The following is a 72,089-nucleotide window of genomic DNA, read 5'->3' on the forward strand; positions in this document are numbered from 1 at the left end:
CTTTCACTTCTTCAACAGGTATGTAGATAGGTATGTAATAGGTAATAGGTATGTAGAACACTATAAAAAAAAACCTCACTGAAATATGTTACATAGTTCGCGAGTTATTAATTTATTCCAAAAAATCGGGCAAATTCCCCTTAGTGTGTTGGAACGGCACGCACTCCAACGGTAATATCACTCTGAGGTGTCTAATACCGGAGTTAATCGGTGTTACGCTCCCGCTCTCACTCTTTTCGTTCTATCTCGTTTCGAGGTGCCTAACATCAAAGTTAATCGGTGATTCGCTCCCGCTCTTTCGCTCTTCTTTCTCTCTAATCAAAAAGTTCTTGAGCGCTTTCGATTTTTTGTTCACTATAGTGCACACATTGAAAAATTGGAAGAAATCTATCTCGGCTGGACAGCAGAGTATTCCCGGCCAAGCATGCGATGCAAGGAGTGGCCTGCGCTACTACTGCGATGAGTGCATCGTATATGAGAACCAGGCAATATCTATTAGGCGGCTCACAAAAAGCAGTGTTACGGAATTAATCCGCAACGGCCGTAAAAATACGGACCTGCTTGTGGCGCTTGTATCGCAACTCACTAGTCGTATGCTAGCTGAGCCTATGAGGCATGAGGCATTCTATGGAAGGTGCCGTGCAACCTGCTGCTCGCGATTCGCTTTCAGCTCAGCTGCCAATTTTAGGCGCCACTCAAATGGTACTAATATCGGGGCAAAAAGTGATTCGGTACCCGAAGTTGCTGGACCCAATATGGCGCCGCCAGGAACTTCCGCTATGTCCGATCAAAATAAAGTAGTGGCCCCAACACATACCAACGGTAACTTTTGTTTGGGTGCCCCAGCTAAAACATGTATTTGTTTGACGGCTCGCTCCAGACCTCTCATCTCTGGATATTACGGCTTATATCCGTAACAAAATCCAAGTTGATGATTTGAAGGTCGAACAATTTAAATTTTCTTATGCTAGGAAAGCATCATCATTTAAGATTGGTATTCCTTGTGCTCTGTTTGCATCTGTGTGTTCCACCAGTTTCTGGCCCGAGGGCATATTTGTAAAAGAGTACGAAGCTAAGAGAAAAAAGAATAGTTCAGGGAATATGGAAAACACCATTAAAGAACCATCCCCAGGGCCCTCCACATCCTCTTCTGTCCCAAAAAACTAGCCTCCTCTTTTCTTCTTTGCTATCAGAATACAAGAGGCTTACTTAGTAAGCTGACTAAATTGTATTCGGATAGTTTTTCTTTCCCATATAATATTATGGTATGTACAGAGACCTGGTTAAGGCCGGATATTCTTAGCTCCGAAATTCTCCCGGGTAAGTACACAATTTATAGGCTTGATCGTCAGTCCAGACGGGGAGGTGGAGTCCTGATTGCTGTCGACTCCACCTTTTCGTCTGAATCACTAACTTTCGAAGAATTTTATGACATCGAATTCCTAGGTATAAAATTATCGTTTCCCGGTAGTTTTGTATATATTACTTGTTCATATATCCCACCATCATCTGAGTTCCCTATTTACGCAAATCACCTTTCCGTTATTCAGTCCATTTCCAAAAAACTGTCGGATCGAGATCAGTTAATTGTATTAGGTGATTTTAATATACCTAGTGCGACATGGTCCCCTGACGAAAACTCTAACATTTTACTTCCTTTAGCGCAGCATGACTTTATTGACGGCTTGCTTGACATTGCGCTATCCCAAGTGAACCATGTTAAGAACTCCTTAGGACGTTTACTGGACTTGTGTTTTGTTTCAAATTCAGAAGGCGTTTGCCTATCAAGAACGTCACCACTTACACAACCGGAAGATCCTTATCATCCAACTCTAGAGCTGACTGTAGACGTAAGAACAGAGCTGAATAAAAAATCCGAAAAGTCGGTTAAACGAATCCGCTGCTTTCGTAAGGCAAACTTTCATCTTTTAAATACTTTTATATCCGGCTATGACTGGTCCGAATTTTATTCATGTACTAACGTGGCTAAGGCCGTTAATATCTTTTATAATGCATTGAATTCCTTCTTTTATTTGTGTGTTCCGTTATACTATCCGTCAATTTCAAATAAACCTCCATGGTTTAATAAAGAGTTGTCACACCTAAAAAATATTAAGTCCAGACTTTTCAATAAATTGCCGATCTATTTGCCCAGTTTTTCCAGACAACATATTCTTCTAACATGGATCTCAAGTTATCTGAGTGGTAGGACTCAACGAGTCCTCTTTAAAAACTCGATCTCTGATTTGATCCGAGTTACTTCAGGCGTCCCACAAGGAAGCCACCTTGGCCCACTTCTTTTTACTTTATTTATAAACGATCTCCCTCTAGTCTTGACAAGGTCGCGTGTCCTTATGTACGCAGATGACGTTAAGTTATGCCTGCAATATAACGAAATTTCTAGCAGTTCAGACTTACAATCTGACCTAAACGATTTTCAAACATGGTGTTGTGAAAATCTTTTGGATTTAAATAGCGCTAAGTGCAAAGTAATGACATTTTTTCGGGTGAACCCACAATATGCAACGTATACGCTGGGTGGTTGCGCATTGTCTAGAATTACGCATGTTGATGACCTTGGCGTCCTCCTTGACCCTAAACTTAAGTTTTGTGACCATATTACTTCTATGGTGAATAAAGCCAGGGGAGTACTTGGATTTATTAAAAGGTGGTCAAAGGAATTCGATGATCCCTATGTTACAAAGACTCTCTTCATTTCACTAGTCCGTCCAATCCTGGAGTACTGTTCTGCAGTTTGGAGTCCTCAGTATGGTGTACATATAGACAGGATAGAGTCTGTGCAAAAGAACTTTTTATTATTTGCTCTACGGGGCCTTAACTGGAATGCAAGCCTTATTTTACCATCCTACTCTAGTAGACTTCTCCTAATTAATCTACCATCCTTAGTAAACCGTAGAACGATGCTTGGCACAACTTTTATCTATAAACTTATTCACGGGGATGTGGAGAGTCCCGAGTTACTGGGTCGCATAAGCTTCTCCGTTCCTAATAGAATTACCAGGAACTATGTTCCTCTTACATTAAATATTTGTAGATCTAACTTTGATATGCATGAACCGTTTAGAGTTCTGTGTAACGACTATTATAGACTATTCCACATTATTTCTACTACCGACTCTTTGCCAAGCCTAAAATCATTAATTTTATCTTACCTAGCACAAAATTAGTATTAGTATTAGTCTCGTACGTATTTGTAATCTTAGTCTGTCCGCTTCTACATTGTGCTTTTAACTTCTCGCGATCTTGTTTTTACGCCTATTAGGCTCCGCGCGTAACAAGCACTGCTTGGTGTCGTAAGGGCCACTTGTTTGCGCTGATCATAGTGAATAAACGTCCGAAAAAAAAAAAAAAATAACCTACCTGCTAAGTCCTTCTGCCCAATGAGCCACTTCGAACTAGGATGGTCCGTTATTACTTTGAACGGATACCTTCCACGTATGGCCAGAACATACTGATGGTAGTTGTCGACATGAAGGGGATCGACACCAGTCGCAGATGCATTGCACTGAATCGGCTTAGAAAAATCCGGTGTTAATAATACTGGCGTTTTTAGGCCTTCTTCTCGAGTTCATACCTTTTTATCCTATTCACTGCTCGTACAGCTATCGTTATATCGTTAAAAAGATTTTAGGCCTTCTTCATTGAGTTCATATCTGTTCGCGCACTTTGCGTTTGAAATTTGTTGAATAGTGTAAAGCGGGAGCGGGAGCGCAATAAAGATCTAATCGCTCTCGCGAATTCGCCCCGTCTCTCGCCCCCGTCGTTAAGTTAGGCTTAAGCATGTATATTTTTAGAACGAGCTTAACAAGTGTAATTGTGTTTCGTGGATCAGTAAACGAAGAAACTATTAACCAAAGTGTGCAGATTAATAGGAAACTAACCCTTTTTGTCCGAATCCACACGTTTTCGAAAAAATCCAAATTTTCTAGTACAATATGTGTTCAGTCGTGCTGAGCTAGTTGACATTTCGAGCAACAACAATCGCCCAGGAGACGCCGTACAACAGCACATATTGAGAGTGATCTCACAAAACATTGAGATAACGAAACCATAAAGTCGATTAAGGAAAAAGTGAAAGGCTTTGTCTGTTATTTAAATAAACACTTGCCTAAATGTTATTTAACTCTAGAAAGATTTAAGGGAAAGCACGCAAAATGGCTTGGGAAAAGCTTGTTCATAGAAATCACTGGTCATGCATTGGCAAATAAAGTGGGTCGCCCAAAATTTGATTACGGAAGCGTTGGTCCTCGTCTGAAAATAAAATTAGCCGCGGAACTTTCAGAGGAGAATAACAACTTATCTCCCTTACTCTTACATGCTGCCACAATAAAAATGAAACTTGGTGGGTCATCTTGGGAGCTTAAAAAATGTATACAAACCAAATTTCAAAGCAATAGCCTGGTAAACAAAAAAGTTGGGGCAATCGGCCGGAACGATTTTATGGCAGCTATATGAAATAGTGCCCCAAATCATTTGAAACTTTGTAGGTAATCTTAGGAGCTTGAAAAATGTATTCAAACCAAATTTCAATTCAATAGGTTTAGAATTGGAGTTTATGCCAAAAAAAAAACGGAAAAAAACCATAGTGCACTGCAGCCAGAGGATGCCCCGAAACCAGAGACGAGCAATCTGGAGATTTAATTGTGTGAGTGTGTGGCTCATGCATAAAGACAGATGATGGAAAGATTCGGTCAAAACAAGAGTTTCCTTGGCCGATCAACGCCCACCAAACGCGGATTTTTTTTGGTATGACTGAATGGTATCGGGGTTTCACTCAAAATGACGTGGTGATTGCAGCCCCTCTTTACAACTGTTTGAAAAAAAAAAACCTCAAGAAATTTTAAATCCATTAAGAGTTGTAAGTAAGCATGGTTTTCGGAAACAATGGGTGCTAGCAGACTTTCGTTCAGATCTATCTTGGTGGGCACATCACGGCACGTGGGCAGATTTGGGCAGTATTATTACTGGCCGACAATAGCTTGCAAAAGAGTGTGTGCTTATAACTTTATTCTGCTTTTTTCATTGAAAGATTTCCATTTGAGAGAATCAAGCTCCCAATCTATTCGGGGAATTACAAAGACTGGAAACATTTTCCTAAAATGTTTTTAGGATCCATAGGTTTGAATACGAGTTTTACTAGATGTACAACAAAATTAAATTCTAAGCTCCAGTCACGACATCTCCGGTTATTTTAACATCGTCAATCATGGGCCCAAAGAACAGAATCTGATAAGGCCAGTGTGGCTATTAACCGATTTAAAACATTTCTGAAGTCACATTGCGACGCCTGCCATTTTGTTCGTGCTCCACAAGACGTCCCGCGACAAACACAGCTATATATTGTGCCAGCAGCATAGTCCACTTTTTAGATTCAATCAATTCCTAGCATTCTTGGTGCCTCACATATGGTCTGCAATTATATATCGAAAAGAAAACAGCAACCATCTTCCCCCAACATCCCTAAATGTATCTTCAATTGTAACCAATCAACATCGTACTCAAGAAGATCAACCATCGGGTAGCGTTCCTCATATATAAAACAACTGCACTCATAAAAGCCTGGAAAATATTCCGGTTGCCGGTTCGCAAACCCAGTTGCAAACCCTCCTCGCAGACGTAATTAAATTCCACAAAATACAGGATGCACCTAGACGTTGGCATCGGAATAATTTTCTCAGCTGATAGGCGTGCGCCGAACTCATGTACGGATTTTAATTCTTGGTATCGCAGCTAAAAACGCTGGCTTTAGTCGTGGACGCGCACATCTTAAGCTGCACCCTCGACATCAGGTAATCAAATTGACCTCTTTCATATTGACATTATTGTCTTCCAGCGCAAGCTATCTTTAACGTGAAAACAAATCAAGGCGCCTTCACCAACAGAAAGAAAATATTTTGCCTGGATTATAGCAGGCTCGTACAATTTATTCAATGACCACAATATTCTGCCGCGACACATGGTCAAATGGACAGTCTTCAACCTAGCCAGACTCTCTTGGACTCTACTGACCCACAGAGACTCATTTTGCGAAAACTCAGATGGACGATGCAGTTTATATTGTGGACTATACCTTCAAGCATAAAGCACCGCCTATTTAGTCAACTCTACCACAGGGCACCAACCAGCTTTCATTGGAGCGGAATTTCCCACGACATCCGAAACTCAAATAGCAATATTATGAGTCTTTGGATTGCTAACTGCAACGTATTGCCATGGAACAGCTGATTTAATCTTAATTCGGAGAAAGTCCTGACACTTGCGCTAACTTACTACATCACGCCGTCGCTTAACGACAGAGTTCACGTTGAGCCACCGATCCATTGTTACCTGCTCTGAGTTTGTTTACTTATTGTTCAACACCAATAAATCCAACACGATTGAATTCCTAACGGTTCTTATAAAAGTAGCTAGTTACTCTTATCGTTTCATTAAAAGCCTTCGTTGGCAGCAAAGGCTTGCTTCCGTGTACCTCAGCTGGAGCAGCTGTCAGCACGATGCCAACTCCTTCAGCTTATTTAAAAAAAAGGCGTTTTAAAATACACAGCAAAAAACCGACATCAGCTCTATTTCAAAGATTCCCGCTAACTCACTTTTTTTTAACTTCGTACTTTAGGTAGGAGCCCGATTTTCCGTGTAATGGTAAGATAAAACTTCGCGCGTTTTTTTGATTGCGACTAGGGCTTTTATTAAACTTTGGTTTTTAAATTTTTTATTACCTTATTATTATAATTCTTTTTAGTGGGTTCCTTTTTTAACGTTAGGGCGCCAATTAATAAATTCCTTTGATGGTATTTTATTTAATTAGTCTTGAACTCCTTCGAGCAAGAATATTTATTAAGTTGGTTCACAATATTTTCGCAAGCTTTAACCTACGGAGTACAACTTAGACTAACCTAAACTTTACCGCGGCTGCAACTCCAAACCTACTTCGAGCTACAGCGCAGTTGACGGAATGCCCTATCAGCATTTTGTATTCGCCCAGCAACGATCATTCAATGTAATAGGACCATTTGATGTCAAAATTTCACATTTGGTATTTTGAATAGGAAGACAAAATATATTTGAATTGATCATATTTATTGTGGATCTTGTGTCTATAAGCATTTGTATGTGCAATATTTGTATGCTATTTCAATGTATTGGTGTTGTCCGTGGCTGTTAACCGAAAATTTTCGTTTGGTTCTGAGCTATTTAGATTTTGTTCACCTATATTTTGAATGGATTGTACTTGTTGCCCTACATAATTTAACCTTTGGTATGGATTGTGGTCATAATACTGTTGTATTCGTGTGCGCCTTAAAATCTAAATTCGATGGTCTTAGTCGTTTGGTAACCGGGAAGTTAGTATCTATAGATGTGAAAGGTTGTTGTAGTTTTTTTTTTTTTTGTTTAACATTTGCATTTTATTTATTGGATCTTCTCTGAATTGGGACTAACAATAAATATATAGAATCTTAAATTAAAAAAGTATCTGACATTCAAGGTGACTGGCGCGAGATTTAGGGGCTCTAATAACTATTGCTGAGCTGGAAGGTCATTGCGTTGCAATTGGGTCCGAATGGAAACCCTGGCTAGGCCCCTGGCGAGCTGGTTTGGATGAGAAGTTAGTGTGGTAGGACGCTTTTTGTTTTGATATTACATCTTTTACGGGTAGAATGCCAATATCTCTGTGGATGTTGTCGTTCCGAACATACCAAGGTGCCCCAGTGATAGTTATCAGGATTATTGATTGTGCTCCCTGAATAATATCGATGTTGCTGCTGCTCGCGTTTCCCCACAATTGGGAGCCGTAGGTCCAGACTGGCTTAAGCGTTGAATTGTAGAGCAGGACCTTGAAGTCCAGGCAGAGGGGGGAGCGCCCGTTTATAAGCCAATGGAGACTGTTTGATTTTAGTTTTAGGTGAATTTTCTTAGCTTCGATATGTCTCCGCCATGTAAGTCTCCTGTCTAGGTGGATGCCAAGGTACGTTACATCGTCAGCTTGTGGAAGTGGCGTGTTATTCAGGGTTAGCGGGAGACACTTTTCTCTGTTAAGAGTAAACGTTTTGTGTTTACACTTTTGCGCATTTATTTGTATACACCAGTCTCCACTACCACGAGATGATCAGCTAGTAGTGCTGTTGCCTGAATTGGGCATTTGGACCGACTTATGGTAAAGGTACGATTCAAGTATCCTTTGAGTGTTTCCCGGTAGGATCGTTCTGATTTTATGCATAAGGCCATAAAGCCAGACTCGGTCGAAAGCCTGTGCAACGTCAAGGAATACCGCACTGCAGTATTCCCGAAGCTCGAATGCAGTCCGTATTTCTGTTGTTAGTCTGTTGACTTGCTCTATTGTTCCATGGCTTTCTCGAAACCCAAATTGGTGTGCTGGAATAACGTTGTGCTTTTTCAGATATGGGATTATGAGCATCAAAAGGTATTTTTCGAGCAGTTTTGACAGACACGAGAGTAAACTAATCGGTCTGTACGAAGCTGGTATTGTGTAATATTTTCCTGGCTTTGGGATCATTATGATTACCGATTTTTTTCTTTTTTTTGGAAAATAGCCAAGTCGTGTAATTCCGTTAAGGAGTTTACAAATAACCTCATCTGCACAGTTTGGAAGTTCGATTAACATTTTGGAAGTTATTTGATCACCGCCAGGGGCCTTTTTTGGTTTCAGTTGCTTGCTTTACTTTTGCAACTTCATTTGGTTGAAACAGAATTGGATCCGTCTCAGATTCGATTTGAATTGACGGCGACGGTAGTGAGAATGAATAAGTTGCAGGGTTTGGCTGAAAAACATTTCGAAGGTGTAAAGCAATTGTACAAGCCCTATCTTTCCCGCTTCTGGCCCAGCTGCCTGAAGAGTCTCTTACGGGAATTACTGTTTCGGCCGGCGAACTTAGATTTGGGTGGGCCCTCCACAAGGGATGCTTAGTGCTGGTGGGTGAAAGTTTCACAGTGTACTGGCGTTGTGCTTTTTCTTCTTCTTGCCTTAGAGCCCTGGTAAGTCTGCGACCAGCTTCCTTAAGACTTTGTTTTGAGGATGGCGATCTGCTGGTCTGCCAAGCACGTCTCAAACGCCTTTACTCCAGAACAAGCTGTTCGATTTCAAGGTTAGTTTTGTGTTGGTGTGTGTGCCCATCCCACCCTTGAGGTGTTGAGACTTTGGCTGCTGCGACAAGTACAGACTCCAGGGCATCGGCATAGCAGTCGATGTCCTCCTTGATGTTGAGCTGTGGAGTTAGTTTAATGTGGGAACTTACGTACTTTTTGAACTTCAACCAGTTGGTTCTATGCGACGTCAGCCTGCGAGGGTGCTCGATTAATTCCGGGCTTTGAAGAAGAGTTATAGTACAGGTGAGTGGTCCGAAGATAAATTCAAAAGCGATTTTGCTGATATTAGATTGCGAGAAATGTTTTTTGTCACAGCAAAATCCATTAAATCAGGTAGTTTTCGAGGATCTGTAGGCCAGTATGTAGGGCTGTCTGGTGAAACGTAGTCCAGTTTGTTGCATGTTTTAATGAGTGCATTATATAGTTGCCTTCCTTTGGGGGTCACAAGGCGGGATCCCCAGTGCGTGTGCTTGGCGTTGTAATCTCCTGCTGCTATGAATCGCTCACCAAGTGAATTGTAGAAGTCCATGAATTGGTCTTCGGCGACTGTAAAGCGGGGTGGGCAGTAGACAGCGGCAATGGCAAGGTTGCAGTTGCCCTACTGTAATTTTATCGATGTAGCTTGCAGATGATTTTTTTTCCCCAACAGTGGTGTTTGACGCGGTCTCTTATTAAGATGCCAGTTCCGCCATGCGCCTAACCATATGGATGATCGGTTTCATAGAAAGTGTATTCCCGTATTTGAAAGTTGTATTTGCTTGTGAGATGCGTTTCTGCCATCAACATAAAGTCGATGTGGTTTTCGTTCAGAAATTGAGTTATTTCAGGTTTATGCCGTGAAACACCGTTGGCGTTCCACAGAGTTATTCGAAGGCTAGGCATGGTTTATTTCGACTGCTGAGCTGCAAGCATTTGTAACAAGATATTTTGGTTTTGCATAAGGGTTTGCATGGTGGTTTTCATGAAGAACATAAATTCCATCATATTTTATTGCAAAATAATCATCATAGATTCCATGTTACTTTGTGGCTGTCCCATGGCCTGCTGGATGTTATCAATTTTCGGTTCTATGTGAGCTGTGCCTGATCTTAGAGCACTGGCGTAAGACATTCCGTTGGTGGTAATTGAAGGGCCAAACGAAGAAAACTTCCGGTGTCGTTTTTGATCTCATGTAAGTGTTTTGTGTGTTCATCACCTTGGAGACTGGACAGCCTCTGTAGTTTGCGGTGTCGTTTCCTTGGCAGTTTACACACTTTTTAGTGAGAGAGTCTTCCTTGTTGGCAGGGTTCTACTGCCTGGCTCCAGCTCGACCTTTAAGAGTAGTTGCGGCTTCTTGTTTTTGTTCCTAATGTTTATAACATTTTTTGCGCAAAAACCGTTTTCTTTTCAAGCCTCTGTAATTTCGGAGGGGGTCACATCGGGTTCTATTCCCTTGAGCACAACTTGCAAACCTTTGCAACTTTTCAGCTGATACGTGTAGTAATTCTTTTTGGCATCATTTAAGTACCTCGACACTGCTCGGAAATCGTCTTCGGTTTTGGTTTAGAGTTTAGTTTCGCTTATATTCCCTTTCATAAGCGGAATAACAGAAAGTTATCTTTTCCGACAAGCTCAACTATTTTGTTGACTAGGGCATTCGAGATCATCTCCCGAATAAAAATAGGTGGGTGCTTTAGTTTCCTTGGGGCTAATTGTTTAGACTCTGTTTCAGGCTCCGCCAGAATGGAACATCTATTTTCAACTATGTAATGGCCATGGATTTTCAGGGCCTTTTTTGGAACGATTTATTTTTGGCTTATTCCCGTCCGAGTTTTTTGGGGGTGTTAGCTTGCGCTTGGAGATATTAATGTAGCGATCCATGCCTGTCTGCATGGCCGAACCCGCTTGCAGAATTGTCACTTCTTCTACCGTAGCTTTGTTTTTGCCGTTTGCACCGATTTTTGCACTTGGTTGTGTTGTTGCTTCACCCGCAGCACAAGAAGAGGGTGGAGTCGTTATTGCATTTTTGGCGACAGATACCGTTGTAGTAGTCGTAGTAGTTGCTGTTGTTGTTGCGCTAGGCGGCAGAAGCTCTGTTGGAGTCTTACATTGCTCACTCCATGGCGTTTGAGCGGTGAAGAGCAGGGCGGGAGAGCAAGAGCTAGCTTTCTGGTTTTCGGCGGTCAGTAAACTTGCACCTTCAAGCACTTTCGGTTCTAGAGTATTACTCGTCACCGTAAAATAAGCATTGTTACGGGCCAAAGAGAGACGACGTATGTCTTGCTCTCTCTGAATTTTTTCACGGGCTTCGTCTTGTTGTTTTTGCCGTTGAGTGCGCTGATCAACGTTCTTACTCATTTGTTTAGTGCGTTAGTGCGTAAAGATTAATTATTTAATTAAATAAAACTTTAGTTTACGATATGCAATTTGCATCGCAAAACGCAAAAACCTCGCGTTTATTAATTTTTCGAACGTTTTCGACTGATTGACTTATTGTTTTTCCGGAGCGTTAATAAAACACGTCTGCACGCAGCCGAAGTTCGTATAGTTTTTGTAGTTTAGGGTATGTATTTAAAATATGCCGTTTGAGGACTTTGAATTTTATTGGAATATTGTGGGAAAGGATATTTGTGAGTAATTGGTTGTGTGTTCACAAATTGGTTAGGTCCGATGTAATTTGGTACGTGCCACATAGCTTGGTTGTTACAAAGACCAATATAAACTCTAAGATGCGTAACGCCATACGATTTTTTTTGCAAACAAATTTTTTGTGCTGTCTTTTCGCTCTCTGCCCAAAAGCCAGCGAGAGAGCGCTCTAAAGCCAGCCGCTCTTTTGCACGCATACTGCGACAGCCGACGATTGTATGTGTGCACATGTATTCACAAGCCAAGAAATTCGCTGCAGCGCGCTGTCGATATACTCTTTATTTTAAAATTATAACATTATTAAAAATACTTATTTTGTATTGCCTTTATATTTACTTTATTTACTAATTATTCGAATGTATAATATTTTTTAGTAATGACTAAATATATCTAAGTATAAAAAAAAATATAATTTATTTCATATGTACATGACTTCACATTGGAATAATTCTCATTATGGTATTCAGCATGCGACGTGTGAACGATTTTTAGGAGCCTCAGAAATTTTGCGATTGAACAGGAAGAATATTTTTATATTTATTGTATTTTAAATATATGGATTTAAAAATATATGGTATTTTTATATTAACATTATATAAAATTATTATCATAATATAAATTAAATTTATATAAATATTTGTAAATTAAATATTTTAATTACTTAGAAAAAAAGAAACGCAAAGGGGAAACAAAAAACTTATTAAAAATGAATTGAAAGCGACACCAATAAATAAATAATATTTTACTAAAAAATTTAAAAAAAATGGCATCGAAAAAACATTCTAAAAAATATAACCAAACTCTTTCGACAACTTGGAAAAAAGTTATAAATATGTTTGTACGTAATATTAAATATAAATAGGATATCCTGTAGCTTAGTTTTATAAATAGTTTAACTTTTTATAAAATAATAATATTAGCTTTAAATAATTATTAGGTATACAAAAAAAAACGATGGAAAAATAAAAATGAATATCTGCATATCAAATTAAATGTTTCGTTTTATATATTTAAATTAATTATAAAAACATACCTTTTAACACAAAACAAATAAAACTGCTTGACTAAATAAGAATAGATTTAAATGCAGAATGATAATATTAGATATGATGTTATTCATATTTACTTAAAATATTTTAAGTCATTAAATCAAAGTTTAATATATTTGAGTAAAAATTAAATTTAATATTTCCATTTTAAAGTTAGCCATGGATTAAAAAATAAAGTGAAATATATTTAATTAAATATCCTTTAAATATATTCAATTTAAATATAGTTCGCTTTGTTTTTGTTTAACAATCATATTATATTCAAATCTATTAAATTTTATTGAAAAATTTTTAAATTTAATCAAGCAGTTTTATATGTTTTGATTTAAAAGTTCTGTTTTTAGCTTTAATTTAAATATGTAAAACGAAACTATGAATTAAATATAAATTTTTAAGGTATATAAAAAAGTTTTACATCAAGCTTCATTGCCATATATACATAAATGCCATTTAAATAATCATCCTCTTCAATCATAGAAGTTCTTTTGACATACAATTAGTTTCTTAGTCCAGAAATGATTTCTGGACGAAAATCGTCTTCTCGAACAAATACGCACACATACGCACTTCCTTATTCGTGCAATTCTATTTTTAGATTTTTACGCTCTCAATTTTGTGCGAGCGGAGAGAGCGGAATTTTCGTCGCCACCAAAAAACGAGCAAAACCAATGTATGGGCGTTACGCATCTTAGAGTTTATATCTTTGGTTGTTAAGTATCTGCCATGTATAGTTGGGTCTAACTGATTGCGTGTATTGATTAAAATTAGTCGATGTTGGGTTTGGGTATTTGTATTTGTGTGATTTAAAATTCTGATTAGGGTTTGCGTTTTTATTACGGTTTTCTGGATTTTTATTCAATTCAACCAACAAATTTCCGACCCCCGCCATTACATGTCCTTCTGCTATGATGCGGTTACCACCGACCCCGCCGTAACATTTCCATCTGTTATGGTGCGGTCATTAAATCCCCTCTTGGGATTCCAAAGCACCTACCGTGCCATCCATATCTTCATTCCCTACTTGGGAATCAGACTCAGCACCTTTTGAGTCATCGAATTCTTCATCAACTTCTTTACTTATTTGTCTATTTGCAAGTGATTGCAAGAATTGTTTATGTTATTGAAGAGCAGCATCGCCTGCTCCGGATGTGGATTGTTTACATTCAAAGTTCTTATTTCTTGGTATGAATATGTGAATATGTCATTTCCCTCCCCTTAAAAGGGTTGCCTACGCATACGTAGTCATTTCAGGGTACAATTCAGGCAACTGGTTTTGTGCCGGTTCTATTTCTTGTTGTGGTTCTTGATTATTTTTTGCGTGATTTCTAAATTTTGTATATAAAAAGGTAAGTGGATTTAGTGTACAAATTTGTGATAGGACAAGAAAAATAATAAGAACAAGAAAGAAAGCAAACTTCGGCAAGCCTAAGAATATATACCCTTGCTGTTGGTACAAAACATTTCTATTTCTATGCCTATATTATTAAAAACTAGAGGGCTGTGTCGATTTTGCGCTGCATTTTACCATCGTGTCTATGGCAGTTATATGATATTGTTGTCAGATTTTGAGAAAACTAAAAGCGTAATTCAGATATAGTAAATAATTACTATATCTCAAAGGAATATTTTGATAAACAGAAAAACAGCAAAATAAAATCTTTATTTCACCTTTTTTTTAATTGAATTAAAACCGAAATTACATAGTATTTAAATGTTCCCCAAATCCCAAAGAACAAAAAAAAAAGAAAAAAAGCAAACTGCGGCAAAGCCGAAATTTCTATTTCTATGCCTTTATTACTAAAAACAATGAAGCCAAGTCGATTTTGCGCTGCATTTTGCCATCTTTTCTATGGCAGCTATATGCTAAATGTCCGATTCTAATTTAATTAAAAACGTAATTCCATAATACTTAAATATTACCAAATCCCAAGGAACAAAAACAAAATAAAAACAAGAAAGGAAAGCTAACTTCAAGCGGAACCGAAGTTGATATACCCTTGCAAAAAATTCTGTAAATTATATTCTCTAAAATTATTCATATGATGCATCCTTAACACTCATAAAAAACATAACTTCCTAACTTTAAAAACACCAAAGTTATGACATTTCCGATCGTTCAGTTATAGGGCAGCTATAGGATATAGTCGGCCGCTCCTTTTGAAATTTGATAGGTCGGATTGATTGGCCAAAAATAATACCCATAGAAAATCCCAACTTCCTAACTTTACAAACACCAAAGTTATGGAATTTCCGATCAATCAATTATATGGCGGCTATAGGATATAGTCGGCCGATCCTTATGAAATTCGGTAGGTCGGATTAATTGGCCAAAAATAAAACTCATAGAAAATCCCAACTTCCTAACTTTAAAAACACTAACGTTATGGCTTTTCCGATCGTTCAGTTATATGGCAGCTATATGATATAGTCGCCCGATCCGGCTCGTTCCGACTTATATACCACCTGCAATAGAAAGACAACTTTTGGGAAAGTTTCAAGCAGATAGCTTTTAAACTGAGGGACTAGTTTGCGTATAAACGGACGGACGGACGGACAGGCAGACGGACAAACGGACATGGCTAGATCGACTCTCCTGGTGATGCTGATCAAGAATATATATACTTTATACTTTATAGGGTCGGAAATATCTCCTTCATTAAATTATAATACCCTTTGCAAGGGTATACAAAAACAGCAATCTTATACTTTTTGTTCCTATGGGAGCTATATGATATAGTCTCCCGATCCGGTTCTTTCCAACGTATATTTTACCTGCAATAGAAAGACAAGTTTTGGGAAGATTTCAAGCAGATAGCTTTAAGACTGATTTATTAGTTTGCGTAGAAACGGACAGACGGACATGGATAGATCGACTCTCCTGGTGATGCTGATCAAGATATATATACTTTATAGGGTCGGAAATGTCTCCTTCACTGCGTTGCATACTTTTAACTGAAATTTAAATACCCTCTGCAAGGGTATAGCAATAACCACAATTATTATAGTTACTAAAAGTGTGGTATTATTTTCTGAAATTAGTTTTAAAAAGTCATTATGTTCTACTATCTTTATCTTAGTTACATTAATCGGTGAATACAACGGTGTTAAATCAAATTCTGTAATTTAAAGAATTTTTGCTTAAAAAACATTTCCAATTTTAACTGTATATTGTTTATTCTAATAATTTTGCTTCCATTTATTTTTATATTGCCATTTAATTCTTGACAATTTTTTTTTGATAATAGTTTCAGTTAAATTCCTTGTAGGTATACATATATCGGGGAGTCGTTTGGTGAGGGATTCATTTTTATTTATTTTCCGAAGCGCATCAAGTTCTGCTCGTCTCAATCCCGCCAATCGAACTGACCTCAAAGAACGAAAGAACAGAGCTCAATTCACCAATTCCTTCTTTGCTCCTGCCTCTGCTCTCACTTAGTTCGCGGAATACGACCGCTCAGTAACAGACACTCAATTTCTGATACTATGCTTCTTTCCCTAATCTAAAGTTCAAAAATATATTTCGTCTATGCGGCGCCTACTTTAAATGACGTTCTGGGAAATGCACTTACCTACAAAATATAAGTGAATATACACTGACCTACAAAGCACTAGCTCTCCGACACGGCCTTCCTGACAAATCACACGTCTTCGTGTGCTACCTTTAAATCACACCATTTTCACACGTCAGTTGTTATTCATTTTTATTGTTTACAACGTTTCATTAACTTTTCTTCACATAATTTGAGGCATTTAGACCAACATAAACGATTAGGTTTGTTGATAACTTTAAATTACATTTCTTTCTTAACTAAACTTAAAAATTCTTAATAACTTATGAACTGTATCAATTTGTGCATTTTCATTAACAGCAAATTACCGACCCCCGCCATAACATGTCCTTCTGCTATGGTGCTGTCACCATCGACCTCCGCCATAACATGTCCATCTGTTATGGTGCGGTCATTAAATCCCCTCTTGGGATTCTAAGGCATCTAACGTGCCATCCATATCTTCATTCCCCACTTGGCAATCAGACTCAGCTCCTTTTGAGTCATCGAATTCTATTTGGCAATGCTCTCAAAAATTCATGTGCATACTTATATGTTTTCTTACTTGTTAATGATTTTTAATTTTGGGTCAAGTTTTGTCTGGTGTCGCTCTTCGTTTTTTAACAATAAATGGACTCCAACGTTAAATTTAATTATTTTTGCTTTGTTCTTATCAAATCTACGTTTGTCGTAACGAGCATTAGCTTCCATGTTTTCCTTAGCTTGTTTTCTTACAGATTCTCTATTAATTAAATTATCCTCTTCTTCACCTATTGGCAATAGGCCGAGAGGTCTAGCGTTCCTACCGTTAACCTTTTTTAATGGGCTGACCAATGCCAAGACCTTGCCACGATCTCTGAGTGGTTTCGACAGCGGTCAACATACTTTAAAGTGTGCTCATTATAGGTTCTACCTGGCCATTTGCCCCACTCGCGCCTGTTGCAATTAAGTGAAGCTCAATTTTTTGGGAAGATCAAAAATCACGGATTCCTTAGCTGGCAAAGTTACGACCCTGATTCGCTATAACAAGCACACGACGGGCTTAACGGCTTTACTTATTGTTTTTTGGACTTATTGTTTTTTATTTATTTATTTTACCACTTTTTGTTGGGCAAACGACGTGGAATTATAATCCAAGTTGAAGGGTTTTGAAATCTGTTGCGTAATTATTTATCGAGAACTGAATTATAAAATTTAATTTATTTTCCACTTGAGGTTCTTTTTTTCAGATACTTTTTGTATCCTACCGACTGCGCCAGTGAAAATATATTGAGTAACATAAATGATCCACCCGTTGGGTTAAGATCAATGCCGAACTTTGAATTGAAACACAATTGAATGCCGTACTGTGTCTTTATTGAATATTGGCTTAAGACTAAATTCTTTTGACAAAAATCTTTCTTGTGTTGCCCTTTGTTTAAATAAATTTGGGAGCGAGATCGCCCGCTTGGGATATTGATTGTATTCAATAATTTGAGGGTGAGAGAGCCACTTAGGGCTCGGCACTTAGTGATTGCAAGAATTGTTAATGTTTGAAGAGCGTCTTCGCCTGCTCCGGATGTGGATTGTTTACATTAAAAGTTCTTATTTCTTGGTATGAATATGTGAATATATCACTTCCCTACCCTTAAAAGGGTTGCCTATGCTTAGGCTGGCATTTCAGGGTACAATGCAGGCAACTGGTTTTGTGCCGGTTGTATTTCTTGTTGTGGTTCTTGATTATTTTTTGCGTGATTTCTAAATTTTGTATATAAAAAAGGTAAGTGGATTTAGTATAAAAATTTGTGATAGGGCAAGAAAAATAATAAGAACAAGGAAGAAAGCTGAAAGAAACTTCAGCTATAGGATATAGTCGGCCGATCCTTATGAAATTTGGTAGGTCGGATTGATTGACGGACGGACGGACAGGCAGACGGACAAACGGACAGACGGACATGGCTAGATCGACTCTCCTGGTGATGCTGATCAAGAATATATATACTTTATACTTTATAGGGTCGGAATTATCTCCTTCATTAAATTATAATACCCTCTGCAAGGGTAAAAAAAACAACAAAGTTATACTTATAAAATTTTTTTTTCGGATTGTTCGCATGGGAGCTATATGATATAGTCTCCCGATCCGGCTCTTTCCAACTTATATTCTACCTGCAATAGAAAGACAACTTTTGGGAAGGTTTCAACCAGATAGCTTTAAAACTGAGTTATTAGTTTGCGTAGAAACGGACAGACGGACATGGCTAGATCGACTCTCCTGGTGATGCTGATCAAGATATATATACGTTATAGGGTCGGAAACGTCTCCTTCACTGCGTTACAAACTTCTGACCAAAATTATAATAGCCTCTGCAAGGGTATACATATTATGTTTACCGATATTTCGTCAGTTTTTGAAATGCCTTTTTGGTACAAAACCCAGCCCATTGGCTGGCGGAATAAACCCTTCAGCACCATTTGGATGTACAGATATTGGTGCATTGTTTGGTGGCATGAATCCGACAGTGTTACATGGCGGTACGCATTGCGCTGCGGTATATGTCGGTATAAACTGACCTGCATTGTTTCCCTGCGGACTCGCATAAGAAAATGCGTTCGGTATAAATTCAGGCGTCGCTCTCCTTTCCGTATAAGAAGGTGTGGCATAAATCCGACAGTGTTACATGGCGGTACGCATGTATTTTTTTTTTCGGATTGTTCGCATGGGAGCTATCTGATATAGTCTCCCGATCCGGCTCTTTTCAAATTATATTCTACCTGCAATAGAAAGACAACTTTTGGGAAGATTTCAAGCAGATAGCTTTAAAACTGAGTTATTAGTTTGCGTAGAAACGGACAGACGGACATGGCTAGATCGACTCTCCTGGTGATGCTGATCAAGATATATATACGTTATAGGGTCAGAAACGTCTCCTTCACTGCGTTACAAACTTCTGACCAAAATTATAATAGCCTCTGCAAGGGTATAAATATTATGTTTACCGATATTTCGTCAGTTTTTGAAATGCCTTTTTGGTACAAAACCCAGCCCATTGGCTGGCGGAATGAACCCTTCCGCACCATTTGGATGTACAGATATTGGTGCATTGTTTGGTGGCATGAATCCGACAGTGTTACATGGCGGTACGCATTGCGCTGCGGTATATGTCGGCATAAACTGACCTGCATTGTTTCCCTGCGGATTCGCATAAGAAAATGCGTTCGGTATAAATTCAGTAGTGGCTCTCCTTTCCGTATAAGGTGTGGCATGAATCCGACAGTGTTACATGGCGGTACGCATTGCGCTGCGGTATATGCATTGTTTCCCTGAGGATTCGCATAAGAAAATGCGTTCGGTATAAATTCAGGCGTCGCTTTCTTTTCCGTATAAGAAGGTGTGGCGGTGTGTGCCCAATTATGGGAAGCGTCGTAGCCGGCATGATTAAACATAATCGGTGTGCTTGCATTCTCAAGCGACACAAACTTGTTCAAGTAAATCACAGTTGGTCCGGATACATTTTCGTCCTCAAAACCTCTGAATGGCCCAGTGAAGCTGCATCCTGCGTTTCCAACAGAACCTGCTCCCAATCCCGTGGTGTGTGAATTCTGTTCACCAGATGCGTGTCCTATTGCATCATCCATTTCGCACTTGTATCGTCACTCCTTGTACAAGTACTACTACACAACTCATGTGCGATTCATTAGGCAAAGTCATCGAAACTTACGAAATGTTTGTTTTTTATGTTATTATAATTTCATATTTAATTTTATTTTTAATGTTAAGGACAACCAAGCTCCATGCAATGACACAAGCTCGGCCTTGTGGTCCACCTTGCGGGGGCCGCAGAGCTGCCTGAGCGTTGACTTCCGCTGCAGAGGCTTCCATGTCATTGGCGTCCACAGTGGAGAGTGGAGCTACTCCTAATGCTGTCACACGGATGGAGAAGTAATTAATTAATTATTACAAGTATAAACAGATTTTTTTGATTTGGCGCCTTCCTTTTTGAAAAGTTATCCGCAATTATTTTTTAAATTTTCGTAGTGAATGTTGCAATTTTGCACTGTCAAGAAGGTGAACTCAGAGTTGCACCAAAAACATCGCCTAACTATCGCATAAAAAAGTTCGTCAATTTTGGATGGGAAACTAACTTGGAATTTTCGGAACGGCAAAACCTTATTGACCACCCGTTTAACGGATGGTGGGATATCTCTGTGGGAAGATGGCATAATGTATAAACTTCCTCCATAGATTAAGAATCTATATAAAGGTTTCATTTGCTCTGCCCACGCTCTCGAGTGACTTTGCCAGCGATGCCTCGTAGGGGAAAAACGGAAAAAAAGAGAGTTTTTCATTTGTTCGATCGAACTGGAATCGAGTCCCGTAGTGAATACTTGTTGCTGCACTGGACGCTTTTATTTTTAAAGATTGGTGCGAAAACTCCCCATACTATTGCTTGTGCTTCGCACATGTTAGGAGTGGTGAGAAATCGAAATTAGCTTTGAACATGGCTCTCAGCATAGCTTTGGCAGAGGTGCGGGCAGAGCAAATGAAACCTCTGTTTAGATTCTTACTCTATGGTGATCTTACCAAATCGCAAAGTACAAAAATTAAAATTATTTTTCCGATTGTTCCTATGGGAGCTATATGTTATAGTCGACCGATCCGGATCGTTCCGACTTATATACTACCTGCAAAGGAAAAACCACTTTAGGGATAGCAGATAGCTTTAAAACTGAGGGACTAGTTTGAGTAGAAACGGACGGATCGACTCTCCTGGTGATGCTGATCAAGTTAATAAATAATTTATAGTCTCCTTCAGTGCGTTGCTAACTCTTGACCCTTCCCTCTGCAATGGTATAATTAGGAGTATCGGTATCGGTATCACCGCAGACTTGAATGTGAATTTATGGAAAATATCGGACATAGCCATAAGGAAGAGGAATTTATCTAGCAAAAATTACCTAAAAAGTGTAATCTTGGAAGTGGAGACCACTATAAAATAAGTTTCCTCCATTGGAAATCTTCTCAGAGGTGTTCTAACAGCGTTTACAAATTTTGAAAAGCCTTAATAAATTAAAAAAATACTACCAAAACATAACTGCATTTAAATCTTTTTTATAATCCGTATGGCTTGCCAGCTATATGAGTTTTAATTTCAATTTTAGGTCTGGACGAAATAAGCTGTGAGCCACTGTAAGTGAGGCACTTGAAAGTCAAAAACCTCGATTTTCGCCCAAAAATCCGAGTTATTTGTTATTGTAATAATAATAAATTGTGCCAAAAACAAAAAAAACTCGACAGCATTACCTAAGGAATTTAGTAAAGAAGAACTGTGCAAATTTCAAAACGATTCGTCCAGTAGATTTTGCAGGATCGTGTACACCGATTTTGAAATGGCAACTTTTCAAGAGAGAGTTTTAAAGTTTTGGACACCCAAAAATTGAATTCAAACCGAGCTAACTTACCTACGTTCAACATAATAATATCCATAACTTCGGTTTTATGCGGATCAATCTAAAATTGTAAGCCAATATTCTTCAAATGTTGTGCATCCAGAAAAAAAAATTGAAAAAAAAAAAAACAAAAATTTAAATACCATACCCCCTTAAAATGTCTGCAAGCCTTCTAAAGCTGGCCACAGACAATTGAGTAAATACATTTAACTTTGTCGATGGTCGTAAAAAGGTTTGTTAATGCATTGTTACTTCTATCGAAAATCAGCAATTTGATTTAGGACAGCGTTTTGTGATATGATGGACTTTTACATTGGAAATGTACGCAATATCGTCTGTTTATTAGAAGGAGTTAAGATTGCGGATTTGTCTCGACAGTAAACATCCCTTTTTTGTGTTTAAGTAAAATAAATACTCTAAAAGCTACAAAATACAGTCCAGTACGACTAATTCTCTGCGCTTTCACCAAGTGTCAATCCCCACGTTTCACGTTGGTTTATAATTCCTTTTATAGTCGTCCGCTGGAGCCAAAGTTTCACTTGTTTTGGGTCATTTATCCCATTTCGGCCACTTGCAAGAGCCTCTTGAGGATCGAACATGATTGATTTATATCGGATTTTTATTCGCGGCCTCACTAATGGTTATATTCTAAACACTAATCTTGTTTAAGTACCTGTAACTGGCTGACGAAAGTGTATTCAACAAAAATAAATGTCAACCAACTTACCTGCTTAAATAGTGTTAGGTGTTTATGGGTAAATGTTGTCCTTCTTAAGCTGTGACTAATCAATGAAGTTCTGGGCCACTTTTATGTTATGCGGAAATCGACGTATGTCGATTGGACCGGTACTTATATAATCGAAAAACTGTAACTGTCTAGGCCTCGCTCTGCATTGCAATTTGAATTAATAACGTCCAATATTTACTTCCCTCCGTTTTGCCGTTTGCCCATATTCTCACTCAATAAAAAAATGCGGCCAGCTGAGCTGAATTGTTCCAGATTCCTAACACTACGAAATAAAATTTGTAGATTTAATTTGTATTGATATAGACTTGAAATACTAGAATTCCAAAAAAAATTTTTTTTATTTTTATAATGAATAACAGGATCTATTAAAAAAAATGTAAATAAATGCATTCGGTTCCATTTTAGTTGTTACATATTTCAATTTGGCATATCTTAGGGATCGTTTTCTCATTTCCATGGTATAAGAAAACGTATGAAATTGCTTAGATGACCAGGCAAAAAAACTGCCCCAAGAGTGTAAAACGTAGTCCTAGTACATAACAATTTCCTTAATAGCTGACAAACATCGGTGTTTATCAGGCAAATAAAAAGGCTCGAATACATGGGGAAACGGTGTGTCCCATCCAGTCACTCGCTTCACAGGTGCTTCGAGGTGCAAAAAACATTTTTCTTGTATTTGAGATGCTAGTTCGGATCCGAACCCCTGTGTTAACGGAGCTTCGTGGGCAATTATAACTCGTCCCGTTTTTTTTGCAGACTAAATTTAAGAGTAAATGATTAATATTTAATCTTTTTTAATTTTAGTTACTTACGGTAAATATCGCATTAGTGTCCCATGGCAAAATAGAAACCAAATCAATAACTTCACAATCGATATTCAAATTCATTTTCGCCTGTTCAGCTACCTATAAACCCAAATATTGTTTAATAAAAGAAAAACCTTTAAAATGTCTAGCACGTACCTCTAATAACACATGGACTTGTGTACCCCAGCCAACAAGTGTAACATCTTTTCCATGCCGCAGTATGTCAGCTTTGCCAAGTTCCGAGGTGTAGTATTCCATTGGCACTTCCTCAACAGCGGCTCGATACAAAGTTTTAGGCTCGAAAACGATGCAAGGATTTCGATCACGAATACATGCAAGGAGAAGACCCTTCGCCTTTATCGGTCCACGAGGAACCTTTTTTGAACAATATATGAGCAATTAAAATCTATAATTTCGAGTTTCCATCTATATTCCAAAATTACCACAACACGAAGGCCCGGGGTATGAGCGAAATATGCTTCTGGACTTTGAGAATGGTATAATGCTCCGTGACCTACAGCACCACAAGGAACTCTAAAAGTTAAAGATCCACAGTCAAAGAGGCCACCGCTTCGGTATCGATATTTGGCAGCTTCATTTATTATCTGATCAAAGCTCGGAAATATGTAGTCCGCAAATTGAATTTCAGCTATGGCGGTAGCTCCAATATTAGCTACACCAATCGCAAAACTGCAAAATAAATGTAAATAAAGAATACTTTGTCTAGTACGATTAGTAATAACTCTGGTATTTTTTGAATTCTCTTCCGAAATATCTCAAACTACGATCGCCGATCATTGTTTAAGAGACAAAGTTTTTCATCGTATTGCGTAGAATTGTCCATAGATTACCTTGTCACATTTTTCGGTTCCATTCAAATCGACATTCTGCGCAGTTTCTGGCCAGTTTGACGAGTATAATAATATGTTTATGTGGATAGGAAATGGATGGCTATTTAGAACAAAATATAACACTTTTACATTAATTTCTATACAAGCACAGAGCTTAAAAGTCAACAAATAATTTGCCATATATTAGCTTTTTCGCCTTAATCCATTAAACAAATGTAAGCATTACAAACAAATTTTTTTTTGGCTTACTAGTCTTTAAACCAAAGTGTGTCTGTGGATTGCTGTTAACTCTCTTTTTAGGAAAAAACTGTAAAATTTGTTTTCCTTAACGAAGTTGTTCCTACCAAAAAGTTTCAGGCAATAAAGCAATATTTATATTTATTTATTTTGATTTGCCTAACTAACCACCATGCAAAGCCAATTCAGCACACCTATTACTGAATGTGAGTTGGGTGCTCAACTTAGAAAGATATTGTTGATAAAAGCTCTTACAAAAATTTTTAACTGACCAGACTGGCTAGCCTTTAACCAAAGACCAGTATAATCTCTGAGATGCGTAACGCCCATACATTGGTTTTGCAATATGCAGCTCGTTTTTTGGTGGCGACGAAAATTCCGGTCTCTCCGCTCGCACAAAGTTGAGAGCGTAAAAATCTAAAAATAGAAGTGCGTATGTGTGCGTATTTGTTCGAGAAGACGATTTTCGTCCAGAAATCATTTCTGGACTAAGAAACTAATTGTGTGTCAAAAGAACTTCTATGATTGAACAGGATGATTATTTAAATTGCATTTATGTATATATGGCAATGAAGCTTGATGTAAATCTTTTTTATATACCTTAAAAACGAATATCTGCATATTTAAATCATAGTTTCGTTTTACATATTTAAATTAAAGCTAGAAACATAACTTTTAGTACAGAACATATAAAACTACTTGATTAAATTTTAAAATATTTTAATAAAGTTTAATATATTTGAATATACTATGATTGTTAAACAAAAACAAAGCGAAGTTTATTTAAATTAATATATTTAAAGGATATTTGATTAAACATATTTCGCTTTATTTTTTATCTATGGCTGTTTTTATTAACTTTAAATTTGAAATATTTAATTTAATTTTTACTCAAATATATTAAACTTTGATTTAATGACTTAAAATATTTAAAGTAAATACGAATAACATCATATCTAATATTATCAACATGCATTTATTTTCATATTTATTCAAACAGTTTTATTTTTATTATTTAATAGTATATTTAATATATTGACTATTTAAATTATTTAATCAGTTTAATAGAATATTAAACATATTAACTATTTTAATTATTTAGTATATTTAATAAATAAAATAGTTAATATACAAATACATATACAAATATTCATTATTTATTTTAACAGGGTAGGTTTAATTTTCAAAATTTAGCTACCTTTGGAGTATATTTAAATATAATACAAGTACATTTTATATATGTACATAAGTTATCCATTTTTAGTATTTCGTATGAAAATAAAATTTGGTTTAATGATTTTGTGCCTTTTAAATTTGATTTGAAGCTTTTTTGGAAAGAAAAGTGCGCAAACCTATTTTGTTTCCCCTTTGGGTTTTTCTTTTTTCTAAATAATTAAAATAGTTAATATACAAATACTTATATAAATTTATATTATATTATGATAATAATTTTATATACGGACGGAGCCGAAATTGATATACCATTGCAGAATATTCTGTAAATTATATTCTTCAAAATTATTCATATGATGTATTCTTAATACTCATAAAAAGTCCCAACTTCCTAACTTTAAAAACACCAACGTTATGGCTTTTCCGATCGTTCAGTTATATGGCAGCTATATGATATAGTCTCCCGATCGGGTCGTTCAGACTTATATACTACATGCAATAGAAAGACAACTTTTGGGAAAGTTTCAAGCAGATAGCTTTAAAACTGAGAAACTAGTTTGCGTAGCAACGGACGGACGGACAGACGGGCATGGCTAGATCGACTCTCCTGGTGATGCTGATCAAGAATATATATACTTTATAGGGTCGGAAATGTCTCCTTCGCTGCGTTGCAAACTTTTGACTGAAATTATAATTCCCTCTCCAAGGGTATAAAAATACCACATATTTTTAAATCCATATACAATAATATAAAAATATTCTCCTGTTCAATCGCAAAATTTCTGAGGCTCCTAAAAATCGTTCACACGTCGCACGCTGAATACCCTAATGACAATTATTCCAATGTGAAGTCATGTATGAAATAAATTATGTATCTTTATATACGTAGATATATTTGGTCATTACTAAAAAATATTCTACACTCGAATAAATATCATATTAAGGAAATACAAACTAAGTATTTTTAATAATGTTATAATTTTAAAATAAAGAGTATATTTCGACAGCGCGCTGCATCGAATTTCTTTCCTTGTGAATACATGAGCACACATACAGTCGTCGGCTGTTGCAGTATGCGTGCAAGAGAGCGGCTGGCTCTAGAGCGGTCTCTCGCTGGCTTTTGGGCAAGAGACCGAAAAGCCAGTTGAAAAGCCAGCACAAAAAATTCGTGTGCAAAAAAATCGTATGGCGTTACGCATCTTAGAGATTATATTGGTCTTTGCTTCAACCCAGTTGGAAATGATTTACAAACAGAAATGACATGTAAAATTAATAAAGCTGCTGGTCTAGATTTCGGAATTTCTGATTTATTTTGGTTAATTTAGTCGACTTTAACAACAACATATAAGCCAAATTGTGGACCCAAAATAAAATAATGCAGTTACGAAGTTGACGCACACACACACTTAAAAATAATATTTGAATTTAAGATTTAATTTTACATCAAATTGATAACGCCCTCTGTTACCGTCTAACAAATAAAATCATAGACAATTATAATTTTTATTTTGTTATGTTTTAACAATCAAATTAATATATTTATATATTAGGTAGTCATTATACCCGTTACTCGTAGAGTAAAAGGGTATATAGTATTCGTGCAAAAGTATGTAACAGCTAGAAGGAAGCGTTTCCGACCCTATAAAGTATATATATTCTTTATCAGGGTCACTAGCCGAGTCGATATAGCCATGCCCGTCTGTCCGTCTGTCCGTCCGTATGAACGCTGAGATCTCGGAAACTATAAAAGCTAGAAGATTGGCATTTTGCATGCAGATTCTAGGAGTTCCTACGCAGCGCAAGTTTGTTTCAAAAAGGTGCCACGCCCCCTTTAACGCCCACAATCGCTTATATACGATTTTAAAAATTTAAATATTTCGGAAAAGTAAAAATGCAGTTTTATTGTTTTTATCAATACCTATCGAAATGTAGAAGAAATTTTTTCAAATCGGACCATTCGTTAAAAAGTTATGCGTGATCAAATTTCTATCTCCATCTCCCTCGCACTCCCTTTACCTGAGTAACGGGTATCTGATAGTCGGGGCACCCGACTATAGCGTTCTCTCTTGTTTTTCCTCTTTTTTCAATGCTTTATAAAAATTGATACAGTGAACGGATTTAGCTAAAATATGCACCGTTTTGTTCGATAATGTGTTCCCATTGAGACGGCAACTTCAAAATGCCCCTCTCGTAGAAACTTTCCTCCTGGTTTGCGAAAAACTCTGACAGCCACTTTTCACAACCCAACTTTACACCAGTAAGGGCATTCGCCATGGACAGGAACAGGTGGTAGTCACTTGGCGCTATGTCCGGGCTATATGGTGGTCTGGCGTTGTCCTGGTGAAACACTACACCCTTCCTGTTGGCCAATTCTAGTCGCTTCTGGTCGATCGCCAGCTTCAACCGGTCCAGTTGTTCGTAGTAGATGGTAGAATTAAGCGTCTGGGCGTATGGGAGCAGCTCATAGTGTATAATTCCCTTCCAATCCCACCAAATACAGAGCAAAACTTTCCTATCAGTCAATCCCGGCTTGGCCACTGTTTTGGACGATTCACCGGCCTTCAACCACGACCGTTTTCGCTTGATATTATTGTATGTGATCCATTTTTCGTCGCTAGTCACCATCCGCTTCAAAAATGGGTCGAGTTTATTCCGTTTCAGCAGCATATCGCAGGCGTTGATTCTGTCCAACAGGTTTTTATGCGTCAAATGATAGAGTACCAACCCCTAAAACACCATTAATCTCACGGAATATTTCTCTAGCAGATTTACCTTTTACGAAGGAAAACTTTAAAACAGCGCGAATTTCAGCGTTAGCGAACTCCATGTTTACACATGAATAACTTTTCAACGCATTAACCAAACTTGTTATGAATAGCGTCGTTTTGTAGGTTATGTCATGACCTTTCAATCGATATATAGCATTGCCCGATACCGATATGTAGCGCTTTTCATAAAAAGATTATTTTTTTACGTACATTATGGCCATATTTTGGCTTATAAAATGAGTTGTAATTGAAGATAGTTTTTGAGAAAACCGACTTCAAAAAAGTGGTTTTGAGAAAAACGCGTTTAAAGTTTTAAAGCGGACACAAAAGGGGCGTCGTTTACCCGCTTCTGCGTGCCGCACCTACTAGACGCCAGAGTCCGCATTGCCAGTTGCGACTCATTCGACGCGCTGGGCTTTAAATTTCTCCCATTCCTAGTTTTGCTTCGATCGAGTTGAAATTTTCGGACAACATTCCTGACACTTTGTACTATTATATAAAAAGTTTGAAACAAATGAATTTTTTGGAGTGTCAAGACCCGGATAACCCCTTAAGTGAAAGTGGTTTTTGTTTTCATAAACCTTTTTTGAAACTACTTTACAGCCTCGAAATAAAATAAGATAAGCCTAAACAAATTATTGTATGCTAAAATATGAAAATATTTTCTAAATTATAAAAGTTTTTCATAGTGACGTTATAATAAAAACACAATTTAATATCTTAATAACTCCTAAAACCGTGGTCGGCAAACAAACATCGGCAAGTTACGCCGTGCAAATCACTCTCACAAATATATTGCAAACATATCTAGTATGTGAGGTTACAACTTCTTTATAGGGTCGAATACGCTTTGTTCTATCAGTTAAATAATTTGAATGAATACAAAATAACCTTTTACTCCACGATAAGTGGGTGTAAATAACGTTAATCAGTTTGCATTATTGGTGTCAAAACATGTGAAATCCCCATTAATATCCCAATACTTATATAAAATATAATTTTTAAAGATTTTTTGATGCCATACATTTAATAACCTAAAGGAGCGTCCTATATAAGAAACCAAATTAAATAAATTTTAAAAAATATTTACAATTTTGTTTTTTTTTCCAGCAGAGAAAAACTGCAGCAATTGTGACCTATTTTTAGGCGATGTCAATGTTTAGCTCCAATCGCTCCTTGGCAACAAAATTCGCAGTCGCCATTTGAAAAAATTTAAAACCCTATAATAATATTTCTCAACAAAAATAACGGTATTTTTAGGTGTAAGTTCTAAGTCATTATTTAACAAGAAAGGAAAGCTAACTTCGGGCGGAGCCGAAGTTGATATACCCTTGCAGAATTCTCCAAAATTGTTCATATGATGCCATTCTTAATACTCATAAAAAATCCCAACTTCCTAACTTTAAAAACACCAAAGTTATAGCATTTCCAATCGTTCAGTTATATGGCAGCTATAAGATATAGTCGGCCGACCCTTATGAACTTTGGTAGGTCGGATTGATTGGCCAAAAATAAAACCCATAGAAAATCCCAACTTCCTAACTTTACAAACACCAAAGTTATGGCATTTCCGATCAATCAGTTAATTGGCAGCTATAGGATATAGTCGGCCGATCCCGGCCGTTCCGACATATATACTGCGTGCAAAGGAAAGAAGGCTGTGTGCAAAGTTTCAACTCGATAGCTTTAAAACTGAGAGACTAGTTTGCGTAGAAACAGACAGACGGACAGACGGACATGGCTATATCAACTCAGGAGGTGATCCTGATCAAGAATATATATACTTATAGGGTCGGAGATGACTCCTTCACTGCGTTGCACACTTTTGACCAAAATTATAATACCCTCTGCAAGGGTATAAAAAGTTGTGTAACAATGCCTAAAAAATGAAATCGATAGAACTTCCTCACTCCTAGTCTATAGCCGGTTACCACGACGGTATCTCACTCCAAGCTTCCCAGCTTAGGCTAGATTTGGCTCAAACCACCTTTGACTTTTGAGATTCCAATATTTCAAGTCGTTGACCTTCCAAATAGTGAGGTCAATTGCGGATAATGTCGTGCGGATTGGCAGGGGATTACCAATCGTACTGATATTATAGAGAGACCAAAATAAGGCATTCATCTTGAGTGTGTTTTTCGATTTCTAAACATCGTTTAAAAATAAAATAAATCTAATTTTTATATGGGCGAAATGTTTAAAAAAGGTGTTGCAAGGCTAATAAGAAGGTTTAGCCGCGCGCTAACTGTCCAATTTTAAAAGTCGATTTATTTGAATTTATCTGTAAGTTTAAAAATATTGTTAAGTTGCTCAACACTGTTAGTCAGTTTCATCTTTTTATTGTTAGTATTGGTAAACTTAAGTAAAAAGAAGAAGAAGACGCAATTAGAAGTTGAAGAGCGGTAAACCACAAGTGTAAGAAAAAATTTTAACAATTTGATTAATTGCGAACCCATTTGATGTGCACGTGCTTTCGGGAAAGCATTCTTTTACCAAGGGTGTAAGAGAGTGAGGACAGAGTATACACGATAGTGGTCATAGAGAGCCAAATTCCGAAGTTTCGACGACTTTTTCTAGTGAATCGCACATGAGTTGTGTAGTAGTACTTGTACAAGGAGTGACGTCACAAGTGCGAAATGGATGATGCAATAGGATACGCATCTGGTGAACAGAATTCACACACCACGGGATTGGGAGCAGGTTCAGTTGGAAACGCAGTATGCAGCTTCACTGGGCCATTCAGAGGTTTTGAGGACGAAAATGTATCCGGACCAACTGTGATTTACTCGAACAAGTTTGTGTCGCTTGAGAATGCAAGCACACCGATTATGTTTAATCATGCCGGCTACGACGCTTTCCAGAATTGGGCACACACCGCCACACCTTATACGGAAAAGAGAGCGACGCCATGGTACCTTATGCGATTGGAACGCTAAGTATGTTGTATGGGCGTTCAGAAATAGTGCATGCTAGCTTGCAACGGAAGCTAAAAGAAGAGCCGTCCATCAAACCCAACAATTTGGAATCCGTGATTCGGCTGGCACTGGCAGTCCAGAATTATTGTGCCACAATGATGTCACTAGGACTATAAGAATACCTTAATAATTATTCTCTGTTAAGCGATTTGGTTGCTAAGTTGCCAAGTGATCTTAAGCTGGATTGGGGTAGACATCGCTTTGACAAGTGGCTCTTTGGAATAGCGATGTGCGCAACGATGGTTGCACCCTATGAAAGTCACTCAACAGAGAAAGATAAAAGTGGATGATATTGAAAGGAGCGCCTGCTAGTGCACGACATGCTAGGAAGCAATGACGACGGCAAGTCGAAGGCACACGTAACAGAAGATCAACCTTGTCCAGAATGCGGCTGCGACCATGGTCTGACAAATTGCTAAGGATTCTTATCCATGTGCATCAAGTCGAGAGTGGAATTTTTTAATTCCAAACGACTTTGCTTTTGTTGTTTTGGAAAGCATATTGTCCGTAACTGCAGAGTGAAAAAACTTTGCAACCTCGATGTATTTCAGTTACCGTACAACGTGCTATTGCATTATCCGAATACTGAGATTAACAGCGAGATTCGTAATGACAAGGAGGACAATCCTAGAAAAACGGAGAGTCAGAGACCAGCGAGTCAACAGTTTTGTTTCATGACAAATCAACAACAAAGGCTCTGTTCCGTTATATACCAGTAACATTACATAATAATTCCCGTAGCATAGACGTTTATGCTCTAATCGACGAAGGCGCGTCCTGCACGTTAATAAAACGCTAGGGCTAGCTAGGGCTTGACGGTCCTAAAGAGCAGCTTTGTCTTAGTGGACTAGCGACGTGACCCAGAGCGAGTCAAAATCGAGAGTCGTTAGCGTCAGTGTTTCCGCTGAGGGTCGTCCGGAAGTAAGACACAGACTTGAAGGAGCGCGTACTGTAAGCAACTTGAATATTCCATTGCAAAGCATCGAAGATCGGACACTCAAAGAACGTCAGCACTTGAGAACAGTTCCGATTTCAACCAAGATGTTAAGGCTCAAATTATCATCGGACTAGACAATATTAAGATCAGTGTGCAGCTGAAGGTACGTCAAGCTGAAAATGACGATCTTATTGCCGTTCGATGTAAATTAGGATGGCCTGTGTACGGCCGCCAAGGACCGGAAAATTACACGCCACCTCATGTATTCCATATCTGCCACTGCACAACAGTTTGCGGTTCGCGGAAACTTGACGAAGCTATGAAGACATTCTTCTCGTTGGAGTCATTCGTCGTGAGTGTTCCTATAAAACCGTTGCGATCTAAGGAAGCGCTAAAGATAATGGAGGCAACTACAAAGTACATTTCCAACGAAAGTCGCTGGAAGACTGGGTTGTTGTGGAAGTACGACAAAATCAATATGCCCGATTCGTACCTCATGGCTCTCAAAAGGCTTAAGTACCTTGAGACGAAAACGTTTTTGAATAATACCATGCAGCACCAAGAGAAGAAGAGACACATTTGCAAACTGGAAAAATGGGAGTTGTCAAACAATCCACGATCTTGGTATCTTCCTATATTCACGGTTACACACCCTAACAAAAAGAAGACACGCCTGGTGTGGCACGCGGCAGCGCAAGTTGTCGGCATATCACTAAACGACACTCTTTTAAAATGACCAGATATGTTGGTGTCCTTGATGGGAGTTCTGTTGCGCTTCAGAGAACGACCTATAGCGGTATCAGGCGATATACGGGAAATGTTTCATCAAATTAAGGTTTGCGCCCTAGACCAATATTCCCAGAAGTTCTTATGGCGTAATGCAGAAATTAATCACCCACCGGATACAAGTTAACAATCATGAAGAGTAAAAAACAGTCGGTAGAAATCTTGGATGATTCTTGGCTCAACCTAGTGTTTCTAGATGCCAACTCAGCATACCCGTCTTTGGGGGCCGTGCCTGGGTCCCATTGATTCCCGGTATGGTGAGTTATGGTCATTTTGCTTCGTCAGCATTTTCCACTGACGCGCGGTCGGCCTGTCGACCAAGCTAAGTTTTTCGTACAGTTAAAACCCTCAGTTCTGTTTTACATATATTTGAATAAAGAGCATAGGGGGCAGTCACCCTCTCACCGCCATTTGATACCCAGCAAGCACCCTACCGGTGCCACATCATCAGCGGACATCTAGGAGCAACATTGTTGCCGACCGCCAACACTTATCCAACACATGGTCAGCAGCCACCCAGCGGCTGCAATACCACTCAGCGAGCACCCAACTGGTGTCACGTCATCATCGGCCCGACCAGGAGCGGCACCGCCAGCGAGCAACTCCGACTCAACATAATTGGCGCCTAACGAACAAAACTACCGACCCTTTAAAAATTTTTTTCAAGGAAAACATGAAAACATGGGCTGATTAATTCATTTACGGCTTAAAAAAACAAATTAAAACTTGCATACATTAAAAGTGCGCCTTATAGTTAGCGAAAATAAATATAATTTAAAAAAAATAATAATAATAGCTGCAATTGTGACTTGCAGCTCATATAAAATTGTTTATTGTTTATTTATATATAAAATATATCAAAGTGTTTACCAGCCGAACCTCGTATGAATTAGGATGCATAAGTTCAAATTTTTAATGAGCTTTCCAGGTCCGTATAGAGAAGTTAAAAGGGAAATAGTGAGTCACAGTGAAGAAGAAGAGATAAGAGGCTTTAAACCAAGACAGACTCAAATTGAAGAGAAAGAAGACATAATGAACGCGAGTGAATTACAAAACATTATCCAGGGCGCCTTAACGCAACAGGAAGCTAGGCTCCGAGCACAATTTGAAGCACAAATCAGCTCTGTATAGGCAGTTACAAAACATGCGCTTAGAGCCCCCACAGGTAGAGGCCTACCAAAGAGTCTCAGTAGAACCAGAAGCACCCCCATGCGATAAACCGATTCACGTAATCAAGTCAGTACCAGATTTTAAAGGTGAACAAGACGAGTACGTAGCGTGGAGGCAATCTGCCACGGACGCATACGAACTCTTTAAGCCTTACCAGGGCAGCTGTGCCCATTATCAAGCCGTTACCATAATCAGGAATAAAATTAAGGGCCCAGCGCGAGCGTTGCTGGTATCACACAACACTGTACTTAATTTCGATGCCATTTTAGCAAGATTAGACTGCTCCTACGCTGACAAAACTTCGTTGCGGTTGTTGCGACAACAGCTTGAGGCGGTTCATTGAAGTGACCAAAGCCTCATGCAATACTATGATGAGGTTGAGCGTAAGCTAACCCTTGTCACAAATAAAATTGTCATGTCCCACGACATTGAAAGAGCCACACTTCAGTGGGGGCGGACGCTCTACACGTGTTTATCTCAGGCCTAAAAAAAAACCTGAGGGCAGTTGTATTTCCGGCACAGCCAGAAGACCTTCCATCGGCATAGGCATTAGCTAGGGAGCCTGAAGCCAGCATCGAAAGAAGCCAGTTCGCGACAACGTATGCTAGGGCAATGGAGCAGAAGACCCAGAATTCTGACTTTCGTAAGGCTCAGTACCGCGCTCCCGATAAACAAGGGAACGAAAAGAATCCCCATTATTTTAAAAAACCAGATGGGAACAAACAAAATGATTCTGGCCGTAAGCAAGAGAACTGGGCCGACGGTGGCAATCCACGTCAGGCAGCGGAGTCCATGCACTGGAAGCCATCGTCGTCCAAGTCCAAACAATATCCACATTTTAAGCAAAACAATATCGCACAACCTCAAACCTCGCAGGCAAAAAATTTCAAAAGACCAAACTCCTCAGATAGGATAACTGACCAAAGGCGCCAGCGGCTTGACAACATCGAGCAGGCCGCCAGTGCCAAAGACCAAGAATATGATAACGCTGCGGTTGCCGCGCTGAGCGCAATCGAAGACGACAGCGACTCGCGCGACTCCCATGACCTTCTCAATTTTTTAGAGAGCGGTCCCGGCTTCCGTTCATCGAAAGACGGTTGGCTGGGAGAACTTTAAAAATTCTTATTGACACAGGGGCAGCGAAAAGTTATATAAAGCCCGTAAAGGAGCTTAAAAATATAACGCCAGTAGCCTCACCGTTTTGTGTGAATTCAATTCACGGGTCCAATGGCATAAATAAAAAGTGCCTAATAAGCGTCTTTTTTTTTCGCGCGGAGTCCCACGGCCCACTTATCCGCCCAACCGACAGAGGGGTGCAGCCGTGTTTCGTACGGCACGATTCGCGAGAAGATAGACGCGAGATAGGGAAAAAAGTAATAGTAAGATCAATTTTGTGGCAATGAAGCTAGTATTAATCGTTTTAAGAGCGGCAGAGATTATAGGAAAAAATCTATTATAGTCAGAACACAATACTCTGAAAGGCTCATGCAAGGCATAGTTAGATCTACAATGATTTAATATTAGGGGAATATAATTTCTGGTTAATCTACTTGGCACAGAAAAGTTTAGCCGACTTACCAAGTCGGGGAAGTCAATATCACCATGTATAAGGTTATAAATGAAGACAGTACCAAGCATCGTTCTACGGTTGGCCAGGGAGGGTAAATTAATCAACAGAAGTCTACTAGAATAAAAAGGTAAGATAAGAATTGCATCCCAGTTTAGGCGCCGTAAAGCAAAAAGAAGAAAGTTTTTTTGTACTGATTCAATACGACCAATATGTATTCCGTATTGCGGACTCCAGACGGGAGACCCATACTTCAGAATCGGACGGACTAATGAAATAAATAAAGTTTTAGTTAAATAAGGATCATCGAATTCTTTTGACCAGCTTTTAAAAAATCCAAGCACTCTGGCTTTATTAACCATGGACGAGATGTGGTTTGAAAATGTTAGTTTAGGGTCCAAGAGAACGCCAAGATCGTTTACAAGAGTTTTTCTATCCCAAGAGCTGTCACCTAATGTGTAAGTCGCGTATATCGGATACCCGATAAAAAGTCATCAGCTTGCACTTGAATGCGTTTAAATTTAGTAAATTATCTCGGCACCAGTTTTGAAAATTATCTAAATCGCATTGCAAATTTAAATGGCAGGAAATGTCCTTATACTGCAGGCACAACTTAACATCATCTGCGTACATAAGTACGCGAGAATGACTTATAATTGAGGGAAGATTGTTATTAAAAAATGTAAAAAGTAACGGACCCGGATGGCTCCCACGTGATTTAGTGATTTACAGAGTCAAATGCTTTACTAATGTCAGTGTAAATGACGTCTGTTTGAAAACTAATATTGGCTTCAATTTTATCACAAACGAGTGAGCTCTAGAAGGTTTGTGATTGTGGATCTACGTTTAATAAATCCGTGTTGACACGGAGAAACGATTGATCTGCAAAGGTGCTGCAAATGAGGAGTAATAATTTTTTCAAAAAGCTTAGGAATAGCTGACAACTTAGAAATACCTGTGTAGTTACTGGCTTCTAACTTGTTTTTTTTTTTGAAAAGAGGAATAACAAATGGTTCCTTCCAAATATTTGGGAATTGGGACGTTTCTAGAGATAAGGTAAACAACTTGTGAAGAGGTTTGCACAGGGCCTTAGCGCAATACCTAAGCACGCACCCAGGAATACCATCGGGCCCTGGCGAATATACAGGCTTAGTACGAAGAAGATCTAACAAAAGAGAGCTTTCTGTTAAAGTGGGAAAGAATATGAGGTTTGACTTGGACATGGTGTAAGAATAAGGCTGTGATAAATAATCTAAAGCAGAGTAAGTCTTTTGAAAAAATTGGGCAAATAAATCGGCTATTGCCTGTGGTTGCCGTTATGTTTTCGAACGACAGCGAGGAAGGAAAAGAATTAGATTTACGCTTGGTGTTAACAAAATTATAAAACTGTTTCGGGACCTGAGAGAACTGGACATTACAACGGTTTAAGTAACTATTATAACACTGAGCATTAAGCACGGTAAATCTTGACCGAGCAATTTAATATCTAGTAAAAACTGATTGAGAACCGGTATTTTTATATTTCCTAAAAAGTCTGGACTTTACATTTCTTAAGTGTGTCAACTCTTTGCTAAACCAGGGTGATTTATTGGAAATTGACGGATAGTACCACGGAACACAGGAATTAAAAAATGAGTTAATTGCAGTGTAAAAACATTAACTGCATCGGACATATTATTGCATAAGTAAAGATCAGACCAATTAAAGCCAGAAATAAAATTATTTAGCCTCAGAAAGTCTGACTTGCAAAACCAATGTATTCGTTTGGATTTTTCTGATTTTTCTTCTATAACTCTACCCGTATCAAATGAAAGTTCGATTGTAGGGTGATATGGATCTTCAGGTTTCGTGAGTGGTTCTACTCTGGACAGAAACACACCTTCAGGATTTGATACAAAACACAAATCAAGTAGGCGACCTAATGAATTTCGAACATGGTTTACTTGAGATATGTCAAGCAGGCCGTCAATAAAATCATGCTGTGCTATAGGTAGTAACACATTCGATCCATCCTCAGTGGACCAAGTAACTCCAGGTATTTTAAAATCACCTAGAACTGCCAACTGATCCCTATCGGAAAGCTTATTTGCAACGGACTTTTTTTTTTTTTTTTTTTTTTTTTCGCGCGGAGTCCCACGGCCCACTTACCCGCCCAACCGACCGAGGGGCGCAGCCGTGTATCGTACGGCACGATTCGCGATAGGATAGACGCGAGATAGGAAAATAAAGGTAAAGGTCCGGGGAAAAAAAGTAATAGTTAGATCAATCTTGTGCCAATGAAGCAAGTATTAATCGTTTTAGGAGCGGCAGAGAGTCAAGATTTGATATTACAGGAAAAAGTCTATTATAGTCAGAACATAATACTCTGAAAGGCTCATGCAAGGCATAGTTAGATCTACAATGATTTAAAATTAGGGGTATATAATTTCTAGTTAATCTACTTGGCACAGAAAAGTTTAGCCGACTTAACAAGTCGGGGCAGTCAATATCACCATGTATAAGGTTATAAATAAAGATAGTACCAAGCATCGTTCTACGGTTGGCTAGGGATGGTAAATTAATCAAAAGAAGTCTACTAGAATAAGAAGGTAAGATAAGATTTGCATCCCAGTTTAGGCGCCGTAAAGCAAAAAAGAAGGAAGTTTTTTTGTACAGATTCAATACGACCAATATGTATTCCGTATTGTGGACTCCAGACGGGAGACCCATACTCCAGAATCGGACGGACTAGCGAAATAAATAAAGTTTTAGTCAAATAAGGATCATCGAATTCTTTTGACCACCTTTTAATAAATCCAAGCACTCCTCTGGCTTTATTAACCATGGACGAAATGTGATTAGAAAATTTTAGTTTAGGGTCCAAGAGAACGCCAAGATCGTTTACAAGAGTTATTCTATCCAAAGAGCTGCCACTTAACGTGTAAGTCGCGTATATCGGATTGGCCCGATAAAAAGTCATCAGCTTGCACTTGGAGCCGTTTAAATTTAGTAAATTATCTCGGCACCAGTTTTGAAAATTATCTAGATCGGATTGCAAGTCTAAATGGCAGGAAATGTCTTTATACTGCAGGCACAACTTAACATCATCTGCGTACATAAGTACGCGAGAATGACTTATAATTGAGGGAAGATCGTTAATAAATAATGTAAAAAGTAACGGACCCAGATGGCTCCCTTGTGGGACACCGGAGGTAACACGGAGAATTTCAGAAATTGAATTTTTAAAAAGGACCCTTTGTGACCTGCCATTTAGATAACTTGAAATCCATTTAAGCAGATCAACTGGAAAACCTAAAAGGTCAAGTTTATGAATAAGAAGTAAGTGATTTACAGAGTCAAATGCTTTACTAAAGTCAGTGTAAATGACATCTGTTTGAAAACTACTATTGAAGCCTTTTATCACAAATGTAGTGAGCTCTAGAAGGTTTGTAATTGTGGATCTACGTTTAATAAATCCGTGTTGACACGGAGAAATAATTGATCTGCAAAAGTGCTGCAAATGAGGAGTAATAATTTTTTCAAAAAGCTTAGGAATAGCTGACAACTTAGAAATACCTCTGTAGTTACTGGCTTCTAACTTGTTACCTTTTTTGAAAAGAGGAATAACAAATGATTCCTTCCAAATATTTGGGAATTGGGAGGTTTCTAGAGATAAGGTAAACAACTTGTGAAGAGGTTTGCACAGGGCCTTAGCGCAAAACCTAAGCACGCACCCAGGAATACCATCGGGCCCTGGCGAATAAACAGGCTTAATACGAAGAAGATCCAAAAGAAGAGAGCTTTCTGTTAAAGTGGGACAGAATATGAGGTTTGACTTGGGCATGGTGTAAGAATAAGGCTGAGATGAATATTCTAAAGTAGAGTAAGTCGTTTGAAAAAATTGGGCAAATATATCGGCTATTGCCTGATCTGTGGTTCCCGTCATGTTTTCGAACGACAGCGAGGAAGGAAAAGAATTAGATTTACGCTTGGTGTTAACAAAATTATAAAACTGTTTCGGGTCCTGAGAGAACTGGACCTTACAACGGTTTAAGTAACTATTATAACACTGAGCATTAAGCACGGTAAATCTTGACCGAGCACTTAGATATCTAGTAAAAACAGATTGAGAACCGGTATTTTTATATTTCCTAAAAAGTCTGGACTTTACATTTCTTAAGTGTGTCAACTCTTTGCTAAACCAAGGTGATTTATTGGAAGTTGACGGATAGTACCACGGAACACAGGAATTAAAAAATGAGTTTATTGCAGTATAAAAAACATTAACTGCATCGGACATATTATTGCATAAGTAAAGATCAGACCAATTAAAGCCAGAAATAAAATTATTAAGCCTCAGAAAGTCTGCCTTGCGAAAACAATGTATTCGTTTGGATTTTTCTGATTTTTCTTCTATAACTCTACCCGTATCAAATGAAAGTTCGATTGTTGGGTGATATGGATCTTCAGGTTGCGTGAGTGGTGCTACTCTGGACAGAAACACACCTTCAGGATTCGATACAAAACACAAATCAAGTAGGCGACCTAATGAATTTCGAACATGGTTTACTTGAGATAGAGATATGTCAAGCAGGCCATCAATAAAATCATGTTGTGCTATAGGTAGTAAGACATTCGATCCATCCTCAGTGGACCAAGTAACTCCAGGTATATTAAAATCACCTAGAACTATCAACTGATCCCTATCGGAAAGCTTATTTGCAACGGACTTAATAACGGATAGGTGATTTAAATAATCAGGAAGTTCAGACAACGGCGGAATATAAGAGCAAGTTATGTATATAAAGTTACCAGGAAGCGATAACTTTACACAAATAAATTCAATGGTATTGAATTCATCAAAAAATAACTCCTCAGACGGGAAGTTTGAATCAACTCCAATTAAGACTCCACCTCCCCGTCTAGAGGGACGGTCATACCTATATATTGTGTACTTACCTGGAAAAACTTCGGAGCTAAAGATCTCCGGCTTTAACCAGGTTTCTGTGAACACAATAATATGAGATGCAAAGGAAAGGCTATCAGAATACAATTTAGTGAGTTTGCTACGCAAACCTCTTGCATTCTGATAGGAAAGAAGGAGGTTAGAAGTTAGTTTTTTGAAATTGGTACACTGGTTTGGCCTCGACTAGGAAGTTTTACTCCTACGGGCCCCTTCTTCTTTATCTTAGCCTCGAACTCTTTTACAACCATATTATCCGGCCAAAAGTCGCCCGAGCATATGGCTTCAAAAAGCTCGTTAGGGACAGTTATCTTGAAAGATGAAATGTCTCTAGCATAAGAAAACTTAAACTTTTCCACCTTTACACTATTACAATCGGCTTTAGTTTTGTCTTGTATATAAGACAATACATCAGAAGATGTTTGATCAGGGGAAAGCCGAGAAACGAAAATTTGTTTCTTTAGTGGAACCACTAAAAGGGATTTTGGTGGAGCAGACATTGTTTCTGCAAAACCAACTTGAGCCGGTTGTCCGGACTCAGTAGTCCCTTGTGGTGGTGATACTACATTCTGAGAGATAGGTGGATCCACTAATTGTGAAACCACTACGGACAAATCGGAATTCTTAGAAGTCCCTGGTTGCATGCATTCTGTAACGGATTGTTCGGATACCGAATCTTTTTTAGCTGCTGATCTTAGCAACATTTGAGGGTTTGCTGAAATCAGCTGCTGATCCGCCGGAATGCTCTGTTGTTCTTTTGATTTCGGTTGCGGGGTGTTCCCCTTTTGCTCCTTACCACCAGCGGCCTTTTTGCGCTTAGGGGACTCTTCTAATAGCTTACGACTATTAAACTGCGAGTCCAGCGCAGATAGGAGATCATCAGCTCGGCGAAAACTATCTCTAGCCACTCCGAAACAGCTAATCAGTCCCATCAGGCCGCCTTTAGTTTGGCGCATGAACGATTTCATCTCGTTCGCAACCTCGACACAAGCGTCACAACAAAACTGCAAATTGGGCCCCTTTGAAAGGTCATCACTTGTCCGGCCAGTAAAACCGGCGCACTTGGTGTGCACCATATTTTCACACAGCCAGCAAGTCATATTAGACTGGTCAGCCCTGATTACGAGGCTGCATTTTTTGCAGAAGCAGACTAAATTTTTATTATTCATTTTATTTATTTACCACTGTACCAAGAAAGCGAAATTGAAATTTATAAGCGAGCAGTTATAAGTACCGCAAGAGCGCAGAAACTGCACGCTTAGAACTTTCAAAAGCAAAGAGAGCAAGAGAGCGGGAGCGTAAATAAATTAAAGTGCATGCACAAAAGAGAAACAGCGTGGATATAAATAGGATAGAAAACACAGATAAGAATTACGAAAATCTAAAACAATTTATTAGTATCAATACAAAGTGCACTCGCGAAGCGAACGGAGTTTAAATTTATGTTTAAATAACCGAAAGAAAATTTAATGTTGTTTTTATAAAAACCCACCGATGGGAATAAACGAAAACAAAATACAAAATTCGAAGCGCAGAAAAAAAACACGACCGTTCACTTTGAAAGTCAAAGACGAATTGACTTAATAACGGAAAGGTGATTTAAATAATCAGGAAGTTCAGACAACGGCGGAATATATAAGCAAGTTATGTATAAAGTTCTATCAGGAAGCGATAACTTTACACAAATAAATTCAATGGTATTGAATTCATCAAAAAATAACTCCTCAGACGGGAGGTTTGAATCAACTCCAATTAAGACTCCACCTCCCCGTCTAGAGGGACGGTCATACCTATATATTGTGTACTGACCAGGAAAAACTTCGGAGCTAAAGATCTCCGGCTTTAACCAGGTTTCTGTAAACACAATAATATGAGATGCAAAGGAAAGGCTATCGGAATACAATTTACTGAGTTTGCTACGCAAACCTCTAAAGAACCTAGGAAAGAAGGAGGTTAGAAGTTAGTTTTTTGAAATTGGTACACTGGTTTAGCATCGACTAGGAAGTTTTACTCCCACGGGCCCCTTCTTCTTTATCTTAGCCTCGAACTCTTTTACAACCATATTAAAAACTTAAAAAACTTAAACTTTTCCACCTTTACACTATTACAATCGGCTTTAGTTTTGTCTTGCATATAAGACAATACATCAGAAGATGTTTGATCAGGGGATAGCCGAGAAACGAAAATTTGTTTCTTTAGTAGAACCACTGAAAGGATTTTGGTTGTTCGGATACCGAATCTTTTTTAGCTGCTGATCTTAGCAACATTTGAGGGTTTGCTGAAATCAGCTGCTGATCCGCCGGAATGCTCTGTTGTTCTTTTGATTTCGGTTGCAGGGGGTTCCCCCTTTGCTCCTTACCACCAGCGTCCTTTTTGCGCTTAGGGGACTCTTCTAATAGCTTACGACTATTAAACTGCGAGTCCAGCGTAGAGAGGAGATCATCAGCTCGGCGAAAACTATCTCTAGCAACTCCGAAACAGCTAATCAGCCCATTAGGCCGCCTTTAGTATGGCGCATGAACGATTTCATCTCGTTCGCAACCTCGACAGAAGCGTCACAACAAAACTGCAAATTGGGCCCCTTTGAAAGGTCATCACTTGTCCGGCCAGTAAAACCGGCGCACTTGGTGAGCACCATTTTTTCACTCAGCCAGCAAGTCATATTAGACTGGTCAGCCCTGATTACGAGGCTGCATTTTTTGCAAAAGCAGACTAAATTATTGTTATTCATTTTACCTATTGAAACCACTGTACCAAGAAAACGAATTGAAATTTGTAAGCGAGCAGTTATAAGTACCGCAAGAGCGCAGAAACTGCACGCTTAGAACTTTCAAAGCAAAGAGAGCAAGAGAGCAGGAGCGTAAATTAGTTAAAGTGCATGCACAAAAGAGAAACGGGGGGGATATAAGAAAAGAAAACACAGATAAGAATTACGAAAACTAAAACAATTTATTATATTATTACAAGTGCACTCGCGAAGCGAACGGAGTTTAAATTTATGTTTGAATAACCGGAAGAAAATTAAAATTGTTTTGATAAAACTCACCGATGGGAATAAACGAAACAAAATACAAAATTCGAAGCGCACAAAAAAAACACGACCGTTCACTTTAAAAGTCAAAGACGAATTAGATTTCCTAACAACATAGGCTTCGACTTGCTAACTCAGGTGGGGCCACCCTCAATATGCAAACTAAAAAATTTTTTTATGGTTCCGTATCAGAGGACCTGCAGTTCCTTGACTGCGACAATGTGAACTTTACCAACATACCAGAGTCAGTGAAAAAGGAGTTCATCGAAATGATGAAAAAAAGATCTAAAGTCTTCTCCGACGCAACTCAAACCTTGCCTTACAACACAAATGTTGTGACAACTATTCTCTAAAACGTACCCACACCCAATGGGTGTTGCAGAGTTCGTTAATAAAGAAATAGAAGACCTACTGAAGTCTAATATTATTACCCTGCCGAAATCACCGTACAACAATCCCACTTGGGTGGTCGATAAAAAATGATTAGATGAGACAGGTAGTAGGAAAAAGCGTTTGGTAATCGACTTCAGGAAACTGAACGAAATAACCATTCCTGATAAATACCCCTTGCCAAGCAGCGAGTTAATACTGGCAAACCTTGGCAGGGCTAAATACTTTACAACCCTGGATTTAAAATCCGGCTATCATCAAATTTTCCTCGCGGAACAAGATCGCGAAAAAAACTCATTTTCAGTCAACGGGGGAAAGAAGGAATTCTGCCGTCTGCCTTTTGGATTAAAAAATGCTGGTATCATTTTTCAAAGGGCAATCGGTGATGTCTTGAGAGAGCAGATAGGGAAATCATGTTATGTCTATGTGGACGATGTCATTATCTTTTCGGAAAACGAAAAGAGCATGTCAATCACATTGACTGGGTCCTGAAAAAATTAAACCAAGCCAACATGACCATCTCACAAGAGAAAACCCATTTCTTTAAAGAAAGTGTCCAATACCTCGGCTTCGAAGAGAGTTTGGAGAATACGGCTGGAGAGAGTTTGGAGAGAACGGTGAGAGAGATAGAGTTTGGAGAGAAGTAGTAAGAAGTAGAATTGTGCAGGCCCTGGTGCGACTAGCCACGAAGGCCGCGCGTCCGAACCACTGGTGTCTCGAGAGGCGTATGCGTCAAGAGCACAGTAGTTCACCGCCAGAGTCCTAGACCGGCAGCTGACCGAATCCCGAGAGCCAAAGACCCGCTGCACCTAGTCTCACAAGAGCACGCAGATTACGGAGCCAGGACATCGCGCCGTGAGCAAAGCAAGGACATCCAGGACACAAGGAACGACGAGCAGTCATCACAGGCCCGGCAGCAACCAAGCCATATTTCGACGTATCCAGTCCACGGCTAAGACGCGAGGGCGGAAGCGTTCGTCTTGAACCTAGCGTCCTGCCACAGGGACTGCATTGGCGGCCTTCCGGCGTATGCTCAGGTAGAAACTGTGCAGGCGTCTGGTGTGACGGCCGGGACAGATCCAGGGACAGGAGGCTGTGGCTGCGAAAGGCGTACGCTTTGAGAGCCCAGTGCCTGTTCACCCTGGTCTGGGAACGGTGACGCATCCCTAGACCCTCATAGCCCCGAGGCCAAAGACAACGGAGGCGTTCCGGACCAGCACGAAGCGAGGCAGCGGAGCAGCCACAAATCCATCAGGAAGGCGTTGACACAACCATCTGTCACCATTAGTCCCAGGCTGAGGGACAAGTCGGCGAATAAAGATCCTAGTATAAATATCCTAATATTCTGTGCGTTCTCACTAGACAATCGGGCGGTCACGTTTATATAAATTTGGTGGGACGAAGAACACACATCTACTGAGCTAGCCGCACGATACTCGTAGCGAGCAGACCGTAAAAATCAGTTCGTTACAATAGTAACCCGAAACGGGGCTACATCTGACCCTGAAAAGGTAGCAGCCATTAAGGAATACGCAGAACCCAAAAGCTTCCCATTAAGATCATTCTTAGGACTCGCCAGTTATTATATGTGTTTCATAAAGGATTTCGCTACAATAGCTAGGCCACTTACCAACCTTCTTAAGGGAGAAAATGGTTCCGTAAGTAAACACATGTCTAGGAAAATACCAATAGATTTTAGCGATCACCAAAGAGACGCATTCAATAGAGTTCGAAACATTTTGGCCTCAGAAGATGTCACTCTCAAATACCCAGATTTTAAGAAACCGTTCGTTCCGACAACCGATGCGTCAGCTTACGGCATCGGGGCTGTACTGTCGCAAGACAAAAAACCCATAACGATGATATCCAGAACCCTTAAAGACTGCGATACCCGTTACGCAACTAACGAAAGAGAGTTGCTCGCTATAGTCTGGTCTCTAGGAAAATTAAGGCAATATTTGTATGGCACTCGAGACATAAGAATCTACACAGACCATAAGCCGCTAACGTTCGCTGTCTCGGACAAGAACCCAAATGTCAAAATAAAGCGTTGGAAAGCATTTATAGATGACTACGGCGCAAAAGTCATATACACTCCGGGCAAAGAGAATTAGAAACAACGATAGAAACAACGGAAAAACCCTTAATTGTTTCAGAAATAAGATAGTTCTAGAAGAGGCAAAGTATTCCTTGAAGCGATACTTTATATTATACATTTCACTGAAAAAAACACCCTTTTAGAAACATTAAAACCAGTCATCAACCCAAAAGTAGTCAACGCTCTTCATTGTGACTTGCCAACATTGACCAGCATTCAACATGCATTAGTGTCAAATTTTCCAGCGACGAAATTTTGGCATTGCAAGAACTTTGTATCAGACATTTCCGATAAAAGCGAACAGATCGAAATAGTTACCGCAGAGCACAATCGGGCACACAGAGCTGCTCAGGAAAATATCAAACAAGTCCTTCGCGACTATTATTTTCCCAAAATGCCCAAGTTAGCGACCGAGGTAGTGACAAACTGCAAAATATGCACTACAGCGAAGTATGACAGACACCCCAAGAAACAAGAACTTTGGGAAACTCCAATTCCGTCATATGTCGGCGAAATGCTGCATATTGACATTTTTTCCACCGATAAAAACTATTTTTTACTTGCATCGACAAGTTCTCCAAATTTGCGACAGTACAACCAATAGTGTCTAGTGGACGTGAAAATCCCTATCATCCAATTAATAAACTTATTCCCAAATACCAAGACAATATACTGTGATAACGAAGCGTCTTTCAGCTCCGAAACGATCACATTGCTTCTCAAAAATCAGTATAGCATAGATCTTGTAAATGCACCCCCGCTGCACAGCAATTCAAACGGACAAATCCACCGCCTCCACAGCACCCTAACAGAAATATCGAGGTGCATCAAAATGGATAAGCAAACTAATGATACAGTGGAGTTAATTATGCGGGCGACCGTTGAATATAATTAAACATTACACTCGGTCATTAATCAAAAACCCATTGATGTGATTCACTCTGCTTCCGACGAAATTAAGCAAGCAATAAAAATGAATATTGCAAAAGCACAAAAGGATAATCTTGACAGATGTAACCCATCAAGACAAAATAGAGTATTTGAGGTAGGAGAAAAGGTCTACTTAAAGACCAATAGAAGACTAGGCAATAAGCTAACTCCGTTATACACGGAAAAACGCATAGAAGCGGACATGGGGACAGCTGTCCTCATCGGAGGGAGGGTGGTCCACAAGGATAACCTTAAATAACTTTTTTCTCTAATATACGCACTTAACACACCCGACACAAACACACACTTAGTTTTTTAAGCCAGTAGATTTAACCTGTCATTTTCTTACAGGATCGCGGGAATCATATTAACAATATTAGCAGTACTTAACGCCAGAGTGACAGACTACACTCACTACACTACTCAAAGTGGTAGCGGGCACTCCTGATGCAGCTGACCTTGAAATGCTGAAAATGTCCGAGTCCCGGTTAATTGAGTCAAACAATAGACAAGTAGTCATTAACACCGAAACGCAAAGGCAGATCAACAAATTAACCGATGCCTTCAACGAAATCATTAAGGCAAAAAAGAAGGACCTGGTTGACACCCCACATTTATACGAAGTTCTTTTGGCCAGAAATAGAATGCTAATTACAGAGATACAGAATCTGATGCTCACAGTCACACTTGCAAAGTCAAATATCATAAACCCGGCCATTTTTAATCATGAAGATTTAGTTGATCACCCCACAGAGGTCCCAGTTATCAGCCTAATAGAGGCATCTAATATTAAAGTCTTTCAGTCCGATAATAGTATTCACGTGCTCATTTCATATCCTAAGGTATAATTTACATGTAACAAGAGAGAACGCTATAGTCGAGTGCCTCGACTATTAGATACCCGTTACTCAGCTAAACAATTTAATATAAATACGCTGCTTTAGCGCAGGCAGCTTTTGTCCTGCACCAGCAGCTGTGTTTATGTTTATGTTTTTGAGTGCAATAAATTGACTAGAAATATTAAACTTTCATACTTATATTGGCTAAACACATACATTCTTAAATAGTATTATGTATATTAATGTCTAAATGTTTGCACAACACGAGTAACGGGTATAGCGAATAGCTTTCTTTGAAAGGATTTATCTTTGCCGTGCAATTGCAACTGTGTACAATGTAAATACATACATATGTATATGCTTACATACATACACACATACGCCATTGTTTGACTCAGACCTCCAATTTGGCTAACTAGATTTGATTTGCATAGTTCTTGGGATATAGTTCGGTATTGACAAATGAAAACCATCGCAATTTCCTTTAATAGAAATCCTTATCGTGAATTAACGTTGACTCTGTTGAGCACCTTGGCCGGCTGTTCCAAAGTCATCCGTTAGATGGCGCCATGAAAGGCGGAAATGTAGGCGCTAGCCAGGCTTAAGCGTTTAATGGGTTTTTGGGCGTTAGAGTGGGCGTGGCAAACTTTAATTAGGCCAATCGATATTTATTGACGAAACAAATACATATCAATTAAAATTTTCATAATATCATCAAAACTGTGGCCACAGCTTGTGGCTTGTGGGCGTCAGAGAGGGCGTGGCACCATTTTGAAACAAACTTGCGCTGCGTAGGAACTCCTAAAATCTACATGCAAAATGCCAATCTTCTAGCTTTTATAGTTTCCGAGATCTCAGCGTTCATACGGACAGACAGACGGACAGACGGACATGGCTAGATCGACTCGGCTAGTGATCCTGAACAAGAATATATATACTTTATAGGGTCGGAAACGCTTCCTTCTACCTGTTACATACTTTTGCACGAATACAATATACCCTTTTACTCTACGAGTAACGGGTATAAAAAGATCACCGTCTTTCCCGTTTCTCACCAACACACCATTCTCCAACTACGGGACAACATGATAGCTGAGTGCAACCAGGAAGTCTTAGCGATCACCGATTGCGGGTCGACAATGTTCGGAGCATTCTAGTACACGATGGTATAATAAAAATCAGTGAGTGTCCGGCAATAGTCAGCACGGATGACGGCCCCAATATAGAAACGAATGGCACGCATCTAATAACATTTGAGCGACTAGCCTTTGTAAATCGCACCAAAGACTTCAACCCCCGTGAAAGCATAACATTATTGGGCATATCCACGCGCTGAGTATGCCAATGCTTCAGATGATGAACAATCAAAACCTGGAAACAATCCAAACCCTCAAGAATGAAGTAAAGTCGGCTGGGTTAACGGACACCTGGATCGCTGTCGGCGTGGGAGTAAGCTTTCTAATCAGCGGTCTCTTCCTGCTCCATCTCGTGTGGAGGAGAAGACGAGATGCATGGGAAATGCGAAAGGTTGCCGAGACATTCAAGGCGACCGAGGACGGTCTTAGTTCTAAGGGGGGAATAGTTAACATTAATAAAGAGTAACAAACAGTCGGTAGAAATCTTGGATGATTCTTGGATCACCCTAGTGTTTCTAGATGCCAACTCAGCATACCCGTCTTTGGGGGCCGTGCCTGGGTCCCATTGGTTCCCGGTATGGTGAGTTATGGTCATTTTGCAATCGTCAGCATTTTCCACTGAAGCGCGGACGGCCTGTCGACCAAGCTAAGCAACATTGTTGCCGACCGCCAACACTTATCCAACACATGGTCAGCAGCCACCCAGCGGCTGCAATACCACTCAGCGAGCAACTGGTGTCACGTCATCATCGGCCCGACCAGGAGCGGCACCGTCACCGGGCAACCCCAACTCTACATAACCCGACCAGTAGCGGCACCGCCACCGGTCAACCCCAACTCAACATAATTTATACATGATAGTGGTCATCGAGAGCCAAATTCGTAAGTTTCGATGACTTTGCCTAGTGAATCGCACATGAGTTGTGTAGTAGTACTTGTACAAGGAGTGACGTTACAAGTGCGAAATGGATGATGCAATAGGACACGCATCTGGTGAACAGAATTCACACACCACAGGATTGGGAGCAGGTTCAGTTGGAAACGCAGGATGCAGCTTCACTGGGCCATTCAGAGGTTTTGAGGACGAAAATGTATCCGGACCAACTGTGATTTACTTGAACAAGTTTGTGTCGCTTGAGAATGCAAGCACTTATCGGATCCAAAAATTAATACAGCCATATCCACATCCCTAAAAACAAACGTATCCAAACGTATTGCATTGGAGATGCTCTAGAAATAAGTCTGCGCTCTCATTGATCAATATATAAAAACGGGTGTCTTTTGCCCAAATCTAAAAAGACTTGAATTTTGAATACTGGGAAAAATGTAATATTTAGCGATGAAAGCCAGTTCAATCTATTCGGAGCTGAAAGAAAAGGAAAAGTGTGGCGAAAGCCCGCTGAAGAACTGAAGTTTTTTAAATTTAATGTTGTGTAAATGTAAAATGTAGTCCCACGGCGAAGCATGGGGGAGGTGCCGAATTAATTTGGAGCTGCATGGCCGAACAAATTAAAACTAGTTTTGCTGTGCATGTCTGCTCGAGGAGTTGGGAACTTGCTTTTATTGCATATTATATATTAAAGAAAAATGTATGCTCCACTGCCATCAAAATGGCTCTAGAAAGCGACAAGTTCATTTTCCAATGATTCCAAACAAATTTATTGAAAACCTTTGGGCCCATCTCAAGCTAAAAGACCAGAAACATAAGATTCCTACCAGAACCTTTTAGTTTTGCTTTACAATTTATCATTTTACCATTTAGAGTATCATAAATCAAAAAAAAATTGGGCACATAGATGCAATTTTTAACAAAATAGTTCAATCAGTCATGAGAGAGAGCGAGTGGCAAACAGCTGGCGTTCACTTTTCGTCGGGCCTTTTTTTCACCTCGGTACTCAGATTGACGAAAGAAAATTTCAAAGCGTTGCCAGTCTGCTAAAACTAACTTTGGGTGAACCCTAGCGAAAAGAATACAAAATTTAATCTTTTGGCGTGCGCTTCTCACTGAACATTTTAAAAAATGGAGGGAAAAAATCAAAAAACCCGCAAAAGTCGATTGCAGGAGTTTACATGTGAGGACAAAATAACATTAATACTATCTGAGGTGCCTGTTGTCAGAGCAAAGTGTTTCTTAGGTCAAAAATGTGCGAAAAAACACAATAAAAGTGCAGCTATGAACTTTAAATTAGCAAATAATTATAAGTAAATTAAAAAAAAAAAGTGTTAAATTTAAATTGAATTGTTTTTTAATTTCTTTGTACAGCGGCAGTTTTGACTTGCCAAGGTAGTTGATAATATCTTTTAAAGGCTCTTTCCCGCAAATACAATACTTGAATTTGAACTGCTTGTCAACAAACCCAGCTGACTGACAGTACGACCGTAGCACGCTTAATTCTGATGAACTCTCGAAATTTTTGTCAGACTGGAAAGATTAAAGTTTTTACGCTAGCAAACGAGTTCGTTTGTCGATCTGAGCACTAGGCTTAAACAAAGAAAAATAGTATTCAAGTTCAAAATGCTTGATGTGCCAATAATTAAGTGCGTCACTGTATGTACATACAGTCCCGCACTAAAGTCTTGGCACACTTGCAATTTTTGACTTTAAATGTTACTTTTAGGCTTGTGTAGCATTTTAATGATTCCATTTTTTTTAATTGTTTTTTTTTATTTGAAAGGCACCATTAATTTTTGATGTTCTATTACGTTATTTAAGCTTTTTATTTTTAAATGAAAAGGAACTTATTTCGTGATAAAAATCTTGGCACAGTTAAAATATTTTTCTGTACCATTTCTATATTAACCCGGATCTGGTCATACTTTTTTATGAAATTTATAACGGTTTTCCCGTTAAATAACATGTGATCAAAGTTTCAAAGAATTTTTGCTGTGTTGGTTTTTTTTATGCATTTTGTTTTGAATTTTTGAAAAATGGAGAATAAGCGCAAGGAATCCAACGTAGCTCAAAGAAAAATTGTCCTGCATCTCTACAACGTAGGGAAATCCTATGGCGAAATCGCCAACATAATGGAAATGAGCCGATTTTCCATCCGAAGCATCGTGCAACTATTTAAGGGAGCTTCCAGTTTGGCGAATGAACCTAGATCTGGACGGCCGAGGATTTTGACTGACCGGGAACGCAGCCAACTGATTCGAAAAGTGAAGGTGGATCCGAAAATAACCTCTTCCCAGGTTAAGAATGAGTTTGGGAAGAATGACTGTGCGAAGGGCCCTGCACGAAAACAACTACCACAGTCGTACTGCTAGAAGAAAGCCATTGATCTCAATAAAAAAAAAAGCGCTTAGCCTATGCCAAGGACTTTTGGGCAAGCCAAATGAATATTGGGATCAGGTGTTGTTTTCCGATGAAAGCAAATTTAATATTTTCGATCCGATAGCCGTCAGCAGGTGTGGACAAAGACAAACACTGCATTGGATAAAAAAAAAATTTGTCGCCAACAGTGAAACACGGCGGCGGAGGAGTCATGGTGTGGGGATACATGTCATCTGCGGGTGTTGGGGAAATGGTATTTATCGAGGGAACCATGGACAAGGCTTATTACCTCAATATTTTGAAGGACAGCCTTAAAAAAAGTGCCTTAAACTTAAGCATGCCGAACTCATACACATTTATGCATGATAATGATCCAAAGCATACGGTCACGGATGTCCGCATGTGGCTCACGTACAATACCGCACACGTTCTGCCACATCCCCCACAATCACCTGATCTCAACCTATCGAGCACCTGTGGGAGGAATTGGATAGAAATATAAGAAAGCATGACATTTCATCGAAAAATGATCTCAAAAAAGCTTTGATGGAGGAATAGGTGAAAATTTCCCAAGAGGTGACCAAAAAACTGGTACATTCCATGCCTAGACGTCTCGAAGATGTCATTAAACAAAAAGGACTACCAACCAAATATTAAATTATAAGTTAAATGTAAAAAATAGTATAATTAGGTTAAGAGTGCCAATACTTTTGTGTCAGAAAATAAGTTCCTTTTCGTTTAAAATTAAAATATCTTTAATAAAGTTATAGAAAATTAAAAATTAATGGTGCCTTTCAAATAAAAAATCTTTTATTTAACCAATTAAAAAAAAATGGCATCATTAATATGCTACACAAGCCTAAAAATAACATTTAAAGTCAAAAATTGCAAGTGTGCCAGCATTAGTGCGGGACTGTAGATGAAAAGTAAGTTTGGGGTATAAGTTAGTGAAATATTTCTTACTTATATTTTTGCTTTGCTTATCGGTGATCTTTCTGTAACTTATATTATAACATACCCTGCGATTCCCTGCTCACATAAAGGTGAATTGAAAACTCGCTCCTTTCCATACTTATCTCGTAGATTAACAGAACAACTGTTGAGTGCAAATATTAGATACCGAATAATCTATTATTATTAAACTCATTTTACTAACCGAAAAACTCCACCAAATCCCACATCTTCTCCAAACAACAATGCCGATTTGTCATCACTTAACGCCAAATCCATTGCATTGTTTATGGCGTTAACCATATTCATTTTTTTTCCAGTTCCCAATGAAGTAGGATAGTAGGTAAAATGTGATCTAGTTATGGAGTGTGACCTCATATTAGAACGGAGAATACTAAGCCAGCTATGCGCTACTTGAGCCACTTTCATATTTGGTAAAATAAAATATTTTTTTTCGAAGAGTTAATTCACAACTACTGTTGCGTTAGTTTCATAACATCCTGTGCTACCACGAATTATCGAGAAAATTTAACGAATGCACAAATGTGCGTCAAAATAGCGTCATAGATAATAGCTTATTGAGGAACGCTGGAAATTGGAGCAAGGGGCTATTTTAATATTAGATTGAATGAAGCCGAAAGTTTTTGAAGAACATGCTGGTGTTGAAAATAGCTAAGAATAAGCGCTGACTAAAACACCAGAACCACTAATTACCACGACACGAACCATAATGTAAATTGCTCATCCATGACATAACGAAAAAAAAAAATTTAATTATTTTCTAATATAAATCTTATGTAAGGAGCAAAAATGTTAACTTATTTATACATTTATTAAACTTCTATAAAGGTTGTACCAACTTGCATGAAACTGTAAGTCCTTCAAGAATTTTGATATAACATATACTTTAATGAATCGTGTAATGTTGCATTTCAAGTTGGAACCGGCCGGGAATAGATCGAAATCGAGGGCAAAGGCCTATCGATAAAAGTTGGTGGGTGGCAACGCCTACTGAAGTGGCGCCCCCTTCTGCTCATGCCCTTGGCTATCTAGCTATATAAACTAGCCCGATTCGCTCTGGGTATGGCTAGGATGGCCTTGGATTCGTCCAATGACCCCCTTTTGGGAGAGGAAAAGGGAACATGGCGTGATGAGCATGACATTGCGTAGGTCAGGGATAGGGTTTAGTTGCTGCCAGACATCGAAGCCATGTCGACGGGATTTTGATATTTCTTAGCTTAGAATAGGCCAAGAAAAAGTGAGAGTGCTAGTAAAGTTAGAAAATTAAGTGGAAATTTATTTATTTTAGGTCCACCGGGGTACATAGGCAGTTTTCTGTGATTTTCTTCGGTTTTTTCACAATTTTCTCGGAGGAAGGGCAGCAGCCCTCGTGATAGTGCTCAGCAGCAACAGCCACCGGCAGCAGCAACAGCCACCGGCAGCAGCGACAGCCGCAGGCAGCAGCAACAGCCACCGGCAGCAGCAACAGCCGCCGGCAGCAGTGACAGCTGCAGGCAGCAGCGACAGCCGCAGGCAGCAGCAACAGCCGCCGGCAGCAGCAACAGCCACAGCCATCACCACCAACCAACACCGCCGCAGGCAGTTGCCCTTAACTACAAGAATTCTACATTACCTCGGTGAGTCCGTTCCGGGCACGTAGAACCCGAGCAGCACAACGTCTCGAACACGACGCGACTCCCATACCACGCAGCATCTCTGCGACGTCACGGTCTGCAGTGGCCAAGGCAGGGCGTAATACCGGTTACCGGACCGCCCTTTTTAAGGATCCCAAGTCGTCCTTCGGCGACCCGCAGCCGGCTTACTCGCCGCGCCTGTGATTAGATTTTAAGATTAATTTTTGTATTTGTAAATTTGTGTACTCGCCTCGTCCGTTTCTGCACGTCTTCGTGATTCCGCGAGCTTGAGTCTGGCCTTGTGCTAACTCGGGGTCTGAAATTGCGAAAGCGGGCTTAGCAGAACTCAATACAATTTATTTATTTATATTTACCTGTCCCTTTTGTGTCCTCTTTGAGCTCCAGCAGGGTAATTAGGAGAGAAAAGAGGTGTTTGATTAATGACAGCCACTTGGCTTAAAATTTTCTGCGGGGCCAAATTTCCGATTTTAAGAAGGCCTTGCAGCTGGTGCAGTCCAGGCCGGGTAGTGGTTTTGCCCTGACCTGTAAGCAATGGTATACATAGGAGAGGATATACTTAACGTTTATATTTGGCAATATTATGTATATATTTATAAATAAATGTACTTAGAATGGAGATGAAGATGATGTGGGCCTAAGGCAATTACCAGCGGGTAGATGAACCGGTCGAAGTCTGGCCTGGCAGTGGCTCCGGCCTTGGAACATGGATGGTGCCTCCCTCGCGACGCTAGGGGCACCACAGGAAGGGTGGGTGCGCTGTGGCAGCCACATCCAATGCCACTTTTCCGTCAAATTTGTCCCGGTTTGTTTATTTTGTCTTGTTTACCTTTTTTTTGTTGTTAGAGATGTTAGTATTTGTAGTGTGAGACGTCGATAGTAATCGATATTTAATGTTGTGGGGCTGTAGGGACATTGGGGGAACTCCGCCCTGAGGATTCCGGAGCTAGCCGGGGCCATCCCAGGGAGAACAATATGCAGTTCCATAACAGTAAGAATAGTCAATACGTCAAAATTAGGCCCCATAACTTGAGACCACAATATACATAGAAAAACTGTCCAATTATTAAATATTCCATGCACAGCAATATTTAATTAAATAACGCTAATTTAAGTTTGCCCCATTCAATTCTAATAACAGAATGCTTATTTGCTAAGCTAAGTCCGGAAAACCGACGCATTTCATATATTATTTCTGGCCAGTAATGCCGTCTTTCCACAGAGATCCCAGTTAGTACCCCATCAATCAATTCCTATCCGTTGCTTCCTTGAAATTTAAATTTGTTAAGTGAATGGCACCACGGCAGCATTGCCAAGACAGAAACCATAGTGAATCATCGATAGTTTCTTGATAATTGAGCAATTGGCGCTACTCAGTTTAAAAATATTTTCTAATGCCGTCTTCCCACAGAGATCTATCCAACATCCGTTGAGCAGATGGTCCATACGGTTTCCCACTTTTTTATGCGATATTTGGGCGATGTTTTTCGGTGCAACTCTGAATTCTTCTTCTTGACAGTGAAAACTGAAACATTCACTAGGAAAACGTAAACAATAATGACGGGTAAGTTTTGAAAATGTTTATATGCTGCTTATACTTGTAATAATTAATTAATTAGTCCTCCGTCGGGGTGGCAGCATTAAAAGTTGATCCACTCTTTCCCAGGCGCATACCGTTTTACAACATGGAACAGAAAATCTTGGAGAACAAGAGTATGTCCCCAGTCTTATATATGTGGTTTACTATTAACTAATAAAATATATTTATTGCAGAGATTATGGAAGGTATTAGATGTGGACCCCGCTGACCTGGAAGAATCTGCAGCGGATGTCGACGCACCCCCTGGAAAGCGCGCATAGGTTGACCACAAGGCCGAGCTTGTGGAGATAGCCCTCGAGAAAGGCTGGAAGGGCAGCACGCGCTACCATTGAATAGAGCTTGTCTGTCTGCCATCCTTGACATCAATAATAAAATGAAATATGAAATTGTTGCATTTCAATTTGGAATCGGCTGGAAGAAATAGGAAGGAGGTATTCGTTTGTGGTAGGGCTATCGATAAAGTTGGAGGGTGGCAACCCCTACTGCTGATGCCCTTGGCTATTTAGCTATTTAAACTAGCCCGGTTCGCTCTGGGTATGGCTAGGATGGCCTTGATATGTCCAATGACCCAATTTCGAGAGAGGCAAAGGGAATGTGGCGATATAGGAATGATAGGCAGATTTTGATATAGTCGTAGCCATATTGTCCCAGTAGACAGAGCGAAAATATTTATGTAGTGTTTGTGCCGAAATATAAAAAAAGAGAGTGTTAGAGAAATTTGTGTTAGGTTTAATAGTCTTTTAAGGTTGCGGGTGCATTTCCAGAGCGCAAATCCGTGATTCTGGTTAGGATCAATTGCACTGAGCTTGTCTATAAAAAATTCTGACTTGGCCGAACGGAGGACTTTCCTTAGCTCTGATACAGTAGCCTTAAAAGACAGCCCCTTCAGAGGTTTTCCCTTAAACGTGGTGATGGGACTTGGGCCCACAGTGATTCCGAGATTGCTGAAGTATTTGCTGATGATCTTGAAAATCGCTTTACTCCATTTGCATTTGCAACAAGCGAAGAAGTCCAGACAACAATCTCTAGGTTAGGACTTTCATTTGGCCCTCCTGTTACTGTCCGTCCAGTAGACGAAGATGAGGTACGTGGTCATATAAAGCGACTGGTTACTACTAAAGCTCCTGGCATGGACGCGATTGATGGCAAAGTAGCAAAGGCTCTGCCTAGCTCTGTCATTGCACAGCTCTGTCTCCTCTTTAATGCTTGCCTGGACCTTGGTTATTTTCCATCACCTTGGAAACGAGCATTAGTCACAATGGTGGCAAAAAAAGGAAAAGACCCATGTTGCCCGGAATCTTATAGGCCGATTAGTTTGCTGTCTACTTTCTCCAAGATTTTTGAGCGGATCATGCTTGGTAGACTTCTAGCTATTAACGCCTTTGAAGACGCACTTCCGAACCACCAGTTTGGTTTCCGTAGTCGCCATAGTGCTATCGAGCAAGTGCACAGAGTAATTAACCATGTCCTGGGGGCTTTCGAAGACCACAAATACTGCTCAGCCGTCTTTCTCAATGTTCGACAGGCCTTTGACAGGGTTTGGCACGAAGGACTGTTCTACAAGCTAATGCCGCTTTTGCCTGAAAGGCTCTGGAATCTCGTTGCATCGTTCTTCTAGCTATTAACGCCTTTGAAGACGCACTTCCGAACCACCAGTTTGGTTTCCGTAGTCGCCATAGTGCTATCGAGCAAGTGCACAGAGTAATTAACCATGTCCTGGGGGCTTTCGAAGACCACAAATACTGCTCAGCCGTCTTTCTCGATGTTCGACAGGCCTTTGACAGGGTTTGGCACGAAGGACTGTTCTACAAGCTAATGCCGCTTTTGCCTGAAAGGCTCTGGAATCTCGTTGCATCGTTCTTAGATAATAGGGAGTTTGCTGTAGACATTCGTGGACACCGTTCTGGACTTCGCCCAATTCGTGCTGGTGTCCCGCAGGGAAGCGTCCTTGGTCCGGTCCTGCATACAATTTACACTTCGGATCTTCCAAACCCAGTTGCTCGTGGTACACTCCTGGCCACATATGCAGATGACACTGCATTTCTTGCAGCTGGTAGCACCACTACGTCTGCGTCCCGACGCGTCCAGACATTCTTAGACGAATTTGAGTGCTGGGCCTCTCGATGGAACATTGCGCTTAATGTTGACAAAACGCAACATGCCACTTTTGCTCTCCGCCCTGGTCGTTCGCGTAGCCTTTACATTGATGGGAATAGGCTCAAGCACGAAGATAAGGTGACGTACCTCGGAGTTACCTTAGACCGTCGCCTTTGTTGGAAGGGACAAATTTATCGAGTTTGTGGATCAGCAAGTACAAAACTTGCCTATCCCTTGAAGCTAAGATGCGGCTTTTTAAGGCCATTGTCCTTCCAACTTTAAACTGGGGAATCACTTGCTGGGACACGGCCTGTGATTCGTCACTAAAAAGGGTGCAAACATGCATTACAAAGGCTCTCAGGAGGATGCTAGGGGTGAAGTGGCACCATTATGTAGAAAACCGAGTTATGTTCCAGGACACGGGAGTGCCGACGGTAACGGAGACGATTTGCAAATCCTCAAGTCGATACCGGGAACGTTTGCTCACACATGCAAACTGTCTGGCAAGACATCTTGCAACACCACTGGGTCGACGGCGAGATCGTTTACAGTGCATATTACGTTTGGTTTGACTGGTGGAACATTATTTCCGCGGCGCCTGTAGCCTTTGCCAAGGGAAGGTAATCTTCTGCTTCGACCGCGCAAATTTGAAGACGGTGGTCAAGTTTGGTCGTAAAGGCTAAGAAAAGATAAATTAATTACTAGGAGAGCCATTAATGTAAACTTTTGTACTTACGGTGATTATTAAATGTATGTAAAGACCGAAATGTGCGAGTGAGTCGTCCCTGTGGGGGAGATGGAGCTGTATTATTCGCGAGGAGTGACATCATGTTGTTTGTTTTGATTGTTAGTGAGGACCGATAGTTTTTGTGATGTGAGACGCGAGTCATCGATGTTTATGTTGTGGAAGCTGTAGGGACATTGGGGGTACTCCGCCCTGGGGATTCTCGCGCGGAGTCCCACGGCCCACTTACCCGCCCAACCGACCGAGGGGCGCAGCCGTGTATCGTACGGCACGATTCGCGATAAGATAGACGCGAGATAGGAAAATAAAGGTAAAGGTCCGGGGAAAAAAGTAATAGTTAGATCAATCTTGTGCCAATGAAGCAAGTATTAATCGTTTTAGGAGCGGCAGAGAGTCAAGATTTGATATTACTGGAAAAAGTCTATTATAGTCAGAACATAATACTCTGAAAGGCTCATGCAAGGCATAGTTAGATCTACAATGATTTAAAATTAGGGGAATATAGTTTCTAGTTAATCTACTTGGCACAGAAAAGTTTAGCCGACTTAACAAGTCGGGGCAGTCAATATCAACATGTATAAGGTTATAAATAAAGATAGTACCAAGCATCGTTCTACGGTTGGCTAGGGATGGTAAATTAATAAAAACAAGTCTACTAGAATAAGAAGGTAAGATAAGATTTGCATCCCAGTTTAGGCGCCGTAAAGCAAAAAGAAGGAAGTTTTTTTGTACAGATTCAATACGACCAATATGTATTCCGTATTGTGGACTCCAGACGGGAGACCCATACTCCAGAATCGAACGGACTAGCGAAATAAATAAAGTTTTAGTCAAATAAGGATCATTGAATTCTTTTGACCACCTTTTCATAAATCCAAGCACTCCTCTGGCTTTATTAACCATGGACGAAATGTGATTAGAAAATTTTAGTTTAGGGTCCAAGAGAACGGCACAGCTTCGTTTACAAGAGTTATTCTATCCAAAGAGCTGCCACTTAACGTGTAAGTCGCGTATATCGAATTGGCCCGATAAAAAGTCATCAGCTTGCACTTGGAGCCGTTTAAATTTAGTAAATTATCTCGGCACCAGTTTTGAAAATTATCTAGATCGGATTGCAAGTCTAAATGGCAGGAAATGTCCTTATACTGCAGGCACAACTTAACATCATCTGCGTACATAAGTACGCGAGAATGACTTATAATTGAGGGAAGATCGTTAATAAATAATGTAAAAAGTAACGGACCCAGATGGCTCCCTTGTGGGACACCGGAGGTAACACGGAGAATTTCAGAAATTGAATTTTTAAAAAAGACCCTTTGTGACCTGCCATTTAGATAACTTGAAATCCATTTAAGCAGATCAACTGGAAAACCTAAAAGGTCAAGTTTTTGAATAAGAAGTAAGTGATTTACAGAGTCAAATGCTTTACTAAAGTCAGTGTAAATGACGTCTGTTTGAAAACTACTATTGAAGCCTTTTATCACAAATTTAGTGAGCTCTAGAAGGTTTGTAATTGTGGATCTACTTTTAATAAATCCGTGTTGACACGGAGAAATAATTGATCTGCAAAGGTGCTGTAAATGAGGGGTAATAATTTTTTCAAAAAGCTTAGGAATATCTGACAACTTATAAATACCTCTGTAGTTACTGGCTTCTAACTTGTTACCTTTTTTGAAAAGAGGAATAACAAATGATTCCTTCCAAATATTTGGGAATTGGGACGTTTCTAGAGATAAGGTAAACAACTTGTGAAGAGGTTTGCACAGGGCCTTAGCGCAATACCTAAGCACGCACCCAGGAATACCATCGGGCCCTGGCGAAGAAACAGGCTTAATACGAAGAAGATCCAAAAGAAGAGAGCTTTCTGTTAAAGTGGGACAGAATATGAAGTTTTTACTTGGGCATGGTGTAAGAATAAGGCTGTGATGAATAATCGAAAGAAGAGTAAGTCGTTTGAAAAAATTGGGCAAATAAGTCGGCTATTGCCTGATTTGTGGTTGCCGTCATGTTTTCGAACGACAGCGAGGAAGGAAAAGAATTAGATTTACGCTTGGTGTTAACAAAATTATAAAACTGTTTCGGGACCTGAGAGAACTGGACATTACAACGGTTTAAGTAACTATTATAACACTGAGCATTAAGCACGGTAAATCTTGACCGAGCACTTAAATATCTAGTAAAAGCAGATTGAGAACCGGTATTTTTATATTTCCTAAAAAGTCTGGACTTTACATTTCTTAAGTGTGTCAACTCTTTGCTAAACCAAGGTGATTTATTGGAAGTTGACGGATAGTACCACGGAACACAGGAATTAAAATATGAGTTTATTGCAGTGTAAAAAACATTAACTGCATCGGACATGTTATTGCATAAGTAAAGATCAGACCAATTAAAGCCAGAAATAAAATTATTAAGCCTCATAAAGTCTGCCTTGCGAAAACAATGTATTCGTTTGGATTTTTCTTCTATAACTCTACCCGTATCAAATGAAAGTTCGATTGTTGGGTGATATGGATCTTCAGGTTGCGTGAGTGGTGCTACTCTGGACAGAAACACACCTTCAGGATTTGATACAAAACACAAATCAAGAAGGCGACCTAATGAATTTCGAACATGGTTTACTTGAGATAGAGATATGTCAAGCAGGCCATCAATAAAATCATGCTGTGCTATAGGTAGTAAGACATTCGATCCATCCTCAGTGGACCAAGTAACTCCAGGTATATTAAAAAAAAAAACTTTGGAGCTAAAGATCTCCGGCTTCAACCAGGTTTCTGTGAAAACAATAATATGAGATGCAAAGGAAAGGCTACGCAAACCTCTTGCATTCTGATAGGAAATAAGGAGGTTAGAAGTTAGTTTTTTGGAATTGGTACACTGGCTTGACCTCGACTAGGAAGTTTTACTCCCACGGGCCATTTCTTCTTTATCTTAGCCTCGAACTCTTTCACAACCATATTATCCGGCCAAAAGTCGCCCGAGCATATGGCTTTAAAAAGCTCGTTAGGGATAGTTATCTTGAAAGATGAAATGTCTCTAGCATAAGAAAACTTAAACTTTTCCACCTTTACACTATTACAATCGGCTTTAGTTTTGTCTTGTATATAAGACAATACATCAGAAGATGTTTGATCAGGGGAAAGCCGAGAAACGAAAATTTGTTTCTTTAGTGGAACCACTGAAAGGGATTTTGGTGGAGCAGACATTGTTTCTGCAAAACCAACTTGAGCCGGTTGTCCGGACTCAGTAGTCCCTTGTGGTGGTGATGCTACATTCTGAGAGATAGGTGGATCCACTAATTGTGAAACCACTACGGAGAAATCGAAATTCTTAGAAGTCCCTGGTTGCATGCATTCTGTAACGGATTGTTCGGATACCGAATCTTTTTTAGCTGCTGATCTTAGGAACATTTGAGGGTTTGCTGAAATCAGCTGCTGATCCGCCGGAATGCTCTGTTGTTCTTGTGGTTTCGGTTGCGGGGTGTTCCCCTTTTGCTCCTTACCACCAGCGGCCTTTTTGCGCTTAGGGGACTCTTCTAATAGCTAACGGCTATTAAACTGCGAATCCAGCGCAGAAAGAAGATCATCAGCTCGGCGAAAACTATCTCTAGCCACTCCGAAACAGCTAATCAGCCCCATCAGGCCGCCTTTTGTTTGGCGCATGAACGATTTCATCTCGTTCGCAACCTCGACACAAGCGTCACAACAAAACTGCAAATTGGGACCCTTTGAAAGGTCATCACTTGTCCGGCCAGTAAAACCAGGGCACTTGGTGTGCACCATATTTTTACACAGCCAGCAAGTCATATTAGACTAGTCAGCCCTGATTACGAGGCTGCATTTTTTGCAGAAGCAGACTAAATTTTTATTATTCATTTTATTTATTGGGACCACTGTACCAAAAAAGCGAATTGAAAAGTATAAGCGAGCAGTTATAAGTACCGCAAGAGTGCAGAAACTGCACGCTTAGAACTTTCAAAACAAAGAGAGCTAGAGAGCGGGAGCGTCAATAAGTTAAAGTGCATACACAAAAGAGAAACGGCGGGGATATAAATAGGATAGAAAACACAGATAAGAATTACGAAAACTAAAACAATTTATTAGTATTAAAACAAAGTGCACTCGCGAAGCGATCGGTGTTTAAATTTATGTTTAAATAACCGAAAGAAAATTTAATGTTGTTTTTATAAAACCCACCGATGGGAATAAACGAAAACAAAATACAAAATTCGAAGCGCAGAAAAAAAACACGACCGTTCACTTTGAAAGTCAAAGACGATATGATCACATTATATTTAATGAACTTGATTTGTCACCATTTAGACAATATTGCGCAATAGCAATAGCAGTACGTTACCCAGGCCTGATGCCCATCTCATCGGCAGCCGGGTCATTTTCCCGGGGCCCGCATTGGTCAGGGGCCCGGCAACTTGAAACTTTTTTTTGAAAATTTAGATGTTAAGAAAAATTGAGAAAGAAATATATAAATCAAACCACTTATGTTCTGTGACTAAACTCATTTAGCTTCTGATGTATAACACTTCTGTATAATTCCAAAAAGAATCGAAAAAAGGGCCCGTGTCCCGGTGTGGCTCTCGACGGCCTTGCTGTTACCAAGTATCATTGTGCTCATTTTAAATGTTGTTCAAAATCCAACAGGTTAGAATGATTAGCCACAGCTGTTCAGATCAGCTGTTATCGGATGGTGGATGGTGGATGTGCTCTGTAGGAATCAGAGTTTCACATTTGTCAAAAATCCCAACCGTTTCGACCAGATGGACTCTATGGGGAGAGGGTATAACCAAAGACCAATATAAAGTGTAAGATGCGTAACGCCCATACATTGGTTTTGCAATATGCAGCTCGTTTTTTGGTGGCGACGAAAATTCCGCTCTCTCCGCTCGCACAAAGTTGAGAGCGTAAAAATCTAAAAATAGAATTGCACGAATAAGGAAGTGCGTATGTGTGCGTATTTGTTGGAGAAGACGATTTTCGCCCAGAAATCATTTCTGGACTAAAAAACTAATTGTGTGTCAAAAGAACTTCTATGATTGAACAGGATGTTTATTTAAATTGCATTTATGTATCAGTTAACTGTGGCCAGCCAAAGCAAAGTTGTTGACCACAGTTTATGTAAACATCGCGCCGGCCAAACTGCTGACACAGCGTCTGGCCGGATGCTCGTGCATAGCCGGCAATCACTGCCCATTGGAGTGGCCGCTATGAAGCTAATTTATGTTATCTTTTAGTTTTAGTTCTGAATTTGATCCAATAAAGAGCACATCGCTCGTCAAGCAAACTCCGGCAAGTCTCTAGGCCAGCAGTGAACGGAGGGCAGTCACCCTTCCAGCGTAATCGTCATAACTCTTCAGTGGACGACAGCTGATCATCGGCCAACCGGCCACCTATCTACTGGAGCTACGCGGAACCACCATCCACGTACCAACGTAAATCGGCCAACCGGCCACCTACCTACCAGAGCTACGCAGGACCACCATCCACGTACCAACGTAAATCGACCAAACCGGCGATCGACCACGGGACTGCAGCTAGGGACTAACTGCGGTAAACCCATTTAAACTAATTGGTTGGCCGGCAGGGTGGCCGCAGTAAGTACTGCACCAGCAACGGCCGGAGAAATAAAGACATACACGGCCATTCAAATAGATGATAATATACAATGTAACGAACCTTTAGATGCTGTAAAATGCTTGCCCGAATTTTCGGGCGCACAGGAAACGTACGTCTTCTGGCGGCAGGCGGCCACGGCCGCTTACCACATTTTCAGACGGTATGATGGTAGCTTGCGGCACTACCAGGCAGTCATCATCATTAGAAGTAAGATTGGGGGCCCTGCCGGCGCCGTGCTGCCCTCATTCGGCACGGTACTGAATTTCGACGCGATAGTAAGTCGTTTTGACTTCACGTTTAGTGACAAGCGTCCAATGCATGTCATTGAACAAGAATTGGGTACCCTAAGACAGGGTGGCATGACCCTTTTACAATATTACAATTAAGTTGAGAAAAAACTCACCTTATTGACAAATAAAGTCAATATGTCGTACGACCCGTCAATGGCAACAATTTTATGTGCCAAATTCCGTGAGGACGCTTTACGCGTATTCATTTCAGGCCTGAAACGAAACCTCACGGATGTACTCTTCTCGGCGAAGCCGAAAGACATGCCATCGGCTTTGGCCCTGGCACAGGAAGTGGAATTGAACCACGAAAGATACATTTTCGCAACTACGTAAGCCAGGAGGACAAAGATCGTCGGCAAAATCCAAAGCCACAAGATCGTCAACAAGACAAGCCCTTCCCGCAGCCAAGTGCCGGTAAAAACCCGTACTTTAGCAAACCGCATAGGGCCCAGGTGCATTCTGCACCGCAAAATAATACTCCGGAGCCAATGGTTGTTGACTCATCCATTTCTAAGTTTGTACAACCAACCCAAACACAGGCTTACCAAAGCGGGAAGCCGGCTGCGTCAATCATGTCACTCAAAGCGGCGAGCTGCCAGCATTTTTCAAAGGACAATCGACGACATTTTGCAAGAACAAAGCGGCAAATTTTGTTACGTATATGTGGATGATGGATTATTTTTTCTGAAAATGAAGAATCACATGTCACACACGTAGATTGGGTTTTAAAGAACCTCTACGAAGCAAACATGAGGGTGTCTGTAGAAAAATTACGTTTCTTTAAAAAAAGCGTAGGCTTCTTGGGATTCATAGTCACCAGCAATGGTGCAACAACTGACCCAGAGAAGGTCAAAGCCATTAAAGACTTCCCGGAACCAAAATCCATGTTTGAGGTCAGATCATTCCTTGGCCTTGTAAGCTACTACAGATGTTTCATAAAGGATTTTGCAGCAATAGCAAGACCCATTTCGGACATCTTGAAAGGGGAAAACGGAACGGTTAGTTCCGTGACATAGGTCACGGAACATTTCGGTCAAGTTCTCTGAGGCGCAGCAACAATCGTTTCAGAAGCTGCAAAATATCTTGGCATCTGAGGACGTCATGCTAAGATACCCCGATTATAAAAAAGCATTTGATGACAATGATCTCAAGGACATTGAAGGACAGGGAAATAAATTATGCTACAAAAGAAAGGGAATTGTTAGCTATTATTTGGGCATTGGCCAAATTACGGCTATATCTGTAAGCAGTAAAAGACATAAATATCTTTACTGATCATCAGCCCTTAACCTTTGCGGTCTCGGAGTCGAATCCAAACGCTAAAATCAAGAGGTGGAAGGCGCGCTCCCCATTAAAACGCAGCTTCATACTGTTTGGGAACAAAAGGCGTCACTTAATTAGCTTCTCGTGCAAAGAATCGTTCCTAATGGCGTAAAAGCCATCCATTGTGACCTACACACGTTGGCCGTGGTACAGAACCAGCTGGTTCGACAATTTCTATCAACAAAATTTTGGCACTGCAAAAATCAGGTAACAGACATTTTCGCAGTTGCTGAGAGGCGGGAAATTATCACAGCTGAGCATAATAGGGCCCATAGATCGGCCCAGGAAAATGTGAAGCAAGTGCTCTCTGAGTACTACTTCCCAAAGATGGCAAAATTGGCCAGCGAAGTTGTCTCGAACTGTAAGACATCCGCGAGAGCCAAATATGACAGACATCCAAAAAAAACAGGAGCTGGGTGAGACACCAATCCCCTCTCATATAGGAGAAATACTCCACATAGACGTATACTCCACCGACAGGAAATATTTCCTCACTTGCATTGACAAATTTTCGAAATTTGCTGTCGTGCAACACGTCCACTCAAGGACCATTGAGGATCTAAAACCAGCTTTTCTTCAGCTGATGAATTATTTTCCAAAAGCTAGGGTAATCTATTGCGACAACGAACCATCGTTGAAGTCGCAGACAGTCTCAACCTTGTTCAATAATCATTTTGGCGTTAGCATTGCAAATTCACCGCCTCTACATAGTGTTTCAAACGGGCAGGTAGAGCGGTTCCATAGTACCCTATCGGAACTCAGTCGATGTTTAAAAATCGACACCGGAATAACCGACACCGTAGAAATAATTCTATTAGCCACTACCAGGTACAACAAATCAATTCACACGGTCATTGACAAAAGACCAGCTGATGTTGTGCAGGCGAACTCGGACGATTTACAAACAGAAATCCTGGAAAAGATAAACAGCGCCCAGGACGCGCTAAGAAACAGGGAAAACGCGACTCGGCAGAATAGGGTCTTTGAAGTTGGAGAAAAAGTTTTCGTAAAGTCCAACAAAAGGCTAGGAAATAAACTCATACCCTTGTGTGAGGAAAGAGCTGTAGAAGCGGGCCTAGGGACCACGGTCCTCATTAAGGGCAGGGTGGTCCACAAGGACAATCTTAAATAATACAATCAGATAATGTCCTTCTTTAATCATTTTTATTACACTTTTAAGCCACTTGGCGCAAATTCGTACTAGCTATAAGCTTCATTGCCACCGGCATACTTTTTAGCTTAAGTTTATTTTATTGGTGGTGGGATACCTCTCGGTGAACAAAAAAATAGCTAAAGTTCAATTCCACAGGTTCGGACTCATACCTTATCTTTTCCTAACCTTGGCGTCGGCTCACATAACTGATTATTCCCAGGCCAAGTATATTCCCATCGTTGACGGTCAAATACTAGTGTGGAAAGAATTCGCGTTCGTTACTCATACAGCGAACCTCTCGGAGTATGCGCGCGTGGTGGAAGAAACAGACAACATGATAAACATGTTTCCACTATCCCATATGAAGAAGCTTCCAAGCGTAGATACCGCCCACCTCCAGGACTTGTTGGAGTCGTTGGGCATTCATCATCAAGTAGCTAGGAGTCTAGATTTCGTAGATTCACCGAAATGAAGTTGGTTGAGTCAAGCAATAGGCAAATTCAAATAAACACTAAAATTCAAAATCAAATTAACCAGCTAACATCGACCGTTAATCAAATTCTGAGGTCAGCCAAAAATTCACAAGTAGACACTGGACACTTATATGAGACGCTACTTGCTAGGTATAGAATGTTGATGATGGAATTACAGAATTTAATGTTTGCAATAACCCTTGCCAAAATTAATATTGTTAGTCCAAATATTTTAGACCATGAAGACTTAAAATCTGTTTGGCTTGAGGAACCCACCAACACTCCCATAGGGGATCTTTTGTCCGTTTCGTCCGTGAAGATTCTGCAGTCCGTAAACGTTTTACACTTTATTATAAAATTTCCTAGAATAAAATTGGCATGCAAAAAGATAACCATTTTTCCAGTCGCCCATGGTGAGACAATGCTGCAAATAATAGACAACATTATAGCGGATTGCGGCGTAGAAATTCACGCCATTAAAAACTGTTCCGCGTCACCGGGAGCCACATTCTGCCGTTTGGCGTCAGAGAGTTCATGCGCCAAAGAACTGCATGCAGGTGGGTTGGCGCATTGCCGAACACAACAGAGCGACCTGCACCCAATCACATACGTGGACGAAGGGATCGTGATCATCAGCGACAGGTCGGCCAAGGTTCGAGTGGACAACGGGACAGAAGTCTGGATGCATGGCACTCACCTCATCACCTTCGATAAACAGGCCATGATAAATGAAACCCTCTTCATCAACCACGCTAACGCCCAGAAGAGAACTCCAGGGGCAGCAAGCTCCCCCTATTGAACATCACTGCCAACCAAGAAGTTCTCAGCCTCCCGTACCTTCACCGCTTGAGTGAACGCAACTTGGAGTTTATCAAGGAGTTCCGGGACGAGATCGACGACAACCAAATGCATCTCGCAGCAATTATTGTAGGAGCAATATGCTGTGCGCTCATCTGCATAGTTCTGACTTACCAGCAACTTAGTAGGGCAAAAAGATCTGCCAGCCAAATAAAGGAAGTGATTGCAGATTTAGGATCGGCCGAGGGCGGCCTTTAAATTAAAAGGGGGAGTAGTTAACTGTGGACAGCAAAACTGCTGACACAGCGTCTGGCCGGATGCTCGTGCATAGCCGGCAAGCACTGCCCATTGGAGTGGCCGCTATGAAGCTCAATTATGTTAGCTTTAAGTTTTAGTTCTGATTTTGATCCAATAAAGAGCACATCGCTCGTCAAGCAAACTCCGGCAACCGCCGTTAATCAATTTATAGCTGATCATCGGCCAACCGGCCACCTATCTACTGGAGCTACGCGGAACCACCATCCACGTACCAACGTAAATCGGCCAACCGGCCACCTACCTACCAGAGCTACGCAGGACCACCATCCACGTACCAACGTAGATCGACCAAACCGGCGATCGACCACGGGACTGCAGCTAGGGACTAACTGCGGTAAACCCATTTAAACTAATTTTTATATGGCAATGAAGATTGATGTAAAACTTTTTTATATACATACTAGCTGTACCAGGCGCGACTTCGTTCGCTTAAAATTAGTTTTGAGTACGGTTGTCAAGACTTTCCCATTTCCACACCACCCCTGAGGTAGAGAAATTGGCGCGTTTTTTTTAATGTGGTATCTCCTAATTGGAGATTGGACCTATTCCACTGAAACTTTCTAGGCTTAATAATGTTAATTAATATGATTACTTTAAAACCTCTGTGTAAACAACATTTTTAGAAGATCCTTCAGGAGCGAGAATAATAAGGCTACTGGCAGAGCTAACTCTAGAGCATGCGACATAAAATTGTCCATGAGAGAAGCAATCTTCTCTAAGATCTAGTCCAGCCCGCTTCAAAGTCTGCCCCTGCGATTTATTTATAGTTATTGCAAAGCAAACTTTTAGAGGGAATTGTAGCCTTTTAAACTTAAACGGCAGACTGGATGGTATTAATGGGATCCTGGGTATAAACAATGTTTCCCCCTTCGCGCACCCCGTAAATACTGTTGCTTCGATTACATTCTTATGAAGACCTTTTATCTGCAATCGTGTCCCATTGCATTACTTTGGGGGACTTAAATTTCGCAATAACATTACGGGTGCTCCAATCCTAAGAGACAGATTATGCTGAGGAATTCCAGGAGGATTCAAAGAATTTAAAAATTCAACAGGGTAATGAACAGCATTATCAGCATCAGGAACAGAGTCGACCGATTTATAGGAGACTTCTAAACCATCAAATGAGTTTAGCAATAAATTATTAATAGTGGTTGCTCTTTCATTTTTCGTTGTCAAAATGGCGCGCTCAGATAGCCAATCTAAACTTTTACATGATATGTTGGAAATGTCAGGAAATATTTTGGATGTAAGGTCTAGAACGTTTTTGACTACATTTCCTAAGCGTGATGTTATAACTATTTTTCCATCAACTGTTGGATGGACGCCATTCCCAATTTTTAAAAGAGTTTCGTCAAAATTTCCTGCAGAACTGTCTCCTTTTAAGTGCACTCGCATATTTTTCGTGAGCGCTAGTTTGTTTATCTGTGGTCATAAAAATGAAGATTTTAAACAGGCCTTTATTTCGTCAGCTCTTGTACCTCTTGGAACAACAGGAAGGGTTTGGCGAAAGTCTCCAGCTAGCAGGACTGTAATACCACCCATCAACATAGTATTCTCATTAATATCTTGCAGGGTTCTATTTATGGCTTCAAGCCCACCTTTATGTGACATTGTGCACTCATCCCAAACAATTAACTTACAATCTTTAAACACCGCAGCCATATTACATTGCTTTGAAATAGAGCAATGAGGTGTTTCTAAATTAACTAAATCCAAAGGAAGTTTAAATGTAGAATGAGCAGTTCGACCTCCATTGAGCAGGGTAGCAGCTATACCGGAAGATGCTACAGCTAGGGATATTTTTTTTTAACTTCGAACTTTTGCCAACAATAAGTTTGTCAAGAAGGTTTTACCTGTCCCTCCAGGTGCATCCAAACAAAACATTTCACCCATCTCAGCCCCAACGCTTTGTAAAATTGTATTGTATACGACTTTTGCTCGTTCGCTTAATATTAGTTTGGAGTTAGGAAATTGGGTTGTCAGGACTTTCTTATTTCTTATTTGCGCGTTTTTTGAAAACCTTTGTGTTAACAACCTTTGTAGAAGATCCTTCAAGAGAGAGAATCAGAAGGATACTGGCAGAGCTATATAATAAATGAAAGTAATCCAAGTAAAAGTCGTGAGCTTGTATACTTTTTATCAGTTACAATGCTATCAATGCAATTTTAATTTGCGCACAAATATGTATACTTGTTTGTAAATTGGAATTTGTTATTTTCAAATTTCTTGTTTTGAATGAAACAAAAACCTTTGTACACACAGTAAAAGATTGGCATCCAATACAAAAACAGCAAAGTAACGTATTATTTTCAGATTCCACATTTGATCGATAAACGGGTATAATAAATCATTTTATTTGTATTTAAGCACATTATCTATTTTCGAATAGAACATACACACAAATTGTATGCTTTGCTTACAGAATTTGTAGTAATTTTCTATTTTCTTCCATGGTGGAAATTAAATAAGGCTCTTACTTCTGCTACAAAATGAAAAATAAAACCTAAGCATTTGATCCACAGGACTGACTATTGATCGAAAATCATATTGATCGGAGCAGCAGTTTAAGTTTTTAAAATCCTAAACAAATTTAACTTAAATTGCCTATTTCCCCTCCCCTTTCCCT

The 72,089-nt window shown here is 39.8% G+C and overlaps 1 protein-coding gene and 1 long non-coding RNA gene across 8 annotated transcripts; one reads left to right on the forward strand and one right to left on the reverse strand.

The window, feature by feature from the left end:
- Nucleotides 1–22,842: 22,842 nt before the first annotated feature.
- Nucleotides 22,843–55,997, reverse strand: LOC108039503 (2-oxoisovalerate dehydrogenase subunit beta, mitochondrial). 6 transcript variants are annotated; one of them, XM_044456587.1, is made up of 6 exons: nucleotides 53,587–53,912; nucleotides 53,449–53,526; nucleotides 23,773–24,019; nucleotides 23,486–23,704; nucleotides 23,336–23,428; nucleotides 22,843–23,280 (listed from the first exon to the last, which is right to left on the reverse strand). In XM_044456587.1, the coding sequence occupies exons 1-6, from the start codon at nucleotides 53,808–53,810 to the stop codon at nucleotides 23,053–23,055; spliced, it is 1,089 nt and encodes a 362-aa protein (XP_044312522.1). In that variant the 5' UTR covers nucleotides 53,811–53,912; the 3' UTR covers nucleotides 22,843–23,052. The 6 variants fall into 6 exon arrangements, 5 of the variants coding, with proteins under 5 accessions (XP_044312522.1, XP_016972022.1, XP_016972021.1 ...); XM_017116533.2 differs by lacking the exons at nucleotides 53,449–53,526; nucleotides 53,587–53,912 and adding an exon at nucleotides 24,181–24,272; XM_017116532.2 differs by lacking the exons at nucleotides 53,449–53,526; nucleotides 53,587–53,912 and adding an exon at nucleotides 24,181–24,218 and having other exon boundaries at nucleotides 23,773–24,052.
- A 140-nt stretch (nucleotides 55,998–56,137) lies between these two features.
- On the forward strand, nucleotides 56,138–56,921 carry LOC108039243. 2 transcript variants are annotated; one of them, XR_001769006.2, is made up of 3 exons: nucleotides 56,138–56,597; nucleotides 56,653–56,746; nucleotides 56,807–56,921. It is a non-coding gene; the product is annotated as an uncharacterized LOC108039243 (long non-coding RNA). The 2 variants fall into 2 exon arrangements; XR_001769007.2 differs by having other exon boundaries at nucleotides 56,672–56,746.
- The last annotated feature ends 15,168 nt before the right edge of the window (nucleotides 56,922–72,089 follow it).

The sequence above is a fragment of the Drosophila rhopaloa genome, unplaced genomic scaffold (assembly GCF_018152115.1).
Source record: "Drosophila rhopaloa isolate 14029-0021.01 unplaced genomic scaffold, ASM1815211v1 contig_133, whole genome shotgun sequence".
In the NCBI taxonomy this organism is placed as follows: Eukaryota; Metazoa; Arthropoda; class Insecta; order Diptera; family Drosophilidae; genus Drosophila; species Drosophila rhopaloa.

Coding starts and splice junctions, on each gene's coding strand:
- LOC108039503 (XM_044456587.1), bottom strand. CDS start 53,810: ATGAAAGTGGCTCAAGTAGCGCATAGCTGGCTTAGTATTCTCCGTTCT. Junction 53,527..53,586: donor GGATTTGGTGGAGTTTTTCG/GTTAGTAAAATG, acceptor TGCACTCAACAG/TTGTTCTGTTAATCTACGAG. Junction 23,281..23,335: donor ACACTAATGCGATATTTACC/GTAAGTAACTAA, acceptor TCTTAAATTTAG/TCTGCAAAAAAAACGGGACG.